Below are 72,089 nucleotides of genomic sequence, written 5' to 3'. Positions count from 1 at the left end.
GAGGTAGGGACCCACTGCTCTGTTCTCCATATGCCCTCAAATTTCAGGACAACCACGTTAAACTTCCTCCCAAAGAATTCTCTCGCATACATCACCATGAGGGCAGTACCAGAAAGGGACGGTGATGTTCAATTCAGTGAACATCCAGCCAGCGGTCCTGCTTCCAGGCTACTCAACCTCTGATGATTTTTCTGCTATCCCTCCCACTTAGGTGGAGGGAAGAGAACAGCTTTTTGTTTTCTGTGAACACAGGCCTCCTTCCTTTCCCCAGATTAGACTCCCTCCATGAGGCCCTTATATTATCTGGAGTGAGAAGTGCCCATGATAGTTCCAGGGTAACCAGTGTATCTGGAGGGTCTCGGCAGGAAGAAGTCTATTACAAATGGGGTCAGCTATTAGATAGCTCTAGGGATTTAGAACATGTACAGTGAACATTTCCCTTCCATTTCAGATTTGGTGAAATTACCAGGACAACAGGAAAAGTCTCTCTAAACTTCATTAACACAGAGAGACAATCCTTTGCAAATTACTAAACCAATGCATTTCCATTGTCCCTAACTTGCATCCTTCTTCCTGGGTTTGTCACCCAAAGGAAGAAAGCTCACACTTAGGAATTCTTTAACAGGACTGCAGGCTTTGCTAAGGAATCAGATTCATGGAATTCTTCTCTCTGTCATTCAGGGCCAGTTTCCCAGGTGAACGATCCGTGTAGTAGCACAGAGTCCCATGCTTGTCGCTCAGTGTTCTGTGGCTGCCATCTTGAAATTCCTAAGAGGTTCTGGAGAAGGGGAGCTGCATTTTTATCTTGCACTGGGCTGTGTGAATTATAAAGCCATCCTGCTCCCATTAGCATATTCCCTAATTGCAGGCCTCAGGGCCTCCAGGTGAAGAGAAGATAAGAAGCAGTGGAAGAAAAAAGAAAAGAAAAATCAGCAGTTTCTGGTAAGGAGGAAAGCAATAGGTGGGGGATGTAGGGAAGCAAAGTGTGAGCAGTGTGTCTCAATTTCCCCCTTGATTCCCCTTCTCTGAGAGGAGGGAAGGAAGGTTAAGCAGCCTAGAGAAGCCTGATGGAAAAAGGGGTTCAACTCCCAGAGCTGATGAGAAATCTGACAAGAGACCCAGTCTGCCCCTCACCAAAGTGGGCTGACCCAGCAGTCTAAACATGGTGGTAAATGTGGCAAGGCAGAGGGAAGCTTGATGCTTAACTCTCCTGGTCAGTTTGGCTCCTGTGCCCTGTGGGATTGGAACTTTGGCCTCCAGGGGCCAATTGGAAGGCCCTCAGTCCTGCAACCACCCTGTCTGCCCCTGGGTTTCCTTGTGTTGTCAGAGTTCCCAGCAGTGTCTGATGTGGCAGAGACCTACACACGACTTCTATCTGAGGCTGAGCAGCCAGGCTCTGACCAAGGGGCCCCCACCTCTGACAGTCCAGGGAGTTAAAAAAAAAAAAAAAAAAGCTAGTTTGGGTTATGGACATTGGGGAGGGTATGTGCTATGGAGAATGCTGTGAATTGTGTAAGACAGATGATTCACAGACTTGTACCCCTGAAGCAAATAATACATTATATGTTAATAAAATTTAAAAAAAAATCTAAGTGATCAACCTCATTCAAATATCCTTTCTTTTAGTGAATATAAACCCTTCTGTTTCTCCAATTCTCTTTGAACCAACTTTCCCATCTTTCTATTGCCATCATTAATAAGTTCTTGAAATGTGTTCATTTTATGTTTAAGTCTGATTTCTAACTTCAGAATATAGATTTTGATAATGCTTTCTGCCATGCCAAAATACCCAACTTCAAGAAATATCCTGCCCCTATTTTCTGTCACTAATTTTGTAAGGGCCTATTTAGCCAGAACAATTCCATCTCAGTTAAACAGTGATTTTGTTGTTTATGCAGTAAAACTTAAACTGATCCTGACACCACCCCCCCACCCCGAGGAACTTACTTAGAAGCAAGTCTGGAAAACCAGTAAAATATGGTCGACCAGTCCCTGATAACAGAGCCCAAATACAAGGGCAGGTCAGGTCAGATGGAGATAACAGAGCCCGAATGCAAGGATGAGTGAGGCCAGGTGGAGACATCCAATCACTATCTCCCTAAAGAATGTGGGCCCTGCCTTTTGGGTGCCTTTTGGGCACCAATTCTGACCAAGGTGATAGGTTAGTTCAAATAGCTACTATAGGGTGAATTGTGATTCAACTGGCCACCCGTGTGTGATCTAACATGATAATGCAACCTTCTCTATGTGTTACAATCTCACTGGCCACCTGTGTGTAGCCAGGCTCAACCACATGGCCTTTGCTCTATTAAAGTTAGTCTGTGAGGCTGGGAGTCGCTCGCTCTCTCTGTAAGAGGCGGCCCCAACCGGTCAGTTTGATTCTCCATGCTTGGCGCGAAATAAAGGTTTGCTTGACCTTTGCTTTGTATCAGTCTCCCTCCTTTGATCACGGACCCTAACAATTTGTGGGAAACAAATATGCAGATAAAAGACTCTGTTCTCCTTAACAAAACCTAAGGCATACTAGAGAATATTTTTTAACTTTTAAAACAATCAAAGATAGAAAAAGTATCAAATATACAGAGGCAGGATAGTCTTGTGATTAACAGGGTGAACTCTGGAGCCTGAATAGATGTTTTACTGGCTCTGTAACTCTGGGAATGTTTCTTTCTTTTTTTGTTTTTTAAGATTTGTTTATTTGAGAGAGAGAAAGAGAGAACACACAGGGGAGGGGCATAAGGAGAGGGAGAGAGAGTCTCAAGCAGACTCCATGCTGAGTTTGGAGCCTGACACAGGGCTTATGTGGGGCTCAATCTTATGACCCTGAGATCACAACCTGAGCCAAAACCAAGAGCTGGACACTTACCCCAGTGTGCCACCCCGATGTCCCTCTGGGCAATGTTTCTTTGCATAGTTTCATCTATAAATCTATGTTAATATCTACTGGTTTGTTAGGAGAATTAAGTGACTTGGCACATACAAAAGGCTTAGATTAGTGCCTGAAACATGGAAAGTGCTCTGTAAGTATAGCTACATTATTGTGTTATAGTATTAACAAGTATAGTTAGCAAGTATGTGAATATTACTAATGTTTATATTATAGGCTTAATAAATACAGATTTATAAGCCTTTAATAGTCAATGATACCAATTTCCAAACACACAGCTCATCTGCCATTCTATATGTGGTACCTCGTATTTACCAAAAGGAATACCCCAGTAGGCACAATGTTATTTCTTAACTCATTTACTACTATAGGATGCAACCTCAACAGACTTTTGTCAAGATCTACTTCTTAGTTACTGTACCATTGAACCTGGTCTGGACTTAGTGACTTATTTGACCAATAGAATATGGCAAAAGTGACATTCTGTGATTTCTGGAGTTAGGTCCTACCAAACCTACCAAACCTTGAAACACTTGCTTTTGAAATGTTCCCTTTTTGAACCCATCTACCATGTGCTGAGAAGCCCAAGCCCCACAGAGGGGCTACATGTAGATATTCTAGTGGATTGCATTGGTTGAGTTCCCAGTCAATTACCAACATCAACTGTCAGCATGTAACTGATCCATTTGGGATGTCTACTCTAACTGATATTTCAAGGGACTCAGGCTCCACCTAGCTCCTATTTGACTGAAACTGAAGAACCAATCCATAGAAAGAATCTCCCAGCTGATCACAGTCAACCCACAGAACCATAAGAGATAATAATAAATCCTTATTTTAAGCCTCCAGGCTTCGGGATGGTTTGCCAAGCGACCACAGAGAACTAAAACACACACACCCTCTTGATCTCCCTGCCATGTGGTTCTAAGAACAAGACATCTTGGTTTACTTCACCTGTGAGCTTATCCATCTGAAGCATTATGCTCCAAGCAAAAGCAAAACAAAATTCTACTTCAAACCATCTTCAAACCATCAGTGCTCTCAAACAAGTTCTTGGGAGGCTACACTTTCACATGTCATTTAGGGAAGTCATTTTCTGCATAAATATTTGACACGAATCGTAAGTCTTTCAGGTTACTTAAGCTCTTCCCTCTCTTCAGGAATTCTAAATTTCCTTTTTATCAAAGTGACCTGGCTGCTCCTGAGTGCCAACATTTTTAAACCCTACATGGGTAAAATCTGGAAAATATAACCTTGCAAATTTAACAATTTGACAATTGCAAATAGTTTTAAGCCACTTCAGGAAAAGTGTGAACTTTTGATTTTCCTTTGTGGCCTATGAACCCATGGTTTAGAGCAAGAAAAGCCAATGGGCCTTTAATTATGCAAAAGTACTGCAAGGACCTCTTTCTAAAAATGGTGAGGCTTGAGGCCGTCTTTCAAAGGAGCTTGGTGTTCTGCACAATAGTGTAAAGATTGGTCTCATGGGTGAGCAGAATTACAGCTTTGGAGATAATAATATCTTTGAAGTGGTGATTCTCAAAACCACTTGTAAAAGAAAAAAGTCGAGAAAATCAGCATAGCTTTAAATTATTTTTATTATAAAATTACTTAAATATGTATAAGCATAAAACAAATAGAGATCAAGTGCCTACTATATGCCAGATATTGTTCTGATATTGGTGACAGACTATTTCCCTGACCTCAGTGAGTTTATAATCTGATGGAACTATGATTATAAGTGGACTAGGACACTTATTAGAAAATAACATGGTATTATTCAAGACAGAAATACATAGTATTGTTCAAGACAGAAAAATCCAGATTTAGGAAAATGTACTAATGCTGCACTATTGTAATCTGATGTCTTTGGAAGGCTAACGGACAAGATTCATGTCTGGAAAAAGAGTAGATGTGCTCCATAAAACAGTCAATTTTCATGCTGCCAATTGTCCTGGAAAAAGGTTAAACCAGGCATCAGGAAATGGGAACTCAGAAAGCAGATCCTACATGTGAGGTGAAGAGAAGCTCTCTCCACGTTCCTTTCAGTCAGATCTGGACTGTGAGACAGTTGTATGCAAATTCCCATTCTGCATTGGGAACTACAGACAAGCATTTTAAGAACCTAGAAAAATGTTTGAAAATTGGGGGGAAAATTATTGACTCCAAAATAATAAAACTGTTAAATCATTACTAATAGATCTTTAGATGCCTACAAAATGTTACTTTGTGTCAACAGCACTAATTGTTAAAATTAGTATTCATTAAAATGTCATTACATTTGGAAATAATTAATTGGCCAGATGATGTCATTTCACAAAAATTCTCAAACGTGTACAACTGCCAAGAAATCATTGCCAGTCATAAATTAAATGAGTTGCCAAATAATTTCCAAAGGAAACTCATAAAATTTCTCTCATACAGTTAATATGAAATTAACATGAGATGGGGGCTTGTATCAATGTGTTTGATAAGAAGTGGATTATGATCTCTAAATGCTTGAGAACTTATAGGCAACAAGGTCTTAAATGCTGAAAGAGAGGCTGGTTGCCCAGAGCCCTCTGGACAATGAGGGGATAAGTGCTTTCCTGACTATACTGAAGCAGGCCAGTTAAGTAGGGAAGCGTATCAGTAAGGGATGGCCAGTGCTACAATAAACCCATAAACCCATACGGTACCTTCGTGTGATTTTAAAAAGAGATGACCCTTCCAAGTAGATATAGTTCTAGCCAGAGCAGAGAACTTGATGAGCTAGGAGTGGACTGAATTTCAGCACCCATGTATCTCCTGGGCTAGATGCCCTTATTCAGGAAACAATGTGCACAGGCACTCGGGGTAGCCATGATAATACTCTGTGTAAATGTCAGACTCTGTATAGAACTGTTGCCTACTCTGTGGCTCTCCTCCCCTCCCATAGTCTTGAAACCTTAGTCATGTGTTCATGGAAAGTTTTGGCCTCGTTACTGCTTTGCCATAGAAAACTGAGGAGAAAGACACACCCCACACTTGGAACAAAAAGAAAAGCAAGAGCCCCTTTCCTTAGGTCAGAGTGGTGCAACTAAAGATAGTTGTGCATAGTAGAGTGGGGATATGCTGAGAGTCACTGGCAGCCAAGGCAGGTTGAACCAGAGCCCAGGAGCATGGAAACCTCTCCTGAGCGTGAGACAGCATGCCATAAAGCCCTTACAAAAAACTAGTGGATAATCAAGTGGTTGGGTACTTAAAATTAAGTCCAAGTTTATTTTGTAGTTACAGGTGAGTATAAGCTAAGGTCTAGGCTTCTTTCCTTCACAGAGGCTCTAGACAAACAAAAAATTCAAGCAGAGTAAGAAAGGATTCTATAGAAAATAAAAATAAAAATTGCTTTCCCGGCTTTATCTCTACCACATTAATAATTAACTTACATGTAAGTAGCCCAACTATACCAATCAAAAGGCAAAGATCAGTGGTGGGTAATGAAACACATCTCATCTATATGCTGTTTATGAGAAATTCATTTCAAAGTCAGTAACATATAGGTCAGATGTAGTAAACAGATGAGAAAAAAGATATACCATGCAAATGTTAATTTTGAAGAACAGAAGTGACTATATTAATATCCAATGAAGTAGACTTCAGAGAAAAGAAAGTTGCTAGAAGCAAAGAAAGACACCACATACAAAGGATCCATCCACCAGGAAGACAAAATGATCCTAAATATGTGCTCATCAAACAACAGAGCCTTAAAGATACAAAAGAAAACTGGGCTCCTGAAAGACACAAAAGAAAGCTGGGGGAGCTGAAAGGAGAAACAGAAAAGTCTGCAGTTCTAGTTGGGGACATCTCCCTCTAACCAATTGACAGAACTACTAGACAGAAAATCAGCAAGGACATAGAAGATCTGAAAAACCCAATCAACTGACATGATCTAATTATCATATAAAGAACATGATAGTCAACAAGAGCAAAATACATTTTTTTACATTTTTAAATTTTATTTTATTTCTTCAGTGTTCCAAGATTCATTGTTTATACACCACACCCACTGCTCCATGCAATACGTGCCCTCCTTAATACCCACCACCAGGCTCACCCATCCCACCACACCCCCTTTCAAAACCCTATAGTCTCTCATACTTCATCTCCCTCCCCTAATTTTAAAAGTCATCCATGGAATGTTCATGAAGACAGTCCATATCCCTGGCCATAAGACAAGCCTAAAAAATTTAAGAGTTAAAATCTGACCATAATGTACATTCTCTGACTATAAGGGACTCAAACTAGAAATTGATAACAGAAAGAAAGCAAGACAATCTCTAAACATGTGAACATTAAACAACACACTTTTATGTAATGCATGGGTCAGAGAGGAAGTCTCAAAGAAAATTTCAAACTAAAATGATAGTACAACATATGGGTGTAGGATGTGGCTAAAGCATTACAGAGAGGATAATTTATTGTATCAAAATGTTTACATTAGAAATGCAGAAAGGTCTCAAATGGATCAGTAAACTAGAAAAAAAGAAAAGCAAAATAATTCCAAAGCAAACAGGATGGAAATAAAATAAATAAATAAATAAATAAATAAAATTGAAAATAGGTAAACAGTAGGGAAAATCAATGAAACAAAAGTAGGTTCTTTGACCAAATAAATAAATAAATAAATAAATAAACAAAATTGGTAAGCCTCTAGCAAGACTCACAAAAATAAAAATAGAAGGGACACAAGTCAACAATATTAGGTATACAACAGAGAATACCACTATAGATCCTGCCACCATTAAAAGGATAAAAAGGGAATACTACAATAAACTTAATACACATAGTTTCAACAACTTAGAAGAAATGGATCAGTTTCTTTAAATCTACAAACTACCAAAATTAGGATTTTCTGTTGGCTTTATTACACCAAAGTATTTTTTCAGCTTATCTCGTAAGAGCTATGAATGTATTTTAAAAATCATTTGTGTTTTCCCAACTTAGACTCCAAGTCCTACTCTTCAAAGGAAACTATTTCTAAGAGAATGTAGTGAACTTCCCAACTTGGACTCCAAGTCCTACTCTTCAAAGGAAACTATTTCTAAGAGAATTTAGTGAAAATTCAATTTTTGGCTCAAAAGGATTCAGTGATGTTCTCCAACCCTGTCTTGTAAACAGGTCCATAGTACAGTAAGCAGTACAGTAAGAAGCAATATACTGGGGAAGGGAATTCACAAAGTTAATTTTTTATTTTTGGTCAACAGTGTTCATAGATTCAGTAACCAAGCCCCGTCAGTCCTCCCTTCAAGTCTAAATTCTCAAAACAAAACAAAACAAAACTTCTTAAAGGAAACCCTCAAGATCAATGGCAAATCAGAATTTTTTCCCATTTTCTTGGGCTTGTAATTACCATAAATTCTACATAAAGCAATAGAGGAAAAAAGAAACAAATATCTCTGTGCAATGCCAGACTCTGTATAGCAACTATGGAGTACACTTCTAGAAGAGTTGACCTTCATTCTCATTTTTTTAGTTACTCTGAAGAATATGGAGTACACTTCTAGAAAAGTTAACCATGATTCTCCTTTTATTCAGTTACTCTAAAGAGTCCTATTTGTGAGGAATTTCCAGAAAATGTTGCTTTTGACTTCAGAGAGAAGAGCAGCTAAACTATTCCAAGAACACTGGCATCAGCCTTGACACTTAAGAGCAATCCTGATAAGAACAACCCACAAACTATCCTAATAAGCCATTTTGCTGCTCTGCATCACTACCTTGTTGACAGACTCCAGCACTTGTCCTAAGCTTCCATTAATAAGAATAGTCATGGACCCAACTCACCCATGGGGCCGGGGCCCATCTTTTTCCTAACATGATTTCTTTGAGTCAGCCATTGGATGTAATGGATATGTTTTCCTTGAAACTATCTTCATGCAAACCAGGTCCATTTATTCTCTAAAGAATACATGCCAGAATGCTAACCATATTTTCACAGAAATATAAGATTGGGTTCTGAATCTGTGCAGATGCAATCAGCCCAAACTTCATAAAATAAGTGAATAACTTCAGGGTCCCACATCCATCATGTCACCTATTTCTTTTAACATTTAACGAATGGAAATCTGCCTTTTTCATGTTGGATGGTGATTTTATAGATTCTAGTAAGAAACATCATTTCTGAACAAAGTCTACCCAGAACCACAAAGGCAGGCATTCAACCAGAAAAACGAAGTCAGTGCTGGAAGAGTCGTGTCATCACCTACTACAGGGCCCCTATGAAAAGTATGAAAAAGTGGACAAAGGATACTCAATATAACATGGCCTGGGTGCTTAGAGATTCCGTAATAGTGCTTCAAGTCATGTTTTGAAAGAAATGAAAATGAATTTTCTGCCCCTTTCTTTATAAAACCTGATGTAATATAAGTTTTAAATGGATTTTGACTACAGTTTCCCATAGCCTGAGGGTAAGTCTTTTTTGAAAAAGAGCAACCATATTTTCAATATTTTACTGATGCGTTACATTAATCATTTAAAAACACCATCTGCCTCCTTCGTGAAGGGCCGCAGTTCTCAATTTAGAAGAGAAAGTATAACCAACGAAACCACAGAAACAAAAATTAATCTCTAAAAACCCTAACCCAACAATAAGTTCCACAGACAGTGGAATGGGGTCCCAGGTGATCCATTGAGAAAATGAAATGAAAGCCAGCACTACAGAGTGCCCAGTCTATTAAAATGCCTCTCGTCAGTAGCAAGGAAGTACACTTCGGAGGGCAATTCAAAGGGAAGGGCACCAGGGTCACGAGGCTCTTCCTGTCTGACTAGTGGTGACAGCACCAACTGCTAAATGACAAGACATTGGTCTGTCTGATTACTGCACAGTGTGGTCATTGGCCAACTTGGACATTCAGGGGTTGTTTGGGGGCAGTGGAAGTAAAGGTGGAAGGTGCTGGGCCTGCCTTGTTTTGCTCTTAAACTGAAGAGGACAGAACTATCATGGAGGTAGGTCTTCTCATAACTGGTGATCAAACTTCCCAGCAAAAGCATAAAATCAAACATTCTGAGGGGTAGGGGAAAGGCCAAAGCAGGGCTCAAGCTCTTGGACCATCCTGGCCTCTGTCTTGCTTGTGAGCTCTCCACGCACCCCAAGATGTGAAATGAAGGAACGTCTGGCACCAGGTAGGGCACTTGCACATATGTCACTTGCAAGGACGGTCATGAAAAACCCATAGATGCTTTTATCCATGGCCAGCTAATGAATATGGGTCCAGGTACATTTTTTTTTTAATCCAATAAATGCCTGCAACTTTTAGGGCAGCCTAGTACCCTGTACGCTGCAGTATAGGATAGTAAAATCTGGTTGCTGCCTCTACCTTGGTGCACTGAAAACCATGGTGAAGACTGATACCCAAAACCCTTTCATTTGTCCTTCATGCTTAGTAATTTATTTGAGCAAGAGAGAGCAAGGATAAGAAAGAACAAGTCACGGGAAGAGGGGCTGAGGGGGAGGGAGAAGCAAACTCTATGCTGAGCAGGGAGCCCAACACAGGGCTGCATCACAGGAAGACACTTAACTAACTGAGCCACTCAGGGACCCCCAAACTAATTTCTAATGTGGAGGTTCAAATCCCATAAGTGGAGCTGAAAATACTCTCCCTACCTTAGGAGTCACTTCAGACCAAAGATGCTACAAAACCTTAGTGGAATCTCTCGAATGTAGCAGGGACATGTGTGAGGAAACTAGTAGAGCAGGATTTCCTGTCAACACAGGATGGAAGGTGAAACATAAGTTCTGTATAAATAAAATTTTCTACCCATCATTTTTTTCTTAAGTTACAGGGGATCACTTTATAAAATTGTCTTCTATTTTTTAATTCGTGTAATTACATTTTTCTAGATGTATCTGTGCTTCATAGGGTGTTCTCATAATTAGTTTCGGTTTGCATAGCATGTGTTATCTTTTGCTTTTTACTCCCTTTCCAATCCCTATCTATCCCTGTGTTTCCCTGCACAATTACACATAGAAACAGGAAAACCTATCTGTTTACTTGGGGTTCATGTAATACGCTGTATTACACATGCTCTCAGCCACTTTTTCACCACCAGCATGCCATATGCCAACAACAGTGAATTTTGCAAGAGGGGTGACAGTTTTTCATTGTTGCTCACCCAAATAATGGAAATATAATATTTAAGGTCTAACCCAGGGAATAGTTCCTGGAATAGAAAAAAAAAATACAGTGAAACCAGACTCTTCGCTGCTTCCCTCAAGAAAACTGTCTTCCTTGAAGACAATTATGCAGGTTAAATAATATCAACTAGGTTTTTATTGAGCACTTACTATGTCCTAGGCATATGCATTATTCACATATACAATTAATAGTTCACCAACCCTATGAGGAAGTTATTACTGGACTCATTTGATGGAAGAGGCAACAGGTATCAACCTGTTGAAACCTACAGTTAGTACAAAATCATATAAAACAAAGCCAGAGCTCAGACCCGGGTCTGTCTGCTGTCAAGGTTTGTACTCTTCCTCTCTGCTGCAGTTAAGGGACATCTTCTACCAGGAAAGCCAGCCTAGCATATTGGTTATAACTTTTCCACCATAGATGCTGATGACTCAACTCTAAAAAATACCCCATGTAAAGAGTGGTCTTCCTTTTTTTAATAGAAATTATGACCACAGTAGTTCTAGGGAACCAATCCCTCTAACATGACCTGAAACGTGAAACTACTCAACAATTTAATTAGTTGTGACAATTGCCACTTAATTTGGGATAACATGAAAGCAGATTTCATACAGTCACTGCTCTGCTGTGGCTCTCGAATGGACTTTCTCAGAAGCCAGTACTAACTTGGGCCCAGAGAAGGTGGTATGCATGAATCACAGAAGTCATGAGTTAAATTCATGCCACCAGTAAATACATCTCCCAGAATTCATCTTCTTAAGGTTTGAAGGTGGAAAATCATAAAAAGTACAACAGAGTTCAAAAGACAAAGCAAAAGGAAAACCAATAGACCTTGGTAACCTGTGAGAGGCCACCCACATGTCAAATGTAACACAGGTGTATATGGACCACATCTTCCTTATCCATTCATCCGTTGAAGGGCATCTTGGTTCTTTCCACAGTTTGGTGACCGTGGCCATTGCTGCTATAAACATTGGGGTACAGATGGCCCTTCTTTTCACTACATCTGTATTTGGGGGTTAAATACCCAAGAGTGCAATGGCAGGGTCATAGGGAAGTTCTATTTTTAATTTCTTGAGGAATCTCCACACTGTTCTCCAAAGAGGCTGCATCAACTTGCATTCCCACCAACAGTGTAAGAGGGTTCCCCTTTCTCCACATCCTCTCCAACACATGTTGTTTCCTGTCTTGCTAATTTTGGCCATTCTAACTGGTGTAAGGTGATATCTCAATGTAGTTTTAGTTTGAATCTCCCTGATGGCTAGTGATGATGAACATTTTTTCATGTGTCTGATAGCCATTTGTATGTCTTTACTGGAGAAGTGTCTGTCCATATCTTCTGCCCATTTTTTGATATGATTGTCTGTTTTGTGTGTGTTGAGTTTGAGGAGTTCATTATAGATCCTGGATATCAACCTATTGTCTGTACTGTCATTTGCAAATATCTTCTCCCATTCCGTGGGTTGCCTCTTTGTTTTCTTGACTGTTTCCTTTGCTGTGCAGAAGCTTTTGATGATGTGATCCATATACACTATGGAGTATTATGCCTCCATCAGAAAGGACGAGTACCCAACTTTTGTAGCAACATGGACAGGACTGGAAGAGATTATGCTGAGTGAAATAAGTCAAGCAGAGAGAGTCAATTATCATATGGTTTCACTTATTTGTGGAGCATAACAAAAAGCATGGAGGACATGGGGAGTTAGAGAGAAGGGGGTTGGGGTAAATTGGAAGGGGAGGTGAATCATGAGAGACTATGGACTCTGAAATCAAACAATCTGAGGGGTTTGAAGTGGTGGGGGGGGTGGGAGGTCAGGGTACCAGGTGGTGGGTATTATAGAGGGCACGGATTGCATGGAGCACTGGGTGTGGTGAAAAAATAATGATACTGTTCTGCTGAAAATAAATAAATTAAAAAAAAAAAGAGTAACACAGGTAACACATGTTCACCATAATTTCCCTCAGTTATCAAGGTCAGTTACACTGTACCCATCACCGGCAGAGTAACTATTAAAACATTTTTAAGAATGTAACCAAATGATTAATTTATGTGATCAATCACATTTACCCAAATGATTGCAAGTAGTTTAAATATTTTGATGATTAAAGTGGCACCTGGGTGGCACAGTCGATTAAGCCTCGGACTCTAGGTTTGGGCTCAGGTCATGATCTTGTCATCATGAGACAAAGCCCCATGTTGGGAAGTCTTTCTCCTTCTCCCTCTGCCCCTCCCCCCTCAAATAAATAAATAAACCTTTGAAAAAATTAGACTTCAGTTACCTGAAGAATTATGCTACATTAATAATCTCTCTGATGATGCTAAACAATTTAACCTAGATGATAGCCTAGGTAGCATACTTTCTCCTGACCGGGGGCACCATTTTCCTCCCCTTAACACTGGATGACCCAGCTACTTTTAAGACACAGCTCCCCTGCCTGCTTGCCCTGACAATGAAATGAGGCTGTAGTTGAAAAACTGCTATTTTGTAAAGCACCCAAGAAAACCAAGGCATATGATTTAACAGAAACAAAACCCCTGGTGTCTGGAAAGTAGGAAATGGAGCTCTCCAGAGAGAAAAGGCCTGACCTCATGTTGCTTTATAACTTCCCAAATCCTGTGACCATACCCAGGGACCTCTGATCAACAGAATACAAATCAATTAATAGTGAAAGGGATGTACCTGAGAAAAATCACATCTGCTCTGCCTTTTTCTATGCTTATTTCTTAATGACTACATCAGCACATCTGTGGGCACACTGATTCATTTTAACTCACTCTCTAGGCTTAGATTCATTTAGATCTCCAATTTCCTTCAGCATTCTGACCACCGGACCTGGCACAAAAATCTTCTTTGGGTAGGTTCTGAGACTGTTATGACTGTAGTGCCCTTCAAACAATATATAAATAGGGGTGCCTAGGTGGCTCAGTGGGTTAAAGCCTCTGCCTTTGGCTCAGGTCATAATCCCAGGGTCCTGGGATCAAGCCCTGCATTGGGCTCTCTGCTCAGTGGGGAGCCTGCTTCCCCCTCTGTCTCTGCCTGCCTCTCTGCCTACTTGTGATCTCTGTCTGTCAAATAACTAAATAAAATCTTTAAATATGTATATATAACTACTCAAGATTATGTGCTTCAGATGTACAGAGAAAATATACTTCTGGTTGTGGGGGGAGACCATTTAAGGACTCAACTATCATACTTATTGGCATCAAAGACTAATGAAAAGACTAGAAATCTTGAAGATGGCGGTGAAATTCAGAGGATTGGATTCTGAATTTCTGTTTCACCATTTCTAGAGGGATAACCTTGAACAAGTTACATTATTTCTGAAAACCAAACTCTCCTCACTTGTTAATTAGAGATAAAATGGGCTCCTTGCCTCCTAGGGTTGTTACGGGAATATAAATGAGATGATGTAGGCTTATCACAGATCTTGGCATTTTATAAGTGTTTAATAAATATTAGTTGCTAATATTTTCATAAAATTAATCATATCCTTTCCCAAGCAGTTTGTATGTATAGATACAACTTAGAATATTTGCCAAAAAAAAAAAGTTTGCCAAATCAATGGAAATATAAGAAAATCTTGACAAACAAACTTTGATTTTTTTTGTCTATGGCTTTCATGTGTGTTTTGTTTTTCTTAGATAATCTTTAAAAAAAAAAAAAAAACCCAAAGCCTTGATTCATTATGTACCCAGTGGTACATAAAGAAAGAAAAAAAGATTCAAGAGCTGGCCTCCATGTTTACTCCCAATAACCAAACTGACCACAGCAAAGGCATCAGAATTCCTGTCTAACTTTACACATTCAGGTCATTTAGCAAATGTGGCCATGTGGTGATTTAATATGATTTAAAAAAAAAAAAAAGACCCTAAACCAGCCATGATACAACATTATAGATTCCATCAGAAGTATCAGCTACAGGAAAGTCACTCAGAAATCCAATGGACTAGAAGCCTCTAGATGGAAAAGACCAAATCTCATCCCTTTGAAAAAGGAACATGAGGAAATATGAAGTTGATCTAAACAGAATTAATGAATGAAAGTGATACATAAATTATAGTATAAAAACATTTCTGCTGTGGACATATGAAATAACTATAAAATTGATAATAAACATCCTTAACCTTTAATTTCTACAGAGTAGGGATTCTCCAATGCTATACTGCAGGTCTTCATTTCTGGTAAAAGGACATCTTTTGTTATTTTCACCCCGTTCGCGAACATTCTCTTGCTCACCTCACCTGCAGAATAAACTGCTAATTCTGATCCGTGAGTTTTAATTTTTATGTAACTTTTTTCAGCCAAAGTTAGAAATGATTAGAAGTGTTATTAAGAGGAAGCTAATGCATTTCTAGCTAGGCAACTTGTTTCATACTGACATCAATGTAACATAAAAAAACCATATAAACAAAAGCACTAAGAATACAATAGTTAATGGAAGGAACTTCTCGGGGAGCATAAAACAAGCAACTGAAATTTAGTTCTTCCTCCAAAATATGTTTTTTTCTAAATTTTCATGTAAATAATGTCATTCTAAAGCACCATATGTGCAGAATGAAACAAGCAGACACAGCTGGCTCCCGGCCATAGCAGATGGAAGGAAACCAATAAAGCAGTTAAGCATCAAGCTGAAGGGCTCACATGCACACGCGTGCGCGCGCGCACACACACACACACGCACAGCGCGCGCGCGCACACACACACGCACAGACTCTTACCACCGGATGTTGATAAAGTACTCAGTTTCACTGGGAAGCCCAGATGATAGGTGGCACAAATGAAATTATGAACAACTGTATAAACACTGACAAGGTGGATGTCTTCTCGCTGCTCAGTTAAAATATGGAAGGACATTAATGGGCACTGGCACACACACAAATCATCTCAAACTTCCTAATTCCATGGCTACCTCTTGTGCAGACAGCTTTCAGAACTATACCCAAATTTCCACACCACATGCTTTGCTATAGCCTCGCAGAGACTGCCAGGATTCATGAAACCACTTTTAAAAGGCGTCCTGAGTGAGAGGTTGTCAGCCTGGCATATGGATCTGTGACTCTTTTGCCGAGCCCAGAAATCCCACACTTTGTCATGCCTGCTAGGGGAGGACAGACCTTCAACTCCCTGCTGGGCAACTTGCTGGTAGGACTCCTTCACGTTCCCTCTTCCCCAGGTAACATACCATCTGTTTTTAGTATCTAATGTAGGCAGGTCAGCTGAACTCCTCCCGGGAAATGGCACTGGGAATGGCATAGAATGAAATAGAACATATGTGTTAAGAGGAAAAAGGAGCTTTGGAATGTCCTGCTCCTCACCTTACACATTAAAATATATTGTCGCTGACTAGCCGGCTATGTGTTTTCATGCAACACACTTAACCTCTTTGGACCTCAGTTTTCTACTCCACAAAATGATAGAACTGCAACCCTCAGGCACCTTCCAATTTAAACACTCTATGACAAGTAGCTGTGTAGTATTCCAAGCCCATAAAACTTATGTAAAGCTATCTGGGAAGAAGAGTCAATGACAAAAAGGCATTTAAAATTCACAGAAAAGACCAATTCCCTTATAAAAATGGAATCCAACAGAGGAAAAAAATCTTATCCCTAAACATAACTTATTAAACAACAGCATGGTAAATAGAATTATTGATCATTCTCCTATAGTGTAGTATACACTATATCCTGATAGTATATGCCATATCCTGATAATGTATGGAATGTACTTCTCTACCCCTTGACCTTGGACTTGGCCATGTGACTCACTTTTTTCAACAGGATATTAGTGAAAGTAATACAGAGACTTAAAATGTGCCTGTACATTGGGGTTGCCCTCGTGAGCATCTGCCATTGCCATTGGGAAAACATACCAAGGGAGTCACTGCCATTCCGTCTGAACCCCAGAAGAGACTCATGGAACAGTCCTAAATCAGGCCTACAGCCTGGAGTCCAAGTGAACTTCACAGACCCACAGGCAAGGATAAAAGTACTTTTGTTGTAAACCGCTGAGATTTTGAGGCTATTACATAGCATGATTCCAAGAAAAGCTGACTGATCAGCCCTGCAAAGAAATAACATAGGGCATATGAAGGAAATGATTAGAGAACATGAGAAGTTAAACACCCATCTATATGGGTTCTGTATACATATCTATCAAGATTCTCTATCATAGAACCTACAATGATGTGTACTCAATGTGTTCACAAGTGTGTCAAGATGATAGTGATGTCAGTTGAAAACAGTACACAAATTACAACAGGCTCCTCTATACTCAATTTAAAGGAAACATAATGAAGAGTCATAAATGGTCACCTTGAATACAGAATTGGATCTTTCTTGGGAAAGTAGTAAAATTATGGAAAAATCTGAAAGTTCCTGAAACTTATTTGAATATTGGTTTTTATAAACTACCACATATAGTCTTTTTACATTGTATACAGTCTGGGGACTCTACAGATGTTTGCCACTGTAAGCCACACACCTTTTTTTTTTTAATAAACATATAATATATTTTTATCCCCAGGGGTACAGGTCTGTGAATTGCCAGGTTTACACACTTCACAGCACTCACCAAAGCACATACCCTCCCCAATGTCCATAACCCCACTCCCCCTTCTCCCAAACCCCCTCCCCCCAGCAAACCTCAGTTTGTTTTGTGAGATTAAGAGTCACTTATGGGGCGCCTGGGTGGCTCAGTGGGTTAAGCCATTGCCTTCGGCTCAGGTCATGATCTCAGGGTCCTGGGATCGAGTCCCGCATCGGGCTCTCTGCTCAGCAGGGAGCCTGCTTCCCTCTCTCTCTCTCTCTCTGCCTGCCTCTCTGCCTACTTGTGATCTCTCTCTGTCAATTAAATAAATAAAATCTTTAAAAAAGAAAAAGAGTCACTTATGGTTTGGCTCCCTCCCAATCCCAACTTGTTTCGTTTATTCTTCTCCTACCCCCTTAACCCCCCATGTTGCATCACCACTTCCTCATATCAGGGAGATCATATGATAGTTGTCTTTCTCCGCTTGACTTATTTCGCTAAGCATGATACCCTCTAGTTCCATCCACATCGCACACACCTTTTTATTTTTCCTCTTCAAACAGAATTTCATTTTTTTTAATATTTAGAAATTCAGATGTGATTGACATATAACAGCCTGGAAGTTTAAGGTGTACATGTTGGTTTGACACATTTATATATTACAATATGATTACCACCTAAGCATTAGCAAATGTTTCTATCATGTTACATAATTATCATTTCTTTTTTGTGGTGAGAACAATTAAGATCTAGTCTCTTAGCAACTTGGAAGTTTGTAATATCATATTATTGACTATAATCACTATGCTGTGCATTGAAGTCTCCAGACCTTACTCATCTTCCCTTTGCAAGTTCATATCCTTTGACCAATACTTCCCCCGTTTCCCCACCCTCACCATTTCCACCACCACCATTCTACTCTGTTTACAGAACTACGGCTTTTTTGGAGTCCACATATAAGTGATATTTTACAGTATTTGTCTTTCTCTGACATACCTCACTTAGCATAATGCCTTCAAGGTCCATCTATGTTGGTACAGATGGTAGGATTCCTCCTTTCTTATGGCTAAATTACATTCATTCTATATAAATACACCACATCTTCTTTACCCACTCATCCACTGACAGACACTTAGGTTGTTTCCACACTTAGCTATTGTAAATAATACTGTGATGAATATGATTGTGCAGATATCTCTTCAAGATACTAATTTTTTTTTTTTGACAGACAGAGATCATAAGTAGGCGGTGGGGTGGTGGGATGTAGGTAGGCTCCCTGCTGAGCAGAGAGCCCGATGCGGGACTCAATCCCAGGACTCCGGGATCATGACCCGAGCCAAAGGCAGAGGCTTTAACCCACTGAGCCACCCAGGTACCCCAAGATACTAATTTTCTGTGTCTAGACTGGGACTGCTGGATCATATGATAGCTTCACTTTTAATTTTTAAGAAGCCACCATACTGCTTTCTATAATGGTTGTTTTCCATCTTCCATTCCTATTCCCACTTTACATTTCCACCAACAATGCACAGGAGTTCCCATTTTTCCATATCCTTACCAACATTAATTATTTCTTGACTTTTTCATAATGCCCACTCTAACAGATGTGAGATGGTATCTCGTTGTGGTTTTGATTTGTGTCTTCCTGATGAGTAGCTATATTGGGAATCTTTTCATGAACACGTTGGCCATTTGTTCTTCTTTGGGAAAATGTCTATGCAGGTCCTTTTCCTATTTTTTTTAAAGATTTTATTTATTTATTTGACAGAGAGAGATTACAAGTAGGCAGAGAGGCAGGCAGAGAGAGAGAGAGGAGGAAGCAGGCTCCCTGCAGAGCAGAGAGCCCGATGCGGGACTCGATCCCAGGACCCTGAGATCATGACCTGAGCCGAAGGCAATGGCTTAACCCACTGAGCCACCCAGGCGCCCATCCTTTTCCTATTTTTAAGTTGGATATATTTGTAGTGAAAAAACTGAGTCTTTTTCCTCTAAGATCAAGAAACAAGACAAGGATGTTCACTATCACCACTTTAACACAACATAATACTGGAAGTCCTAGCCACAGCAATCAGACAAGAAAAAGACATAAAAGACATCCAAATTGGTATGAAAGAAATAAAACTTTCACAATTTGTAGATGACATGATACTATATGTAAAAAACCCTAAAGACTCCACCAAAATAATACTAGAACTGACAGATGAATCCAGCAAGGCCATAAGATACAAAATCAATGTACAGAAATCTGTTTCATTTTTATACACTATTAATGAAGTAGCAAGAAAAACTAAGAAAACAATCCCATTACAATTATATCAAAATAATAATATGTATATTATGTATATAATATAGGAATAATCTATATATATATAATATAGGAATAATCTATATATAGGAATATATATAATATATAGGAATAAATCTAATCAAATTTAACCAATAAATCTAATCAAGCGGGTGAAAGACCTACTCTGAAAACTATATAACATTATTGAAAGAAATCGACAATGACAGAAACAAATGAAAAGAAACTCTATGCCCATAAATTGGAAGAACAAATATTGCTAAAATGTCCATACTACCCAAAGCAATCTATGAGATTTAATGCAATCTCTTTCAAAATAACAACAACACTTTTCACAGAACTAGAATAAACAATCCTAAAATGTGTATGGAACCACAAATGACCTCAAACAACCAAAGCAATCTTGAAAAGGAAGAACAAAATTGGAGGTATCAGAATCCTGGATATTATTAAGGAGGACACATGCGGTGATGAGCACTGGGTGTTATATACAACTAATGAATCATTGAACAGTACATCAAAACTAATGATGTGGGGCACCTGGGTGGCTCAGTGGGTTAAGCCACTGCCTTCGGCTCAGGTCATGATCTCAGGGTCCTGGGATTGAGTGCCGCATCGGACTCTGTTCAGTGGGGAGCCTGCTTCCCCTTCTCTCTCTGCCTGCCTCTCTGCCTACTTGTGATCGCGCTCTCTCTGTAAAATAAATAAAATCTTAAAAAAAAAAACTAATGATGTACTATATGCTGGCTATTTGAACATAATAAAAAATAAATAAATAAGAAAGAAAGAAAGAAAATATACTATAAACCTATAGTAATCAAAACAGTATGGTACTGGCACAAAAATAGGTACACAGATGAATGGAAGAGAATAGAAAGTCCAGAAATAAACCCACAATTATATGGTCAATTAATCTTCAATAAAGGAGGAAAGACTATGAAATGGGGAAAAGATAGCCTCTTCAACAAATGGTGTTGGGAAAACCAGACAGCTACATGCAAAAGAATAAAACTGGACCACTTTCTCGTGCCATACACAAGAATAAACACAAAATGGATTAAAGACTTAAATGTGAGACCTGGAACCATAAAAATCCTAAAAGAGAGCATATGCAGTAATTTCTCTGACATTGGCTTATAACAACATTTTTCTAGATATGTCTCCTGAGGCAAGGGGAAAAAAAGCAAAAAGCAGCTATTGGGACTGCATCAAAATAAAGAGCTTCTGCACAGCAGAAGCAACAATCAATAACAATAAAGACAACCTACTGAATGGGAGAAGATATTTGCAAATGACATATCTGATAAAAGGTTAGTATCCAAGATACATAAAGAACTTACACCACTCACCATCAAAATAATAGTAATAATCATCATCATCTAATTAAAGTGGACAGAAGACATGAACAGACGTTTCTCCAAAGAAAACATACAGATGACCAACAGACACATGAAAAGATGCTTAATATCACTAATCCTCAGGGAAATGATAATCAAAACCACAATCGGATATTACCTCATACCTCACATAGCTAAAATCAAAAACACAAGAAACAAGTGTTGGTGAGGATATGGAGAAAAAGGAACACTTGTGCACTGGCAGTAGAAATGCAAACTTTTGCAGCTACTGTGAAAAAAGCTATGGAGGGTCCTCAAAAAATTTTAGTATGATTACCATATAAACCAATAATTCCACTACTGGGAATTTATCCAAAGAACATGAAAACACTAATCCAAAAGGATATATGCACCCCTACGTTTGTGGCAGCATTATTTACAATAGCCAAATTATGAAAGCTACCCAAGAGTGCATAAACAGAAGGATAAAGAAGATGTGTAGTGTACACACACACACACACACACACAGAGGAATATTACTCAGCCATTAAAAATAATGAAATCTTGACATTTTCAACAACATGGATGGATCTAGAGGACATAATGCTAAGTGAAATAATTCAGTCAGTGACAGAAAAATGCCATATGATTTCCTTAATATGTGAAATTTAAGAAACAAAACAAATAAACAAAGAAAAAAGAGACAAACCAAAAAACAGACTTTCAACTATGGAGAACAAACTGATGGATACCAGAAGAAAGGTGAGTGTGGGAATGGGTGAAATAGGTGAAGGGGATTAAGAGTAGAGAGGAGAACATAGGCAGAAACCTCTTCAACATCGGCCACAGCAACTTCTTGAAAGCCATGTCTCTGAAGGCAAAGGAAAGGAAACAAAAGTGAAAATAAACTTTTGGGACTCCATCAAGATCAAAAGCTTCTACACAGCAAATAAACAGTCAACAAAACAAAGAGGCAACCCACAGAATGGAAGAAGATATTCACAAATTACACTACAGACAAAGGGCTGATATCTAAGATCTATAAAGAACTCCTCAAACTCAACACTCAAAAAACCAGATAATTGCATTAAAAAATAGGCAGAAGATATGAATAGATACTTCTCTAAAGAAGATATAATAATGGCTAACAGACACGTGAAAAAATGTTCATCATCATTAGCCAGCATGGAGATTCAAATCAAAACCACATTGAGATACCACCTTAGAATGGTCAAAATTAACAAGACCATAAACAACAAGTGGTGGAGAGGATGCGGAGAAAGGGGAACCCTCTTACACTGTTGGTGGGAATGCAAGTTGGTGCAGCCACTTTGGAAAACAGTGTGGAGATTAAAAATAGAGTTACCCTAAAACCCTGCAACTGTACTACTGGGTATTTGCCCCAAAGATACAGATGTAGTGAAAAGAAGGGCCATTTGTACTCCAATGTTCATAGCAGCAATGGCCACAGTCACCAAACTGTGAAAGAGCCAAGATGCCCTTCAACAGACGGATGAATAAAGTAGATGTGGTCCATAAATACAATGGAATATTACTCAGCCATCAGAAAGTATGAATACCCAACTTTTGTACCAACATGGACGGGATTGGAGGAGATTATGCTGAGTGGAATAAGTCAAGCAGAGAGTCAATTATCACATGGTTTCACTCACCTATGGAGCATAAGGAATAACATGGAGGATATTAGAAGGAAAGGAAAAGTGAATTAGAAGGGGGAGACTAAGCATGAGAGACTGTGGACTCTGAGAAACAAACTGAGTTTTGGTGGGAAGGGAGATAGGGGGATAGGTCAGCCTGGTGGTGGGTATTAATGAGGGTACATATTGCATGGAGCACTGGGTGTGATGCATAAACAATGAATCTTGGAACACTGAAAGAAGAAAAGAAAAGGGAAAAAAGCACACTTATCACGATTAGCCCTGAGTAATGTATACAACTGTTGAATCACTATATCATACACCTGAAAGTAATATAACATTTTATGTTAATTATACTGGAATTAAAATTTTTTAAAATAATAAAAAAATTTAAAAACAAATCAAATTATTTTCTTTTGTCTACTGAGTTGTATGAGTTCTTATATACTAACCTTTTATCAGATAGATGGTTTGCAAATATTTTCTCTCATTCTATAGTTTGCCTTTTCAATTTATTCGTTGTTTCCTTTGCTGGGCAGAAGTTTCTTAAATAGAGTCCCACTTGTTTATTTTAGTTTTTGTTGCCTGAAGCACACACTTTCTTAAAAGACAATGTTTGAATTTTTCCTAGGATCTAGAAGCTACTGAATTTGGACAAATCGACTTTATAGAGAAATGCGTACATATCTGTCTCATAATTAAATAATATAATTACCATGCTGCATCTGATTTTTATGGTGCTCTGTCTATTGAAGCCAGAAATCCTGCTCAAGCAACTTTATGGTTTCTATGGTAAATGCACCAAAGTCTTTGTTTTGTTGAACAGCTTCAGCAGAGGGGACCAGAGAATAAACTAGTTGGAGGGGATAAACTCCCAAAACTCAATTTCAGAGCACCAGTCACAGTAATAAGAATGAAGTAACTGTTATTTTATACCTCTTGGTAATAGATTATGCCGCTACTGAAAACAAGGTTTGTGAAAAAATTGTGATAATCTATAAATTAATTGTGACATAATTTTAAAATGAAAAAAGCAGCATACATAATAGTATCAATAGTAGGATCACAACCATGTAAAAAAAAATGTGCACCAATTTCCACAATAGCCAAACTATGGAAAGAACCTAGATGTCCATCAACAGATGAATGGATAAAGAATATGAGGTATAGGGCGCCTGGGTGGGCAACTGCCTTTGGCTCAGGTCACGGTCCCGGAGTCCGGGGATCGAGTCCTGCATCAGGCTCCCAGCTCCATGGAAAATCTGCTTCTCCCTCTGACCTTCTCGCCTCTCATTCTCTCTCTCACTGTCTCTTTCTCAAATAAATAAATAAAATCTTTTGAAAAAAAGAATATGAGGTATAGATATACTATGCGGCCATCAAAAGAAATGAAATCTTGCCATTTGCGATGACATGGATGGAACTAAAGGGTATTATGCTTAGTGAAATAAGTCAATCAGAGAAAGACAATTATCATATGATCTCCATGATATGAGGAAGTTGAGAGGCAATGTGGGAGGTTTGGGGGGTAGGAAAAGAATAAATTAAACAAGATGGGATTAGGAGGGAGACAAACCATAAGAGACTCTTAATCTCACAAAACAAACTGAGAGTTCCTGGGGGGAGAGGGGTAGGGAGAGGGTGGTGGGGTTATGGACACTGGGGAAGGTATGTGATATGGTGAGTGCTGTGAGGTGTGTAAACCTGGCAATTCACAGACCTGTACCCCTGGGGCTAATAATATGTTATAAATTAATAAAAAAAAAAAAGTGCACCAGAAAACCAGATTTGGAATGTTCTCAAAATTGTTAACACATTGTCTTTGAGTGATAGAGCATTTGAGGGTTTATATTTTTCTATTTTTCTGCATTATCTGTATTTTCCAAATTGAATATGCATTATTCAAAATATCTTTTGAAATTACTCTTCCTAAATTACAACTTTATTCTTTCAAAATGTAGCTTTTCCTCTTTGGTATACTCTGTTCATTCTCCTTCCACATCCTTATCAAAAAGGGGGAAATGTAAATTAACCTTGAAATAAGAGTTTATGTATTTATATCTGATCCTCAAAAGTTTTGTTGATTATGAAGAACACCAATGTTTGGTCCCACAGCTAAAATTTCAGGGGCTTTTTTTTTAAGCAAAATATTAACCAGAACAATGAAATAATATACTCTCTACAGAAGAGTTGGCAGTGACTTATAGTATGGTCATTAAAAATTAAGATGTCATCTCATTACTGCAAGACTAGGGAAACTTTGACATTACATAGGACATGAAAATATCGTGTCCCCAAAACACAGCAATCATGTCTTCAAATTTGTCATTATGTCAACAGAATGGAATGGCTTGACTCAAAAGTTATATTTAAATAAGTTATAGATATTTTAATCTCAAAAAGAATAAAGAATCAGCATATTCTTCATTCCAGAGAGCTTCAAAGACTATTTAATAGAATATCATGATCTCTATTTCCTCAAAGACAAGTGGAAACTAGAAATGTGAACTAATTTTCGTAAGGCCACACAGAGTAAAATATGACAGTGTGATACTTCCTGATTTATGAATCTTTCCTGAGTGTGTCATTAGAATCTTGAAAATATATGTTACCACTGGGCTATATGTGAGAAGAGTTTTTTTAAGCAAAATTCCCATGTTGCAAAAGTAATTTTGTATAAAGCAATATTTAGTGTTTTCATTTCTAAAGCAAAAATTAAAAAAAAAAAACTACTTCCCACTTGGCTTTGTGGGAAATTGCTACTAATAACTATTGTTAAACAGTTTGCAAAAATATGACATGCTATTTCATTGCCTGATAATAAGCTCTGCAGAAGCAGAACAAAGCATAAATAACCAGCTCTGTGCTATTGTTTTTCAGCTTCAGAAAATTACACATGCTTTTACTAGTTGATAATTTTGTGCACTTAAAATCTAGAAACACTCATTAAAAATTAATAGTCTTGTGTCATAAATAATATAAGCACATCTTTAAAAGATATGGAAGGCAGAGTATTGGCACTTTGTAACATTAACAAGGAAAGACTACTATGTCACCCTTCAAAGATTTACCTGAGTTTTTAGGAAGGCTCAGGAACAATTGCAGGAGTTTGCTTACTGTGCAAATTCTCTTTGTAAGGGCCAAGAAACAGCAAAAATTACCTCCTGTCCCAACACATGCACATGCACTAGTTATGTCAAAGCTAGTAAGATCATCTGTTAATTGATTTTTTTAAAAGCACGAACTCCAGGGGTGCCTGGGTGGCTCAGTGGGTTAAGCCTCTGCCTTCGGCTTGGGTCATGATCTCAGAGTCCTGGGATAGAGCCCAGTGTCAGGCTCTCTGCTCAGTGGGGAACCTGCTTCCCTCTCTTTCTCTGCCTGCCTCTCTGCCTACTTGTGATCTCTCTCTCTCTCTCTATGTCAAATAAATAAATAAAATCTAAAAAAAAATTTTTTTTAAAAAGCAGGAACTCCACCATGTATGTATGTATGTGTGTGCATATATATATATATATATATATATATATATATATTTTTTTTTTTTTTTTTTTTTTTCTTCATAAAGGGAAAATACTTCCACTTGCTCCCAGTTGGCTGTGGTGGAGAAACAGAAGCCTCAACTGGATTAATGGAAGAATGACCAACTAGTGGAAGAGACTCCAGTGAATGATGTCATGTGTGGTTATTAACTGATACTAGAAAGAGCAGTAGGGACATTTTTAAGTCATAAGATTACAAAGGAGACCAAACAATAGAGCACCCTAACTGTGGGGGGAGGGTGCCTTATTAGGAACAATTCACCTCCATGAAAAAGAATTTTATCTAAGCATGACCTCTGCCCTTCAGGAAGAGTGACAATTGGGATTGGTAAATTGGGGGCAAATGCCCAGATCTGATGTACTTTTCTTCCTCCACAGAATAAGAGTTCTCTCTGCTCTTCTGTGCCAGAGCCTGTCCTGGGCAGGGTTCCTCCTCTGTGGGACTTCTGCCCAGCCAGGTGGCACCTGGGGTGGTAGGGCAGTTCTACCTCACCCCAGGTCTTCAGCCGTTAGTGACCCACATGTCCAGCACAGCCAAAGCCATCACCTTCCTTCTGGCTTCTGGCAGTGAACAGGAGACAGTTGGTCCCTGTCTTTCTGCTATTTTATATCTGAACTTTTTCAAAAACTCAGCCTGTTTGGCTATCAGTTTTAGGGGGGTTTTGCTCTGATGGTGCCATAGCAGATCATGACACAGGAAAGGGCTCTCACTCACTGCCAAATGATTTGTAAATACTCCAAGCCAGAGCCACTGCCTGATATATAAGGAAGCCACCAACCATCACATTGTAAGGACCTATTTTATATTTTTATTTTAGCCAGAGGCTTCCATTGAGGTTAAACAATAACTTTGTTGCTTAACCCTTAAACTGTCCCTGCTCCCCTTCCCCCATGGGACTTAAAAACAAGTCCCAGAAACCAGCTCCAGGTGTGGAGGCCAAGAAAAACAAGGCTGTACCCACCTTGAGTCTAGCCTTGACGTAAGTAGAGCTGGCAAAGCAAAAGCCAGCACCTTGCACTGTGAGAGTGGGTTAGCATCAGAAAGGCCATCCTGAAGGCCGGGAAGCCACTTTACTGAGCGTCCCTAACCAACCCACAGGGCGCCTGTAACTTGAGATAAGAGAAAGCAGCTAAAACCTAAGAAACAACTTAATCATATACCACCAGGGCGGTTACGCGATGGCTGCCACAGCGACCAGATGTTAAAGAAAACAAATAGTTAACTTGCAGAGATCACAAACCTGCAAGATAGGAGTCTCCCTTGGTTTGCAAATGTCCTGGTGATTTACAACAAAAAGGCCATCTCTTCAGTGGCCCAATTTCCAGAGACAAAGGGCTCAGTTCCTCGAGGCCTAAGGTCGCCCTCCCCACCATAAAACTGAAGGAGGCCTAGGCAGAAGGAAATGTAAATAAAGTTAAATGTCTTCTAAACCTAAATCTCACTTAACCGCCAGGATGGCCCCAGGGTGACGCTGGGGTGGCGAAAGGTTAAACAAAGTTAAATTGTCAAGTGGGGCGCAAGATAATGTATGCAGCTATGAAAAAGGGCCTTGAAAATGCTGTATAAACCCTTGGCTTTGAGTGCTTGGGGTCCTTGTTGAAACCTGCTGCGCCGGGCAGATACTTGGACCCCAGCTAGCTGGAAATAAACCTCGCTGTGTGACTTGAATTATGGAGAGTGTTCTCTGTCTAATTTGAGGGGTGGTTGACTCCGTACCCTAACAACATGAGACAGTGAGTCCGCACTTGAACAATCTGTTTACCAACATCACAGTTCTGGCCACAGCACATTATGGACTTGGGCTATTATTTATTAATGTTGATTTTTAAAGAGCAACATTTTTCTACTGTAAATGATTATGCCAAAGGGAAACTACATTACCACTGTGAAAGGAAAATGAGTAGCACTTGTCAAAGATTAACACCAAAAATGTACATAGCACTTACCATATGCCTGGCACCATTAGAAATGCTTTACAAATATTAACTCTTGACGTCTCACAACAATCCTATGAGGCAGGTTCTATCAGTACTCTCACTGCTGTCATTGATAGATGAAAAAACCAAGGGATGGAGAGATTAGGACACCTGCTCAAAACCAAGCAGCTAATGAGGGGCAGACTGGGATGTGCCCCAAGTGTCCTGTATCATGTGTCTGGTCTCTAAAGTCAGCTCTGACAGTCCCCAAATATAGAAAGTAACCATAAAAACAAAGTCAGTGCAAAGAAAATCAATGTTCTCACTGTATAAAAATAAAAATGAAATGCAAAGCATAGTAACAATTGCTTAACAAAAATTCCCACCTGAAAATCTTATTTTTCTTGCACAAGAGATAACTGTTAATAATCAGTTGATAATAAAAGTTTAAATTTAAAAATAAAAATGAAATACAAAGAACAATAGCCAGTTGATTTATAAAAATCCACTCTGGAAAATTCTGTTTTTCTCATGCAAGAAATAACTGTTGATGATAAGTCAATAACAGAAACTTCATTTTGAGTAGGTTCGTTTTAAGATTAATTAGAGTAAGATGCCCTGAAGGGAAAAAAGTGTTTTAATTCATTTTCCCTCCTCTTCTGCTATGTCTTGAGCAAGAATCTATAGAGGCTAAACAGACCTGAATCACTTTGAGTTTATCTAATGGCATTTTTCCCCACCACATTCTTCAACGTACTTATCAGTAGTGATTCTTACCCTTCACTCATCTCTTTCCCCACAGGAACCTGCCTTCAAGTGATTTGTGTGGTCCGTTCTTGGCTCTACTACTTCTGTTTCACCCAGGCAATAATACTGTATCTGTGAAGTTAGGGATTTGATGGGCTATTCTTTTCATAAGTTATGCATGAAGAGAGACAGCAGTGATTCTCCTCGACCCACTCCTTTGCTTCCTGGTCTCACAATGACTACACATTTCCCAGCCTCCCTTGCAGTTAAGTGGGGTCACATGACTGGCTCTAGCCAATAAAGTGGGAGCAGAAGTGATTCATGACACCTTCAGGGACCCTGAATGCCCTCTCCTTGTGGACTATGACTGGAGAAAGTGGACTGGATGACCTAGAGGAACCTAAAAGCCCAAAATAAGAGTCTGAGTCCTTGAACGACTGTGGAACACAGGACTGACTCCCATCAAAGCCCACACTGGACTATGATATAAGGTAAGACATTGCCTTTTACTGTCTTAACTTACTTTGACTTTGAGATCATTATGATAGCAGTTACTTTATTCTGATGAATATGATGCATTAAAACAAATATTAACTCCTACTATTTGAAAATTGTTTCTCCATGTATCCCTAAAGTGACCACCCTTTGGTAAACACCAGAGTAAGAGGCACAGCCCCTGCTGTGGTCGATCCATGGAAAATGTGCTTCCAGACACTGATGAAAATAATCAAAGGCTGCATCATATCATGTTCTAGCTAAGTGTGCTCTAAACTTACTGGGTTTTCTCTTTCTGCTAATCCTTCATTGTAACAGGCATATTGAATGAGTAAAACTCATGGGGTTTAATCACCAAAATTTGTTTTTTTTCTGACAAGCTCTTTAAACCGAGTTAGATCCTTCTCTTCACCTTGATTTTTATGGTCATACTTTGGTTTAAAAAAAGTAAAAAGAAAAGAAAGAAAAACCGACTATCATATTAAATCACAACTGAGGTCTCAATTCAGTATTTTGAAATGACTAATTGAATATAATAAGCAAAAGATCAATTGGCAAAGTTACTACCCTTTCCTTCCACTGGCCCTTCCCAACCCTGGGCCAGCAACCAGCTACTCCCCACCTTAGAGGAGGAAAGTCTGGTTAACATCTTCTGTGTTAAATTTGAAATTTCTCCCCCATATCCCACTGCTATTTCTGACCTGCATCCTATCCAGGGTTGAAGCTGCAAGGGGGAAAAAGTAAAAGAGCAGGAGAATTTCTACTTGACAAGTCCTTTGGTCAGATAGTGCTGTTTTTTCTGGTGTTGGTTTAGAACTGATATATATATATATATTATTGTGGGTATTTTTATGGATTCTCTGAAGACTCTTTTCTGGATCTCTCTGACTGAATCCCATTGACTCACTGATGCCTCTCATGTGGCTGCCCATTCCCAAACATCCTCAGCTTCTGCCCCTGACCCCTCACCTCCATATTTAAGTTACTTTGCCAGTTTCCTTACTTGCTTATTGTCCATTCTGCTCTACACCCCCACCCTCATGCCACTAACCTGTAAGCTCCATGACCAATGTACACCTCACAGCCTTTTACTGTTGTGGTCTCCTTACCCTGGGACAATCTTCTCAGAATTGTTCCAGGCCATTGGTTCAACGGCTGGTCCCTAGCATTCATCTTCAGTCACAGGGCAGGGAGTTAGACACTGGCTCTCTTTACCCAGCCAGAGCACTCACCATCCCCATCTCTCTGGCTCATTTGATTTCCTAGTTAGGCTGAGGAAAATGAGACATACCAGCTGGCCTGGTGTGTCTACCCACAAGGGTCGGATGTGAAGGTGTCTGGATAGCCAGGTGAGAGTACCCTCTTCAGATTTCTGGTGAGGGGCTAAGCACATCCCTACTTCTCTTGCTTAGTTTAGGCAGAATCACAGTAAGCTTGCTCCTGAGAAACCCTCTCACAACACTGTTTTAATTTTGAATATCAATTCACTTATCTTTGACATAGGTGACAGGCTTTCTGAATCATCTAAGTGGTTTTCAGACTTCCTTTTCTAAATTCTGCATACAGTTTAATATTTCTTTTTGGAGTGGGAACTTCTATTGTTCTTGGTGCCTCTGCCAAAATTTCACAATCCTATTCTCCTAGTTTAATTGAGGTCTTCCTTTGAGCACGCATTCCAGTTAATGCGTATCTCCAAGCTCCAAGGTGTCCTACATAACACATCTACACTTTGGTGCAGCTTACCTAGTATTCCCTACACATAGCAGTCTCTTGATTTGGTAGGTCAACAGCTATTCCATTTCCATTTCTTTAAGCATCCAATTTCATTTTCTTCCCACCATCTCCATTGGGGACTTTGTCAGTCTAAGTTTCTATTTTTACATATTCATAAGGTAGTATTCCAGTTGAAAGTGAAAGCTAAAGACCAATTCTTGAAGTGGTTCCTTTGCTTTTACTGAGATTGTATGTCAAAGATCAAAAAAACCCATCAAAATGTTCTAAGGATGCTTTTCTTCACACTCAACACAGAGGAGGAAGTTTCATTGTCCACCTCTAAGTTATCTTGCCAAGTTCTCTGTTTACTTGCTTATTGTCTGTTTTCTCCTCACTGCACCCCACCCTACTAACACATCCATCCCATGATAGCAGAATTTCCCCACCAGGAAGATTCCTGCTAACTCCCCAGTGCCAATGACTATGACAGAGAAGATGCCCTAAATGAGTGCTTCCCAAACTTCAGAGCCCCAAAAATCACCTGTGCATGATACTATATCAAATGTTCTTTGATGAAATAATAGTTAACTTTAACCAGTCAGCCTTGGGTGGGGCAAGAAGGCTGCTTTTCTAACAAACACCCAAGTAATAATAATGGTCTACAGACAACCACACGTTGAGTAGCAAGGTGGAAAAATATTTGTTGAATGAATTTTATTTTTCACATGACTATTTGTTATTTACAGTATTTTAGGTAGACTGATGGGAGATCATGGGGCGAAGAGCCCTTCAGAATTGTCCCCTGCCACCACCACTGACTGCCCCCAATTTTAGCCTCTGCTCTCATTTCTCTTGGCATCAACATCTGATGTCTTTCACTCACATTCACATGAGCCCATCCTTCCCACAACAGTGTCTCGGAGTGCTGACAGCTCTAAGAGTGTTCTTTGTCAGAGTCTGTTCATGGTCTAGGAAGGATTTCAGAGAACACCACGCAAAGGGGGCCAGACCTTAGCTTGGGGTGGATGGCTCTAAATTGCACAAGTCTCAGCAAGGCTCAAAGGAAAAGACTTAGCCCATAGGGCAGTGAAATCTACCCTTCAGACTACACACCTGGAACGTGTGGACCTATCTTGCTTTCTGACTCCTTTAAAGCAGATGGACGCTTTGCATAAATTTGCATAGTATAGAGCAGTTCTAGTACTGTCAGGTGATAAACTAACTTATTAAGAGGAACTTCTGTCCCAAAACCATTGGGGAGGCGATAAACCATTCAGACCTATTTCCGCAGAAGCCTCCCTAGGGGAAAGCTGAGGGCAGGGTGGGGAGCCGAGGCCCTGGCTGAGCTGGAGGGAGGACCCAGTGGAGAATCTGGAATTACCGTGGAAGCAGCAGCCTCTCCTACTTCTCTCTTGAGTCGAGTAATTCTCGCTGCTTCCCACCAGACATGGGCACTGCAGTCTGGAAAGGGGAGGGAGAGTGGGGTAGCCGGAGCAGAGATTTTAAGGTGGGTTCACTTTCAGATTCTCTACTTATTATGAGCTAGGTGACTTGGCGCCAGTTACATAATCTCTGAACCTGAATTGTTTCATCTTTAGAGTAAGGAGGAGGTCATTATGAGAATTAAATAGAGTATATGCCGGAAGGCTCAATGTGATGCCAGCATTTAACAGGTACTAAACAAATCCCACTTGCCCTTTAAGGACCACCACAGCCAGAGGAGGCAGACCCTTCAGGCTTGTAAAGCATCTTAACCTTTTTTTTTTTTTTGAAGATACTATTTAGTTTCTAATGCCTTTATTTTTTTTTAATTTTATTTATTTATTTGAGAGAGGTGCAGGCAAAGCAGAAGCAAACTCCCCACTGAGCAGGGAGCCCGATGTAGGGCTCAATCCCAGGACCCTGAGATCATGACCTGAGACGAAGGCAGCTGCTTAACCTGCTGAGCCACCCATGTGCCCCTAAAGTGCTTTCACTTTTAAAGCATCTTCACAGCTCTTTACTCATTTTGCTTTTCTAGGAAAAAAAAAAGAGAGAGAGAGAGAGAGAAAAGGAAGATGTGAAGAAGAGAACTCTACAAAGAAGGAACTATGGAAGAAGCACAGGACATTGCAAAACAGAAATGAAAGCCTAAAGCTCCATGAGACATAGAGAACATGCCAACTGACAGTCAGAGGCTCTCACAAGGCAGATGAAGGTCAACTGACAGCAAGTTAAGTCTGCAGTAAATGCTCCAATTAAAATAATAGTAAGCCAAGCATCTGAATTTGTTGTGAATTTGACCTAGAAATTAATTTTGAGAAGAAAGAAGTCCTGCTATTCCAGTTGCCTGCAAGTAGAGGCATAGTGGCACTTGGCCTCTCTAATCCCTGATGTGTATTCCCTGGTGGGACCCTAAGAGATGGGACTGAACATGCTACCCTATTAAAACCTCCTAAATATAGCCTTTGTGGTATAATGTTTGCTAGACCCTCTCACATGACAGGATCTGAAGCAAGTACAAATTGGCAGTACAGGGGGTATAGCTCAGTGGTAGAGCATTTGACTGCAAATTTGCAGTACAGATAGAATTGGGGCCCACCTGGAGCCCTAACTGTGTCCTTCCCCCTCCTTCTCCCTTTTGGGGTCTACCTACTCAGAGCCATGGGGCATCTTCCAAGATAGGTGAGTTACATAGAAATGGGTGAGGAAGAGAGCATCACTGCCCCACCAGCTGGGCCCATCAGCATTGCCCCTTGGCTTTTGACTAAGTCCTTGGGAAGGGACAGCTTGGAGAAACAGCCACCAACTATACTCATACTGGCCAGTGGCACCCAGTGGTCAAGTGTGCTAACCCAATGGAGCTGGGCTTGAATCCAGGTTCTGCCATTGTCCAAGTGTTATGAGGTAAGGCAAGTTCAGTAACCCAGGTTCATCATCTATAAAATGGACACAGAAATGTAAGCATCTCTTAAGAGTCCCTCTCAGGCTTTGACGAGACCCATATAAAAACAATGCCTACAACTTTTCTCATGCCATTACAGAAAGTAACACATGTATGCTGTAATCCTGTGACATAATGAAACTGCTTCATCCCAGAGGGAACAGCATCAGAGGTCCTCAGACTACAGGCCCTTGCAGACCGTCTCCTGAGGACTGAAGGGACAGCAATAACAACGGTGATAGCACCCTGTGTCTCGCTTCCTATGAACTATGTGCTGTGCTAAGTGCTGTCCACGGAGAAACTCATTTGGTTCTCACAAAAATCTTATGAAATGAAAATATTACTAGAATCCTGACTTCACAGATGAGGCATGGAGAAGCTAAGTAATTTGCCTGAGATTACAGGGCCTTTGAGTGATAGGAGCAGGTCCAACCCAGGCTGTTATGTCCGCAGTCTTGCCTTCTGCCATTAGGCAACACGACTTCTCACAACCATGGCCCAACTCCAATCCAGACACGGCAGCACTGAAGTACGGCCCTTCTCGCCATACTTGGCATCAGGCGTCTGACAAACATTGGTATTTACAGAGCAGCTCAGTTGAGGATCCAGATGTCCAACTTTTCTCTCAGTGGTTTCACAGAGCAGGGCAGTCCAGGGTGAGGGCCATGGTGCGGCCAGTTGAGGTAGGGATCACAGAGAGACAGTCAGAGCTGGCCCAGCAGCCAGCCACACCAGTAGGAGGTGAAAAAAAAGACAGAACCAGTGAATTCCCCATGGTGGTGAATGCTCTGGGGTTGTAGTGCTCTCCGGTCAGTCATTGTGGAACACTCCGATGGGGGCTGGAGGTCCAGCATTAGTGTGTGGGGTAATTCGAGCCCTTCTGGTTTTTAACCGTCACAGTTACCCCCCAGGCAGCCTGCCCAAGGAAGCCACAGGGCACAGCTGGAAGCAGCTACTGAGCTTCAAATGTTCCTCTTGCTGATTATAAGTTACAAGTTCCTGAAAAGCAGAGAATATGCTTCTTGTATTTTGATAGTCCCCACCGGTGGCCAGAGGCCTTTTTTCACATAGTAGGCCAACAATAAACGTGTAATGAAGTTACCCAAGTGGACTTAATAAAGATTTACTTCCTAGGGCTAGCCCTCAAAACAGTTACTTTCAACTCCATCACTTTCTTTGCAGAGGCAATGGCATAAGTCAACTACTCTGCTCTACGTAGAAATAAGAACAAGAAAGCTCCTCGTGGCAAAACTGAAGAGCCAGACCAAACTCTGAGCACGTTTATCACACACTGATTCTGTACAAAATTCTCTTTAGACACTAAGGCAGAGTCCTTCCTCTGTAGAGAACAGTGTATCTACCTGTCTGTCTGTCTGCTCTTTGCAAACTCAACCTTGTTGTTTTCCCTAAGTAAAAAAAATTCATGGCTAACAGCCATAACCATTATTAGTTTCATAATCATTTATGATCATAATCATTTTTTAATAATCATTATTATTACTGTGATTTTTGCTAACACTTTACCAATTCTGAATTAAATCTAATTTTATTTGTTGCTATGACTCAGGGAAGAAAAGCGGCTGCAGTGGGTGCCATAGCTCTTAAGTCAGTTGTTTTCAAATGTATAAAGGTGGCTTCAGGTCAGCTTAGAAGAGCGGTTGTCATGTCCCAATGTCTGGACTCCTGGTGCAAGGCTAGACTATGGCCAGAACGTGATGGAGTGAACATAAATTAAATGAGACTGCACTTTCTTTCACAGAACCCCCAGAGATCTGTGTCATGGAAATTGAAAATCCCTCTTCTACAAAATAAATGCAATTTAGCAGTGCTTTGCCAGATGCCAACTTCTCAGTGATAGTTTAGAACAAGGGTCAACAAACTAGAGCTTGTGAGCCAAATCTAGCCCACCTCCTGTTTGCATAAGTAAAATTTCATTGAACACAGCCACACTCCTTCATTTCTGTAGCGTCTATCACTGCTTTTGCCACACTGTAAGCGCAGAATTGACTGCTCTCAAAAGAGGCTGAATGACCGGCCTGCAAAGCCAAAAATATTTGCTATCGGTCCTCTATAGAAAAAGTCTGCCAAGCCCTAATTCAGAATAGTACCTACGGGCACAGACACCAATATCTCATGACAATTTGGAATGACACCAAAATTCATTTCAATGATCACAGCCCAACCTCCTAAGACATCAAAATGTAATTAGGGTACTAAGGTTTTTTTTAAGCATTTGTATAGTTTACTTCTTGAATCATCAACATGATGCTTCTCAGAGAGGCATAAAACTTTGCCATAATGTGGTAACGGGAGTGGAAGATACAGGTCCTGTCCTTTATATTGACAGTGGGCATCTCACTCATGTGCACAAAATAAAATACGTGGTTCTTATTGCATTTCCTTCCATATGTGAGTGTTTTACTTGTCTCTTTCGTGACCTGGGACAAACTTGAAAACATTAAGATTTGCCCATAAGACATAGAATTGAAAACTCCATCCCTCAATTCTTAAGATATGACCCTTCTTACTTCTACTTTTGAGGCCTGCCTAGCAGTGGCCATGTTAACCTGGCCACCCCCAAAAGGTGGAGAAGCTCCCAAAGGGGAGCTGTCTGGTATGGCAGCATTTGCCTAAGCGATGTGTGAAGAAGTAGAAGCCCCCAGACTCCACTCAGTACACATTTTCTTCCCTCACCTCGAATTCCCCCTAAGGATGACTACATCTCCCAGGATGTTTGACTAGCAGAGAACAGCGGTATTCTCATCCTTTCCCACAATAATTTATTTTTCTTACACTCCTCTTCATGAGCACAAATAATGAAAGAGGAAAATTTAAGAAGTTAAAAAAAAAAAAAAAGAGCAGGGTGAGATGCTAACATGTGGTAAAGGCCCAAGTAGTAGGAAAAGAAGAAAGAGACATGCAGGACAACCCCAAAGGTAAAATTTATCCATCAAGACAACGATAACAAGCCAGGATGTCAAAAGAGGTAAAAATCTGACAGTGCAGGGAATGCAGGACTTTTCAGTTTTACCCACTGACCTTGTTCTTTCAAGGCTCATCTTATATGTATTCTCAGAAAGGATGTGCCTGAGGTTGCGTTTCGCGTCCTTGCACTCCAGGGAAAATCCCAGTGACGGTGGTGGATCTCTCCCTCAAGAGTTGTTCAGCCCCATGCATGTAGAATCATATTTTCACAAACTTCAGAGTGCACTGTAATATCCTTGTTTCACCTCTCATTAAATGGAACCAAATGGCTACACTGCAGAAGAGGCTATGGTCTACTGAAAGTTACTGATTTGATTACAAAACCAAATCAAGACACTCAAGCCACCAGCTCAGGATCCACCCCAACCAGCCATGCAGAAAATCAGTCTTCCTGTACTCTGCATTTCCACTCACCAGAAATCTAGCTCAGGGCCCACCTGATCTGGGATCCACCATTCCAACACCTGAACAAAACATCTGTTTACCAGCTCAAAAGCAGAAAACATGTAATAGCTTCTTACGTTTAGTCGATGTTCATTTCTTGCACTGGTTTTATTGATAATAAAAAATACAGTAGGGCCTGCCTTATAGACATTGAGCCCTACATATTCATAGACTCGAAGGCAAATCTGGAACAAGGATAAAAAGTAAGATGCCTAGCGCACAAATTTAAGGAGGCATTCACAAGTACAGAGTCAGCAATCTCTGAGCAATGGGGGATGGGAGTTTATGGATGAATGCTTCACCTTTCCATCCCTCAAGTATATGATTTGAGTTGCGTTCTTTAGGCTATGCAGAAGGATATTATGATTGTGTTCAGTTGCCCAAGCAGTAACCACTTGATAATAAACATTTACATTTGCCTTTCCCTCCTCCTCTGTTTCATTCTTTTGAAACTCTCACCCCAGCTCCATGGAGTCACCTCCCAACTACCACTGCCTAAATGCAAGCCTATATCAGAGGCTCCACCTTCTGAGAAAACCCAACCTAGGAGAACTGGTGTAGGATTTGCCATAGGAAGCAGTTGCTCAGGATGGGATTCTGGAACTTGTGACTCGCCAGGGATCAGGATCACTACCATCAATAATACTTCGTTACAGCAAATGGAAATGAGGTTTTGGTGAAAAGTGAACAATTGGTTTCTGCACTTGAACTGGATAGAGGGAATGGGAATTACAAGGATCAGGAATTAGCTAGCTTTATTTAGCTGCAACCACAGGATATATTGTGTTGAAAATTAGGTTCAGGATTTATTACTGAAGATGTAGAGCTACAAGAGGTCTTTGATGTGTCTTCTATGTCTACAATATATCAGCAGTCTTGATAGGATAAGAGTGGGCCCCTGAGATCTGGATGTAGAAAGACCTGAGAATCTTCTAGTCCCTAGAATCTTTTGAATTCCACCACATTAGATTAAGCAGCACCATCTCTCTTTCTAGAGAACGGCCTCTTCTCACTTGGAGATCTGTGAAGATCTCATCAGAGGAAGATGCTTCATGCAATAAGGCTTGTCCACTTCAAAAGCTACTCCACTTCCTGTTTCTGCTTCCATATGAGGATGAACCACAGCCCAGGGAAGGAACACAGTCCCGGTTCTGGTAGGAAGAAGGACACATGATCATAGAATTTTAGGACCTGAGAGTGTGTGCTTTTAGGAACCTGAGAAATGGAGAATACATATGACAATAGATCTTTAAGGCTTTGGACTAGAAGACAAAATATAGGTGAGATAGGGAAGAATTTCTCCCATGATTTGGGAGCTTGATCTTCTGGCAAGATCACCTGAGACTGATGCAGAAATATGCCTAGAGTGGTGCCTTGAAGACTGAGCATGATAATGGTCCACAGTAAATGAGGTAGGGCTCACAGACTTGTCCTAAAACAGTACTGAGGTGGGAGTCAGAAGACTTTAAGAGGTGGGGATATTGAAATGAATTTAAGGTTAGAGAGCTCAGCCTTTGAATTTATATTCCAGAAAGGCCCACAGGCAAAATGCACAGGGGGAGATTCCCTGAGAAACTAGAAAGTGACTGTCCTCTGCAAGTTGAAGCTGACAGTAGGAGATACTAACATAGAACCGGGCTCTGACTTCAACATCAATATATTGTGGTGTTGATGGTATTTGGAGCTGGTAAAGGCCAAATAGTGGCACTTAATCATCAGATACAAGGTAGAAATGATTACCTTCACGGCATCAAGTCTGGAGTGGCCATCAGGGGGCCTCATCCCCAATAACTAGTATACATGAGTGTGGAACCCATAGGTGGAAGTAGGATTTGTCCCTGTCACCACTGCTCTCAGTGCGGCCCCCTTGCTGAATGTGTTCTTCTTCTTCCCTCTACAACTTTAGCATTTGCTGAAGAATCAGATTTGCCAGGAGGTTCACAGAGAAGTGGAAACTTTTACCAGGGGATACAGTGTGAACCCGAAGCTATAACTCCAGTTCATCATATGGGCTTCTCAATCCAGTAGCCTAGTAGCCAAAGAAAGGATCACTTTGTCACAGTGAAGTTACTGACCCTGATTACAGTGAATAAAGACAGGATTGTTGTAAATAATAAGGGCAGACAAGAGAGTATCTGGAAACTAGATATGAACAGTGGCATCCTATGTACCCTGCAATCATATTAACTGGAAATCTCAGCAACCGTGATCCAACAGGTGTTAAAAATAAAAATATAAATAGACAAAGGCTCAGGCCTCAAAGGGATAAAGATCTGGATCATTGATTGACCAGGCAAGCAACTTAGACCTGCTTAAATACTTTCTAAGCGTGAATGAACTCCAGAGTGGTTATAGAAGAGTATGATGATGAATATTAATTATAGCTTCAAGAACACTTGTGAAATGAAGACTGTAGTTTGTTCCCAAAACCCAGCTGTTTTATACCTTTCCTAAGATTGCAGCAATTTTGTTGATAACCTGATACCACTTTTACCAGAAATAAATGGCAAGCATTGCATTTAATGGTAAAACTTAAGAAATATTTCCTTTAAATTCAGTGTCAAGACAAGGATTCAGACTAAGACTGCTAGTTAATATACTGCAGACATCCTGGTCAATACATTAAGTCAAGGAAAAAAACTGAGAGGCAGAAGAACAGGAAAGAAAGATAAAATTGCCCTTTATTGTATATGATATGATTGTCAATATAGAAAATCTGTGAAATTAGAATTTTCATATATAATATAGAAAATAGATAGAACTGATAAAAAGATTAATCAACATATGAAATATAAGATCTACATTCTAAAATTAATAACATTCCTTTATACCCATAATATTGGATTAGAAGATAAAATTTAAAGTTTTCATTCACAGTGAAGAATATAAAGATTTGTGATGTGGAGAAAAATAAAAAATATTATAAGAAAATTTAAAATATGTGAATAAATAAAAAATAACATTTGAGGATTTGGGGATGAGGAGACTCTCCCAATCAATTCATACATCAAATGTAATTCCAATGGAAATGTCAGCAAAGTTATTCATGAAATTTGATAAGCTGATTCCATAATTTACATAGAAAAGCAGAAAGCTAACTACAAGCATAGACAATTTTGAATGAGATAGGAGAATCAATCTTACCAAATAACAGTACTTCTTAGAAACAAAAAGAAATTAAGACTGTGTGGTATTGGCAAGGGGACTGGCAAACTGTCAAACAGAACAGAGGCCTCAGAAATAGAACCAGGCATATGTGAAAACCTGACAGCTAGGATACGTGAAACTACAAATAATTGGTAGAATAATGGATGAACACTTCAGTAATATTGGGACAACTGGTTATCCACACGGGAACAATAATAAATTGGAATGCCTATACAATAGCATAAAAAAATTAATTCTAGGTATATTAAAGATATAGATGATAAAATATAAAAATTTTAGAAGAAAATATAGAATTTTTATTATATTTTCCCTAAGAAAAGATTTCTAGAAAAAGATTACACACACAAATCATAACAGGAAAAAAGATTAGCACAGCGTTCAGCCTACAATGTAGACATCTTTCAGTATATGCTTATTATTACTAATTGATTATGTGCAACTTCACATCATCTGTGCCACTCTGTTCTAAGTAAATTAAGGAAATCAAGAGCAGGCCGAAGAGTTTTGAGGGCAGTGGTTAAGAGCAAAATGTGACACTGGGTAAGTAAGAGGAAGATGGTATACTTTATGTGGAATCTGGAATTCTTCATAGCACAGAAAGCAAGCCACAAGGAAACACAAATAATAAGCCAGTGCAGGGTATGTCCATCACCAATAACCAGAGGTGACAATAGCTACAGATAATTCAGTAATTAATATTTTATTCTGAACTTCAATTAATTGCTCTACTCAAAGTATCCATAACACAGCAGCCTAAATGACCCCGTATGTTTTCGCTTTTGAAAGTACTTGCCAAGTGAGTGTGAATAGAAAGGAGAGAAAACTTCCTTTTTGGTAGCATAAAACTTCCTGAGTTTTAGATTATGAAATGAGTAAGCCTCTGAGAATGGTATTTTTAGTGTCTGATCTCATGAAAAGGCACTGGTTTATACAAGGATCGTCAATCTCAGAAATTTAAATTGATTGAAGTGATAAAAAATACTTGGCAAAAATGTAAATCTAAAGTAGAGAAAGGACTGAGATTTCTAATCATACAACCAACACCTTAAAAATGTGTGTTAATAAAAAGAGAAAGCATGCTATCCCATAAATTTTATGAAACACCTCATTCTTTAATGTGATATAATTTTTTCAGCTTGATTTATTATATGAGTTATTTGTCCCATTCCATGTTTTGTATATTTCTTATTTCATGTTTTTAAGATTCAACTCACTCATGATTGCCATTGTTGCCTAATTTGTCATATACCCGGTTTGCTCCTTATAAAAACAAGTCAAAGACTAAAACAATGTCACTTCAGCCACAGTTTCAAAGTCACACATGCAACTTCTTTTCAGACTTTCAGATTTTTGTGCTAGCACACAAATTATACTAGAATCCAGACTCTAAAGTTGGCTCTTTTAGCAAATAATGGTTACAATTTAGTGTCAAAATTCACTTCACAGCTCAGTCTACCACTAGACAAAAGCAAATTTTAAATAACCAATAGGTTCCTAATGGTGAGATGAAAGTTGTGTTCGTGCACCGTATTAACTGTGCCAGCAGGTGATAAGGCATCACGAGAAGGGCAAAACTAAAGCAAGACATTAAGGGGCCTGGATAAACAACAGGGAGAAACAGCAGGGAAGTTCACTTATTAACTTGTCCATTCAAGTAAAGTTCATCTGTGGACAACCACCAGCATCTCAAATATTATCAATTCTTTGTCTTCCTCCATGGTTGGGGAAGCCTGGTTAAACCAAATGTTCTGGTCAGCTACAATATTAAAAACATAAATTTACAGAAATAGATTTTCCAGTGAGCCTAAAGCCCAGTTCTGTTCTCAATATTCAGGGAGGCCCAGGAGACTAAACTCCATTTCACCAGGTGCTGAAATTATCACTCAGCAATAGCTTGTCCTTAGCAAAAAAAAAAAAAAAAAAAAAAAAAGTTGTTGTTGCCGTGTGATAGAAGAATGATTTATTAGAACAAATTCCATGGCAAATCATATAAAATAACCATTTTCTGAAAGACATCCATAAGACCACCTGTGGACAAACATACTGAGCTTCATCCAAGAAACCAGACAAATAAGTTACTAATCCCAAATTGAAGATTGGAGTGGGGAGGTACCAAGCTTGTGAATAAAAAAACTGTACAGTGACTGCCAGTGGGGGATGTGATGGAGAAGGACATCTTGGATGAAAGAGAATGGTCACTGCTTATTAGGGGACAAGCTAGAGGCAGCTGTGGGGGGAATGCAAGGTAGATGCTGGACTAGGACAAATCGGGCTTGCAGGTTGAGCTGGGGGCGTCTTAAATACAACCACATAACACAGTGGTGTTAATCTTCTTCCTTGATGTCGCGGCCCACCAATACCTCACGACAGCCGCAAGTGAGCCCTGCAAGTGTCACTGGTCTAGTGGATGGGCTGGGGGAAGGGACAGGAGCTGAAGGAGAAGCCCTGGTGTGGTTACACACATGTTGTGGGTGGAACCAGAGCCGAGGACCACCAGCTCAGCACAATGACCACCTCTCCTTTCGTCAAGGAGTCCCAGGCCTTGCCAGCATTCATGGCCAAGTCCATCCAGAGGACTACATCCTCAACCCAGCCCCCCACACTGGGTCTTTACACATCGCCAAGAAGATGCACCCTACAGATGGGCCTGGCAAGCAGCCTGGTGATTTGGGGTCATAGCCGTGGTGAAGACCCAGGGACAGTATCCAGCCACCTATTAAGCAGACTGGCCAGACTCCATCAGAATCGTCTACAACAGTGACGATGTGGACCTGGTGAGGAGGCCAGCTTACAGAAACCCCAGAACAGTTGGGAGAGACTGGGACCAAGCCCTGGATGGGGGGGGGGGGTGACTACCCCCTATCCCACCCACTGCGAATACAAGGAGGTGTTCACACTTAGGCACCGACCAGGGTTTTGTACACCACTGAGAGGAAGGGTCTCCTTAAATTTTGTGCCCTAGTCCCTTCATTCTCCTTGCCCTAGTGCTAGCCCGAGCCAAGAAGGAAACAAAACCTAAGAGTAGACCAGTGACCTCAGGCCATGCTGATCCTTCTCTAACTGCCAAAGTCCTCATGGGAAACTTGGGGATCTGGAAGGCTTTCACCACTGTCTGGGAGCGTGCTGCATTGTCTGATTTGCATGGTTACCTGCCTCGCTGTAAATATCTGTGTCCTTTGCAGTTAAATAATTTTTACATTCTTTAACTGTGTCTCTTGGCACTTTTCCATCCATTACATCACTGTCCCGTGGTATCATCTATGCAACACTTAACACTAAAATAAGAGTCAAAATCAAAGTAGAGAAAATCAGGGTCAATATTATGAAGATCAGCGACCGTACTGCAGGTGTTAAGGAGCAGAGAATAGCAGACCTACAGGAAGAAAGCTAGGAAAACTAGGTTATTCTCTACATTCACTGAACATTTCAGTTTATTAGCTATATGGCAGTTTCTTAAGTTTTTTCCCTTTTCTTTTTTTGACTCTTACAAGCTAAAAAAAAACTACATATTATTGGCGCCAAATAAAAACTGGTATTTCAAATACCGACAAAGAAACATACTTGTTTCTGTGCAAAGGGTAGTAGGCTTTCTGCCTAAGGAGAGCTGGCTTGAATATCCCAGGGCCCTTCTAATGCTAATTATCTATTACAATGACCTACCCTAAAATTCTGTGGCTCAAAATAGTAAACATGTTACTATATCTTAGGTTAGAAATTCTGCCCCCACCCCAACCCAGGGCGCCTGGGTGGCTCAGTGGGTTAAAAGCCTCTGCCTTCGGCTCAGGTCATGATTCCAGGGTCCTGGGATCGAGCCCTGCATCGGACTTTCTGCTCAGCAGGGAGCCTACTTCCTTCTCTCTCTCTGCCTGCCTCTCTGCCTACTTGTGATCTCTGTCTGTCAAATAAATAAAGAAATCTTGAAATTCTGTCCCTCAAACATCAAATGGGGCCATTCGAAGATATGCAGTTGGGCTCTAAGAAATTTCATTCACATGCCTGGAAGGCTGGGTTCAACTGGACTCCTCTTGTCCTCCAAGCAGCCTCAGGATCTCTCCATATAATTTCTCCATATAATTTCATCCCAGCAGGGTAGCCGGGATGCTTTCATGGTGTCTCAGGGCTTGAAATGCTAGCTAGCATTCCAACAGACGAGAAGTAGAAGGTGACAGTCTCTTAAGACCAGGACTGGAAACTGGCCCAGCGTCTTTCTTATGCTTCTGCTATACTCTGGTTAATGTGGCCATAGAGGCCATGTAGTTTCAAGAAAAGGTTAACAGCCCCAACCTCTTGATGGGAGGAATGCCAGAGGGCTCTTGGACCTCTTCATTCCATCATGCCTATGTATCTGCCAACTAGGAAGTTGGAGCACACTCGAGCAATGCCAGAGATGTCCAGCCCCCACGGAGCACATTTTATGTTCTCTTTTTGGAATGAGCACACTCCTACCAACCCCTCAACTGCATGAAAGCAGAGAGGGAAGGCCAGACCAGTTGCCAGGAGAATCAGAGAGGGTACACACCTGGGATACCTAAGTGACATCAGGGAAACACCTAGAACTCAGCTAGGCCCTGAGCTGTGTGGGACAGAGCTAAGAACATCAAGTCTGCTCAGTGTGGTTTGTCCACCACTTCACTGAGACCCCTGACCAAGGCATCAACTCCGATGGTCACATTTCTGTTGTTATCTTCCTTGACTTCTGAGTAGGATTGGACACAGTTCAGCAGTCTCTTATTCTTTAAATAATATTGTCTCTTTGTTCCCATAACATACCCCGATCTTCCTCCTACTTCAAGGTCCATTTTTTCTCCATTGCTTTGTCTACCTTCTCCTTCTAAAATCTGTAAAGACTGGAGCATGTCAGGGCTTTGCTCAGAGCTTAGTCTCTTCCGTATCTACAAGTTCATCTCTAAAGTGTTCCCATGGATCAAAAAGTCCATATATGGTTATTCTCCAAGTTTGAATCTCCAGTCTAGATTTCACTTGTGAACTCCAGGTTCATGTTTCTGGCTGACTCATTGACACTTCCACTTGGATGTAAATAGGCATTTCCAGCTTATGACCAAAACAAGATTCTTTTTATCCCTTCAAATCCTATTTCTCCCCAGCCTTTCATATGTATCCATTTGCTCAGTCAAAGACTTAGGAGTCATCCTTGGGTTAACCCTCTTCCTTCAGTCCCCAGCCCCCATCACCCTCTCAACCTCCAAACCTCCGTCACCCACCACATCTAATCTATCACCAAGCTTTCTTAGCATTACCTCCAAAATGTATCTTAAACCCTGCCTTAGGACTGAGACCACTTCCTGCCTAGTCTGCAACAAAAACCTTCCAAGAGGTTATTCTCTTTCCACTTTTATCCCTTCACATCATCTCCATGCAGTGGCCAGAGAGACCTTAAAACAGAATTAGATTGTAACCCACCCCCCTTTCTAAAACCACTCATAGCCTCACTGCATTTAGAATGCTGTCCACACACCTTACCACAGCCCCAAGACCTGCATGATTGGGCTCCCACTACCTTTCTGGCATCATTTTGTTGTATTCTGCCCCTTGCTTGCTATGGTCTAAACTTCCTGGCCTCCTTTTCTTTTCCTCTGCCTGTACCATTCCTGTTGAGTTGTCTTGACCTCAAGTCCCAGCACCAACTTAAAAGAGAGTCAATATGTGACCACCTTCACCCGCTCAAATAACTTAGCAAAATCTGTAATTAGCTCATCTATTATTTGTTATGGTCTGTACTTCCTTCTCAAAAATCAATCCCAAGTATTTGGGGTTAGTATTATTCCATGGCATATTTCCACCATGCTCCAGGGGAGCAGGGGAACTTTAAGTAACATGAAGGCCCTCGAAGACCCTGCCATCTTGTTTGTTGCAATAGCCCCAGGGCCTGACAAAGTACTCAGTACCCAGGAGGTGTTGAACTAATATTTTTCAGTGAATGAATGAATGAGTAATGATTCTGGACCTATCATTTTAAAAGGCTTGGGAGCTTTGGGCAGCATGCAATCTGGCATTACATCAATTCTGCCTTCCCTGTGGATGTTTATACACAGAAACTGAAAACATTTTGTTAAAAGCATGATAGAGAACATCTTTTGCTATTTTATTTTTAAGAATGGGTTGTTTTAGATTCATTGTATAAAATTGTAATCCACAAATATAAAAAATAAGAAAATAAAAGTCACTCATAATCTCACCTTTCAGAGGGATAATGTCCTAAATGTTACCACCTTTATAATTTTGTTTCCTTACACTTTTTGAAATTTTTCTTTACCCCATAGACATTTTTCAGTATGAAATTTCATCTGATTTCATTTAATTTTTTAAATTTTTTTTACTTTTTGGTGATGGGAGGGCAGAGGGAGAGGAATAAGGAGAGAATTTTTTTTTTTTTTTTTAGGATTTTATTTATCTATTTGTCAGGGAGAGAGAGCATGCAGAAGCAGGAGAAGCAGCAGGCAGAGGGAAAAGCAGGCTCCCCACTGAGCAGGGAGCCCAACATGGGACTCAATCCCTGGGATCATGACCTGAGCCAAAGGCAGACTTAACTGACTGAGCCACCCAGGCATCCCACACAGAGAGAATCTTAAGCAAGCTCTGTGCTTTCACAGGGCTCAATCTCCCAACTTTAAGATCATGACCTGAGCCAAAATCAAGAGCCAAACAATTAACTGACTGAGTTACCAAATGCCCCTGGAATTTCAGCTGATTTTATCTTACATTTCCCAGGATCAGGGAAAATAAGAACAAAATTCTAACAACTGGTAATAATTTGAGGAAGCCTGGAGGACCATTTTGATGCTTTCAGATGATCCTTACTAACCTATTAGAATAAATTATCTCACTTAAAAGATTTGTAAACAGTAAATCAACAAAACATTACTCCTAAAATCCAGAATGCTGTTTGCATGTATACAAAAGTTTGGTAATGAGGTCAGAAGCCTGAATCATTAAAGATAAAAATTAGCATACTTTACTCCTTCATTCAATGTGTAATCAACAAATGTTTACTGAACATCTACAGTGTGGGCATTTAAGCAACATCTAAACATCTATAGTGTTTAGATTCAAGCAACAAAGCAGTGACAAAAATCCTTATTTCTCAAGAGCTTGGTCTAGCTGAAGGACAATAGAGAAATGGTAGATAGGTAACATATGTAATATATTTGATGATGGGAAATGCTTTGGAGAAAAACATGGCAGGGAAGGATGATAGAGGCGTTGCAATTTTAAGTTGTTATTAGAGTTATCAGAAAAGGCCTCACTGAGAAAGGGGAACCTTCTTGCATTGTTGGTGGGAATGCAGCCACTCTGGAAAACAGTATGGAGTTTCCTCAAAAAGCTAAAAATTGAACTACCCTATGACCCAGCCCTTGCACTACTAGGTGTTTAACCAAAGGAAATAAAAATACTGATTCAAAGGGGTACATGAACCCTGATGTTTATAGCAGCATTATCCGCAATAGCCAAACTACAGAAAGAGCCCAAATGTCCATCAACTGCTGACTGGATAAAGAAGATGAGTTATATACATACAATGGGATATTACTCAGCCATCAAAAAGAATGAAATCTTGCAATGATGTAGATGGAGTTAAAGTGCACTGTGCTAAGCAAAATAGGTCAGTCAGAGAAAGACAAATACTATGTGATTTCACTTATATGTGGAATTGAAGAAACAAAACATATGAGCATATGGGAAGGGGTAAAAGGAGAGAGGGAAACAAATTGGGGATGAAGGGCAGAAGGAGGAAGATCAGGTGTGGGAGCAATATTCCAGGATGGAGAAGGGTGATGTGGACCAGGGTGCAGCAATGCAGGTGGCAACACTAGAGGTATACTCTGAAGGCAGAGCTGATGATCCTCGAGGAGGACTTGCAGGTGAGATGATCCAGGTTATCCCAAAGTCTTGGGCCTGAGCAATCAGAAGGATGGAGTTGCCATTTACAAAGAAGTTTAAGACCACTGGATAAGAAGGTTTCCGAGGAATATTGGGACCACCTAAGCAAAAAATAAAAATTATATATATATATATATATATATATATATATATAATTAAAAATAAAGTATAGGAAATAATTGGCTATATTAAAAAGGGGACAAAACAAAAAAAATAAGTGGGGAGTTTAAGTGCTGGTACAATTAATAGGTTAAGTTGGGTCTGTTCTGATACTAAATGTGTTTCTTTTAAAGAGCCCAAAAAAAAGTCTCTACATAGCTGTCAGAGAGTTTTGACACTCCCCACGTACCCCTGTAGAATAACTTCTTAGAAAGGATCAATTCACCAAGCAATAAAATAAAATTCTACAAGCTCAACAGCATGTTCAGTAACAAGAAAGTAATTACTGATTTTTCTCTTGAAAGAGTTATTTTCTATGTTCATCAAATGTTTCTCCAGATGTCTATAAAAAATGAAAGGCAGGACACAGAAGTCTGCAGTGAGTGGTGTCCTCTTGTCCTCTGCCATTGGTTGAGGGGAAAGTTCAGAGTCCTTGTTAGAGCCCCCAAATGAGGCCCAACAGAAGCCCCTAGGTTGGCAATTTTTTTCAAAGATTTTATTATATAAATATTTTCTATTTATATTACATATATAATATAAATATATATTGATATTATATTTTATGTTTCTATAATTTATATTATATATTTACATATTATATAAAGATTTATTTGAGCAAGAGAGAGAGAGAACAAGTGGGGAAAGAGCAGAGGGAGAAGCAGGTTCCCCACTGAGCAGGGAGCCTGCTGTGGGCCTCGATCCCAGGACCCTGGGATCATAACCTGAGCTGAAGGCAGATGCTTAACCAACTGAGCCACCCAGGTGCCCAGGTAGTTTTTTGGTTAGCTACCTTGTCTGATGTAAAACTATAAGGCAGTCCCTGTGTCTACTCTTTACTTTTCTGAGAAAATAGCAAATAAACAACTTGCTTAACAGACACTTAAACCTACTAACCATCATTCTTAAATCCATGGATGATTTCTACAAAGCATGAACCTCAGCATAAGACATAAGAAGGCTTTTGACTGGGCGCCTGGGTGGCTCAGTGGGTTAAGCCTCTGCCTTCAGCTCAGGTCATGACCCCAAGGTCCTGGGATCGAGCCCCCAATCTGGCTCTCTGCTAAGCAGGGAGCCTGCTTCCTCTTCTCTCTGTCTCTGCCTGCCTCTCCGCCTACTTGTGATCTCTGTCAAATAAATAAATTAAATCTTTAAAAAGAAAAGAAGAAGAAGGCTTTAGACTAATAAGCTGCATCTGCATTTGTTTTGGTTGGGAAGGAGCTCTATAAGTCCCAAGCTCCTCTGATGATCTCTTCTCCCAAGTTGCTTCTCCTATAATTTCTGTAAAAAGGAAATACGGACGTAATTACTGAGCTAGGCAAAAGTCAATGCGGGCACTCACTACCAAGCAGGCCCTTTCCAAGCAGCCCCAGCTGAGATCACAGGGAGCCTGCTACATCAGAGGTTCTCAACCTGAGTGGTACATCTGAATCTTGTGAGAGCCTTTTGAAAAAGTACCCAGGCCCCAGACCCAGTGCCAGAGATTTTGATTTAATTGGTCTGGGGAGGGGTGGGGTTTTTTTTCAAGTTCTGGCCATGATTATAATGCACACTCAGGACTGAAACCACCACATTAGAAAAAGCTATGAGCACAGCTTGTTCTGTAAGGAATTTCAACACCAACAGAAAGAGGATATTCTAAATAATAATACTTGGTAATCCAACAGGGCCCAATTCTCATGTGATAGGAAAATACGGGTGCCTGGGCTGGACACTCCCTGGGGGTGGTTAGAAAATGCAGGGTGATGGGGATGCTTAAGTTTTAAAAAGATGACCTTTCCATGTCAGTCATAGATATCCTTTCCACATATGCCCCCCACCATCCTTTCAACACAATTTTTCTTTTAAAGCCCATACAAGCAGACTGTGCTCCCTGCCAAATTCTTAAATATGTACAAGGAATCCATTGTGTCACAGAATGTTGCCCAGAACCACCCCTCCTCTGGGCAGGCAGCTTCTTCCCCATGTCCTTAGCAAATCCAGAAAACTGGGGATAAGCTGGAAGGAATGATTCTTCCAGAAAACAGCAGAAGTTCTCAGGATAGCATAAAGAATGCCACAGGTGGGAATTCAGCAAGTCCATCTTAGGAAAAGGTGAACAAAGCTCCACAAGGGTATCTTGAAAATAATGTAAGATCACACAACAGCCACAGTAACAATTTCCCCACAGCCCAAACACACCCACAGGACACTTTTTAGCAGGATAACGTAGCTGGTTGCTTTTAAACAGCCATCCTGGTAATGCCTCATATAGGGAAACACACTCAAATGGGTTTGTTTTTTTTTTTAAGATTTTATTTATTTATTTGGGAGAGAGAGAGAGGGAGCACAGGCAGGGAGAGGAAGAAGCAGACTCCCCGCTGAGCAGGGAGCCGGACAAGGGGCTCGATGTCAGGACCCTGCGATGTCAGGACCCTGAGATCATAAGCCTGAGCCAAAGTCAGCCGAAGGCCAACTGAGCCAAATGAGCCGTCTTAAACGGGTTTAAACTGCTCCGGACATACTGATTCTGTGCACCTCGTATGCACAGAATCAGTATGTCAGCTGCAGTGGGTGACACAGGGGCCCAGCTCTCAAGGCAACCGCAGTGTTGCCCACACCCAGGCACTGACCTGCCACCGAATGAGCTGTGCAGAGAGAAGATAACAGAGGACTTTAGGAGAGGAGACCACCAGGGGCAGGAGTCATTGAGAAAGCACCAGGTAGAAATGAAAATTAGACCAGATCATGAAGTATAGTTAAGATTTCAGAAAGAGAAGAGGGGCACCTGGGTGGCTCAGTCAGTTAAGCGTCTGCCTTCAGCCGCTCGGGTCATGATCCCGGGGTGCTGGGATCGAGTGCCGCATCGGGCTCTCTGATTGGTGGGGAGCCTGCTTCTCCCTCTCTCTCTGCCTCCTCCTTGCTTGTATGTGCTCTCTCTCTCTCAAACAAATAAATAAAATCTTGAAGAAGAAGGAGAAGGAGATGGAGAAGGGCAAGAGAAGGGGAAGAGAATAAGGCAGGTAAAATCCTCAGCAAAGCGCTGCAGCAGGAGCAGAGAGCGCCAACGGGAGGCAGACCCACAGCACAGGTGACTCTCAACAGTGTGCTGCCCTCACCAGCCACTACGTTTTGTTCATGCAAAAAATATATTTTGTGCAACCACTACAGGCGGTTAAAGCAATGGGACTTCGCGGCAGATCACAAGCCAGGAGAGCTGAGTGAAGCAATGTAAAACAGCGCTTGCTGCCAGGAAGAGAGCTGACAAAGTCAGCGAGGAAGATGGTGTGACTCTAGAAGCCAAGGGAACATTTCTTCTAAGGTAGGAAAGCACAACCATGGCCCTGGGCTCAACCTGCAACACAGCACCAGAGTGGCCAAGAGAACAGGGATGCCATGCTCCCTGTCACTGCCTTTGTGGGTGACACGAGACCACTTGCTACTGTGATGGGGCTGGTGTTGCAGGGACTGCTTGCAAGTTTTCTGTGATTTTGAGTCTTTTCATCCCTTCAAGCATGCAGTAAATGACTGAAATATTTCAGAGAATACTGTGTATAAAAAAGAAGAACAAGTTGAGAATTTCCAGACTAAGCAAGTTGGACCACATCCTGTATTTACTGGGGAATCACTGATGGTTGTTCCCAGGAGAGTGACTTTATGGAAGGACATGGCGGGAAGAATCATCTTGCCATTCAATGCAAACTGGAGTGGAAGGAGGAGAGAGTACACAAACACGGGCAAAGTGATTTCAATTCCCCTAACATATTAATTTTGAAAACTAGGAAAAGAATATATACCTTTCTACTTCTCAAAGAAATTTCAGAAGTATTGTCTTCTACCTAGAAAAAAAAAAAAGTGATGGAAGGAAAAACAGTAAATCGTGCCCCCAAAGAAAGTGCTAACACGGTCATATGCCCCCTTTACACATTTTCCATTCGTTCCAAATTCATCACATTTCAGCCATGTGGTTTTGGTCAAATTGCTCAATCTCTGTAAACTTGGTTTTCTGATCTGTGGAATGGAGACAATATGACCATCATGCCACACCATGGGGTCTTGTGAGGACTGCATGAAAGAAGGTATGCAAACCACCTCTTCCTTATGTATATGGAAGCTCTTTGTTTGGACCTCCTTAGATCTGGGCAAGAAACGCCTTTCTTACAGGACTTCCAATATGCCCCAAATATGTGGGTTACAATGCAGTTCATGTTATTATGCCATAGAAATCCTAAAAGATATCTCTAGGAAAACCTGCCGTCCAGCATGAGAAAGATTGAAAGCTTGAGTTGAGTGACTCAAAACTCATTGAAGGAGTCAATGAATTGAAACCTTGTTATCAAAGGAGTGCTTGTTGGCTCTGCTCAGACCTCACTCACCACCTTCTTCAACGGGAAAATGGCGCCTTAATTTTTTTCCAAAAAAGCAACAGCACCCATGAGGAGAGGGACTATCAGAACACGGGTTCCCAAAGCAGACGGTGGCCGGTGGTGTCCCAGGACAGAGAATCACACACTCCTTCTAGGCCTCCTGTGTAACTCCAAAAATGAAAACCCAGGGCTCTTTGTGAGAGATTCACCCCACACTGAAGACAGGGCTCGTTTGTGCACAAACAACCTGGGAGGTAAGTGCAGTGGTGTTGGTGTAGACAGCATCAGCCACTTATTCCAGGTGCCAGGGACACAAAACACAGCCCTGCTCTCTCACCACTGCTGGGAAATAGCACATGCGTTGTGTCCGAATTTCTCTTCCTCCCTCCCAACTGTGATTCCCAACCCCCACGGGTTCCAGTTTCAGTTAAGACACCAAGTCACAAACCAGTCACTCAGGCTACAGCTGGGACATTCAATTTTTCCCATTCCTCTCCTTACTCCTTTTTTTTTTTTTAATCAAAAATTATATGTGTTTAAGTGTACAACATAATGATTTAATATATATATATAGACATAGTGAAACGATTACCTCAGGCAGGTATTTGACATACCATCTCCTCACATACTTACCTATTCTGTGTGTAATGAGAGCACCTGAATTGTACTCTTTCAGTAAATTTACAATACTCGATACAATATTATAACTGTAGTCACCATGCTGTACATTATAACTCTAGACATTGTTATCCAATATAGCTGCAACTTCAGACCCTTTGACCACATTCCCCCAACTTCCCTGCCACTGGACACCCACATTCTACTCTCTGCTTTTCTGTCTTTAACTTTTTCTTAGATTCCACATATTAGTGAGATTGTGAAGTTGTTTTCTTCCTGTGTTTGGCTTATTTCACTTAGCATAATGTCTCCAGGTACATCCATGTTGCTGCCAATGGCAGGATCTCTTTCTTTTTAAGGCTACATAATATTATATTGTTGTATCTACCACAATTTCTTAATCCATTCATCCATCAACAGACACTCAGGTTTTTTCATATCTTGGCTACCATGACTAATGCTGCAAGGAACATGAAAGAGCTACTATCTCTTCAAGGTACTGATTTCATTTCCCTTGGGTATTTACCCAGGAGAGGAATTGCTAGACCTGATGGTAGTTTTATTTTTAATTTTTTGAGGAACCTCCGAAGTGTATTCCATCATGGGTGTACCAATTTAGTTCCCACCAACAGTGTACAGGGATGTCTTTTCTTCACATCCTCGCCAACTTATTTTTTGATAATGACCATCCTAACAGATGTGTGGTTCTGGTTTGTATTTCCCTGATGATTAGTGATTTTGAATGCCTTTTCATATACCTGTTGGTCATTTATATGTCTTTTTTGGAAAAATAATCAGGTCCTTCTCAGTTTTTAATTAGATCTTTTTTTTTTAACTATTGATCTATATGAATTCCTTGTATATTTTGGATAGTATCCTCTCAGTAGGTGTATAATTTGCAAATATTTTCTTCCAGTCCATAGGTTTCAATTTCATACTGTTGATTGTTTCCTTTGCTGAGCAGAAGCTTCTTAATTTGATGTAGCCCCACTTGTTTATTTTTTGGTTTTGTGGCCTGAGCTTCTGATGTCATATCCAAAAAGTCATTGCCATAGCCAATGTAAAAGAACTTTTTCTTCTAGGAGTTTTAATGTTTCAAATCTCAATTTTAAGTCTTAAATCCATTTGAATTGATTTTTTTTTTAAGATTTCATTTATTTGACAGACAGAGATCACAAGTAGGCAGAGAGGCAGAGAGAGAGGAAGGGAAGCAGGCTCCCCACTGAGCAGAGAGCCCGATGTGGGACTCGATCCCAGGACTCCGAGATCATGACCTGAGCCGAAGGCAGCGGCTTAACCCACTGAGCCACCCAGGCGCCCCTTGAATTGATTTTTGGGTATAATGGAATTAAGGATCAATTTCATTCTTTTGCATGGGGTTATCCAGTTTCCTTGACATCATTTATTGAAGGGATAATCCTTTCCTCCATTGTGTATTTGGCATCCTTATTGAAAATAAATAACTGTATATGTTTTGGTTTATTTCTGGGCTCTCTATTCTGTTCCATTGGTCTATGTGCCCGCTTTTATGCTAATACCATATTATTTTGATTAATATAGCTACAAAGCTATGTGATTCAGAATCAGGAAGTGTGATGCCTCCAACTCTGTTCTACTTTTTCAAGATTGCCTTGGCTATTTGGAGTCTTTTGTGGTGCTATACAAATTTTAGAATTGCTTTTTCTATTTCTGTGAAAAATGCCATTGGAATTTTGATAGGTATTGCATTGAACCTGTATATCACTTGGGGTAGTTTGGACATTTTAACAATACCAATTCTTACCTACAAACACAAGATATCTTTCCATTTATTTGTGTTATCTTCATCTCTTTCATCAGTGTTTTATAGTTTTCAGCATATAGATCTTTCTCCTCCCTGATTAAGTTTTTTTTAAATATCTTATTCTTTTTGATGTTATCATAAATGGAATTATTCTCTTGACTTCCTTTTCAGAGAGATCATAGTTGGTATAAAGAAATGCAACTGATTTTTGAAGATTTTATTTATTTATTTGAGAAAGAGAACAGAGTGGGTTGGGGAAGCAGAGGAAGAGGGAGAAGCAGACTCCCTGCTGAGCAAAGATTCCCAACCTGGGGCTTGACTTGGGGTTTGATGGGGCGCTGGGGGGGTTAAATCTCAGGGTGCTGGGACCATGACCTGAGCTAAAGTCAGACCCTTAACTAACTGATCCACCCAGGTGCCCCAATTTTGTATGATTATTTTATATCCCTTACTGAATTTGTTTATTAGTTCCAACAATTTTTTTGTGGAGTCTTTAGAGTTTCTACATATGGAATCATGTCCAATGCAAACAGAAATAATTTTAGTTCTTCCTTTCCAATTTAGATTCCTTTTTTTTTTTCTTGTCTAATTGATTGTGTTAGTACTTCCATTACTTTGTTGAATAGAATTGGCAAGAGTGGGCATCTCTACCTTGCACCAGATCTTAGAGAAAGTGTTTTCAGTTTTTTCCCATTGATTATGATGTTATCTGTGGTGTTTTCATAAATGGCCTTTATTGTGATGAGAAAATTTATTGTTCTACCTATTTTTTTAAAAGATTTTATTTATTTATTTGACAGAAATCCCAAGTAGGCAGAGAGGCAGGCAGAGCGTGGTGGGGAAGCAGGCTCCCTGCTTAGCAGAGTGCCTGATGCAGGGCTCAATCCCAGGACCCTGAGATCATTACCTGAGCCGAAGGCAGAGGCTTAACCCACTGAGCCACCCACATCTATTGGGATGATCATGTGCTTGTCATATTTTATCCTCTTCATGTGGTATATCACATTGACTGATTTTATGTATATTAAATTAAACTTGTATTCCAGGGACAAATCCCACTTAATTGTGATATACAATCTTTTTAATGCATAGTTAGGTTGGGTTTGCTAGTCTTTTGTTGAGTTTTTCTGCATCTATGTTCATCAGAGATATTAGCCTATAGTTTTCTTGTGGTACCTTTGTCTGGCTTTGATATCAGGATGATATTGGCCCCCTAAAATGAATTTGAAGGTATTCCTTCTACTTTTATTTTTGGAAGAGTTTAAAAAGAATTGGTATCAGTTCTTTTTTTTACTATTTGGTAGAATTCAGCTATGAAGCCATTTGGTTCTAGGCTTTTCTTTGTTGGTAGGGAAAGGTTTATTACTACTTCAATCTCTATTTGTTACTGGTCTGTTCAGTTTTTCTATTTCTTCTTGATTCAGTCTTGGTAGATTGTATGTTTCTAAGAATTTATCCATTTCTGCTGGGTTATCCAATTTGTTCACATGTAACTGTTCATAATAGTCCCTTAGGATCCTTTTTATTTCTGAGGCATCTGTTGTAATGGTTTCTCTTTCTTTTCTGATTTTAGTTGAGTCTTCCCTCTCTCTCTTTTTTTCTTAGTGTAGTTAAGAGTTTATCAATTTTATTTATTTTTCAAAACCTAATTCTGATTAGATACTTCTAGATATATGGGACAGCTAACAATAACCTAATTTTATATCCAGAAGTGTTGCAACATACAAAACACAATTATCTCCTCAATATGCACCTTCCAAAATGGCCCCAGTGATCCCAGCCTCCTGGTAGTCACACCCTTCTGTCATCCCCTCCCCTCTGAGTATGGACTCGACCTAGTAACTTGCTCCTAATAAACAAAATACAGAAAATTTATGGATTTACTTTCAATATGGGTTATAAAAGACTGTGACTTTCAACTTTCTTTCTTTTGCCTTTTCTCTTGCTTGGTCTGATGAAGCAAGCAGCCATGTTGCAAAGACACTCTACAAAGACGCCCATGTGGCAAGGGACCAAAGGAAGCCTCTGGCCAACAATTCATGAAGACCCAAAGTCTCAGTCCAATAGCCTGCTAGGAAATGATCCTGTCAACAACCATGTGGAAGACCTAGGAAGGAAATCTCTGCCAGGTAAGCCTTGAGGTGATTGTAAACTTGTGAAAGACCCACAGCAAAAAAAAAAAAAAAAAATCCAGCTAAGTCTCACCTGTATTTCTGAGCCAAAGAAACTGTGAGATAATAAATGTTTTCTTACGCTCCTAAGTTTCAGGATAATTTATTACATAGCCATATATAAATAATATGGCCACCTGGGCTGAGCACATTTTTTCTTAAAATTGATGTTATAATAAATAACATTCTCCCCATTTCTAATTTCTCTTTGAAAACTAAAGCTAAAAAGAGTATTCATTCATATGACAAAGATGCTGAAAGAGTCCTATGTGCAAGGCATTCAACAAGGTATTGAGGAAGATAAAAAGCTGAAAAAGACTAGATGCTTGCTCTCAATGCATTTTTAGTGTGAGTAGAGAAGGGATATTAGCCCTGATATATAGCCACTGAATAAAGAGATTTAAAAAGGAGAAGTGAGGGGTACCTGGGTGGCTCAGTTGGTTAAGCATCTGCCTTTGGCTCAGGTCATGATCCCAGAACCTGTAATCAAGCTCCACATCCGGCTCCCTGCTCAGAGGGGAGTCTGCTCCTCCCTCTGCCCCTCACTCTGCTCTGATGCTCTCTCTCTCTCTCACACACACATGCTCTCTCTCAAATAAATAAAATCTTTTTTTAAAAATTTACTTTTAAAAAAGGAGAAGTGAGAGGATGCTGAAGGTTATTGCAGTCTTTTGGGGTCATGAAAAAAAAACACATAAGTAGGCAGCAAATGAATGGGGCAAGTCAAAGAAAGATGTTGATAAAGCCTTCTGGGAATGAAGAGGAGGAAGGATGACCCATGTAGGATCATAAGGGAAGCCTTCTTGATAGAAATGCAATTGACACAAACCTTGCTTGTCAGGGACAATTTTAACATAAAAGTTTTGGGGAAGGGTATGATCAGGGGAAAAGCCATTCAAGCAAAGCAAGGAAGCCAGAACATATAGAGAGAAAATAAGTACTAAAATTCAAACCAAATTTATCCCCGACTCAACTTTTCTTTAACTGGATCCCCAAACTTCCAACAATCACTCTAACACCACTTGAATGAGAGCAAGTGTGAGAAAGCGGACAGACTCATTTCTAGGGCTCCTCCCAGGGCTGTGGAAGGGGCCCATGCAAGCGAAGGGGCCTGAAGCTCCAGCTTCATGGGGTGTCTGTCTCTGGTAACAGTCAATATGAGAGAGTCTCTCATATTTTTTCCTCTGGGTCCAGGTTTGGGAGCAGGTTGAACAGGGCAAGCTATAGGCCTTGTCATCTATAATCAATTTCTCTGTGTGTAGAGAGATTACTGAGGTTTCTCCTACTCAGATAATTTTATGAGTCTAATAATAAAGCAGGTTTGTGGAACAGGTATTATGCTTGCTACTGCTCAGAACTGCTGAAAGGGTAAAATCAGAGGATTTATTAGAAAACACTTGGCAAACTCTAATACACCTCACACAATGTAAATTATGAAAATTAGGAATTCTAGTAGAGGAAGATGATTATTGGAGATGTTCGGTGCTTGTGAAAGGTCACACTGTGCTTGTCAGAGCTGGGGTTCCAACCTAGGATCCCTACGACTAGAGACACCCATTTCATAGTTAGCCAGAACACAGGGTCCGGGTTCAAAGTTCAGTTTGATCACTCACTAACTATAGATTGGACAAGTTCTTTAATTTCTGTGAGCCTGTTTCCTCATCCATAAGATAGGAGTTATAAAATGCCCTTCACAGCATCGTTTGAGAGGATTCAAAGATATAATGTGTGTAAACGCTCAGCACAGCTTAGTATATAGCAAGCACTCAATAAATGGAAATTATGGTGATGATTGTTACCATTTCGTACCATTTTCACTGAACCAGTCAGCACTCCATTCTAGAAGCTCACTGGTCATGATTTCTGGTTCCAAGCAGTATCAAAAATAGAATCTGTCTTCAACATCTTACCACTCCCTTTTCCAAGTGCTTCTTCTCCAGATCTCCCTTCCTGGGCTGGAACCTCATGTTCAAGTAAGGCGTGGGGTACTATCCCAAGCATCCTGTCCTTTTCTATCTCACCTTCAACTGTGTCTCATTCCTCCTGGACCCTAAACTCTGCTTTCCAAAGTATCAGCTAATTACTTGACAGACTAACCCACTAAGGGACTGACAGCTAAAACTGTCCAGCACATTACCCTCCCCACCCCACCTGAAATATCCTCATCCTACCAGGACACTTTTAGGCACACAAGCTGTACATAAACCATACGCATGGCCCTGCCTCTTATAAACCCACCTCTGTAGTTCCAGGTTTGAAAGCCTAAAGGACACAGACCACTAAAAGATTGGATCAGGTTTTGCCTATGTTGGAGGAAAAATGAGCAGTGAAATCAATTTCCCATAGCCTAGTCTCAAAGAATATTTTAAAAACTCATGCTTGCAAGAAAAAAAAAAGATTGAGAAAAAAAAAGATTTCTAAAAGAGATGCAGAAATAAAACCAACACATTAGGTAGATGTGAGGACAGACCAAATTTCCCTCTTTAAAAATAAGCAGGAAAAAGCAATATATAACCAGGTCCATCTGGCAAGAAGAGAAAGAAGGTTAGGAAAGGCAGCCACCCAAGATGTACCCTTCTAGGATGTGAATACAACATCAGCAGGCTTAAAGCCCTGCCCCTGCTCCTGGGATGGGACTCCATCTCTCAGTTCCTGAGTTTTGTTACCAAAGAAGGGTACCCAGTAGCACCGTGATCATGCCACTCTTTAAAAATATCCATCATTTTTCTGAAGGTATCAGGTTAAAAAACATACTTTCTCGCTTATAGTAATGTAGAAAAATAATATAGAAAGCTAATATTTAATTTAAAGGAATGTATATTTGTAGAATATAGAAAATAACAAGAAGAAATATCAAAGTCATCTCTAATCTCTCTGCCAAAGGATAATTACTGAAGATTTTTCACTGTGCAGTTTTTCTTTCTGACTTCTTCTCTCTAGATAGATATACATAGATATAGACATGTATAAGTATATATACACACACATATAAACAGAACGAAATGGTTGAGTTCATCTTGTGTATAAAATTCTGTAATGTGATTTTTTTATCACATTATATAACATTCTTTATAAACTTAATGACTGCATGGTATTTTATATAAAGGGACCTTAATTTGTGAAATCATTTCTACACTGTTCAACACTTAGTTATTTGTATTTTCATGAATTAATATAAATACCAATATCGGAGGGTTATTTGCACACGTATCATTCCAGTTCCAATTATTTCCTTTGGATGGATTGCTAGCAGTAGAATTACTGGGTCAACAAGTTCAATATTTTGAAGGCTCTTACAAGAAACTGCCAAATTTCTTTCCATCAAGTATATAGCAATTTATCATCCCACCGGAAAATACAAAATGCGCACCTGGTCACCACCTCCCCCCATGCAATGACTATTAGTTTAAAATGAGCAAATAGAGGAAGATGTACTTTTGAGCCAATTAAATTTGTGGCCTCTCTGCCAACTCTCTTCAGTAGCCATTTCCCCTAAGTAAATCCAGAAATGATTATCATAATAGTACCAAGTGCAATGAACAGAGTTCTGATGTTGCAAGGAGATTCTTAAGGGATCTCCGTAAGGAACCGTTCAGACAGTGGGTCAGTCAGAATCCCAGCAGGAACCAGACTGTGCTCTAGAATGGGAAGTTGGCCAGCATTTAATATGTAATTGTATAAAGAGAAAGGGACAGAGTCCAGACTGACGGAAGGGCAGGAGGACAGACTGAAGGAGCTGCCACCACCTTAGGGCTACAGGGGAGGAGGAGGGAATAGGACCAATTGCTAGAGAGAGTAGGGAAGGCCCAAAGCTGGATGCAGGCCCACAGGTGGGAGCCAAGAGAAGAACCCCCTGACTTTGCTCTCCAGACTTCCTCCCAGTGTCTTCCGTTGCATGAGCACAGCTCACTTCTACAGGGCAAGACAAGGGCCCCGGGTTACTATGGACTCAATGTGCCCCTTCCCCATGTTGAAGCCCTAACTTCAGTAAGATGGTATTAGGAGGTACTTCGGTTTACAAGAGGTCATGAGGATGGAGTCCCTATGCTGATATTAGTGTCTTTATAAGAGATGGAAGAGACCAGAGTCCACACTGTTTCTCCCCACCATGAGAGGAGACAGCAAGAAGGCAGCCATCTGCAAGCCAGGAAGAACCCTCGCCAGAAACAAAATCAGCTGGCACCCTGATCTCGGACTTCCCACCCTCCAGAATCGTGAGAAGGCAATATCTGTGGTGTTTTGTGCTAGCAAACCAAGCAGGCAAATATGCTGGTAGGTATAGTCATAGAGCTCAGCCTGCCAGGTCGCAGAGGAGGACCAAAGGACAGACCGTGGTGGGGGGCCGGGGGAGGGGAGGTAAGGGGGTAAACCGAAACCATCCAGTGCAGACAGCTGGTAGGAGACACGCAGTCTTTGCTTCACAAACCATCATTGTAAATAATTCATCTAGCATTACTGTTTTGTGTGGAATTCTCAACCAGCAAATGGGTATATCACAATGTAATCATTTCCTTTTATTTCAGTAATTTACAGAGTAAAAATCTGGAAGCTTTTTTCTTCTCAAGAGACCAGAATGTATTTGTGGGTCCAAAAGCATATTTGCAAAATAGAAGAAATTTTACCTTTATCTTTATATCAGTGAGGCAAAGGAATGCATTCTAATAAGCAACTGAGTGGGGGAAAAAAACCCCTATTGTGATTAAATTTATATTTCTAGAGAAATGCAGGAAATAGTCATGAATGTTTCATTAAAACTCTTCCTCATCATAGATGTATATCCGTGTCCTAACAAGTACATGTTTTTAGCACTACAACTCTCCAAGCCAGCAAACAACTCTGTAAAATTGTCTTTAATCCCTCACAAATGACTCTGGAGTCCCACTGAGGCTTTATCGCACATTATTTAGTAAATCCATGAACCTACAAGCCAGGAGACTTGGAAAACCATAGCAACCAGGGATGAGACTAGAAAGGTGGCAAGTGTTTGAAAGACAGCACTGGGAAGGCCATGCAGCCTTCCTGAGCTAGGAAGCCACTCCCTCCCAGCCCATCCTGTTTGACTTGGCCTTGCCTTCTTCACTCCTCCCTCCCCTGCCGACCTGGCACAGAACTTGTAGCTGGAATGGGCTTAGGAGTTTAACCGGTCTTGTCTTCTGCTTGCAAACTGTTATCATTTTGTACATGAGGAAAAGGAGACCCAGAGATTTCGAGTGGCTTGTTGAAGGTCACAAAACTAATACATGTGAAAGAGAAAACACTAGACCTCAAGTCCTGATTCTAGCCCAAAGCTTTTACCAACTCTAATTTCTCTATGGTCTGGTTCTTTACATGGAATAAGTGAAAAGAGAACTCAAATTCCACCTACATCTCTGAGAGCAATAAACAAATTGTTACAGCCATTGAAAGGAGCACATTGAAACTAAAATTGATCTATAAAATTGCACTCACTAATAAAGAAATTTCACATTTCATAGCATGTTTATGCTTCAGAAAATATCATGAACTATATCAGATGCTGGTTTCCATCAGCAACTCCAAGACACACCTAGTGTATTTTGATTATAAGTCCTCATCATTGTTGGAGTCATTCATTTAGTTGACTATAAGTATTTTGAGAATGAGAGAGCAGTTATCCATTGACAATGTTAATGATGCAGGAAAAAGCCACAGATGCATAAAGAAGTATAACCGGGAACGTTCCCTACTTAGAGGTCCTAGAAGAAAGAGCAGCTATGGAAAGCTTAGAGCCACCTGGTCACCAGCAGCACGAACAGCACCCAATTTCAGGGCCACCCGACTGGAGACAGACAGAATTCTCATCCTCTCTCGTGGTCTTTCATGACTTTACCTCAAGTCTACCCCAAGCTCTGCACGTTCTGGGGTATTAAGTGGTGTTTGTCAAGGACCATCCCTGCGAAGCAAAGTCCGATTCTCTCATTCTTTTATGCACATCAGCCCAAATTTTCCCAGGCCTACTGCCTCCGGAGGATCTGACTCAGGGTTCTGACTCAGGCACCTGTGTGTGGTGAAAGCTCCCCAGGTGATTCCAATGAATCCAAACCAAGGTGCCTGAGCCGTGTCCCCTGAGCAATGGACTCGGGAGCTTTGGGCTTTAAGATCTGGGAGATCTATACTGTGAAAAAGCTCCTCTAAATTGATTTTCATACACACCCAATAATGAGAAATGGCCTCTTCAACTGAGAGGCACAAATCCAGCCTTACCATCGGGAGATATAATGGAGCAACGACCTGTGTTAAATGAACAGTCAAATACAGACAGGCTCCAGCCATGCCCACAGCTACCCTCTTGCTGGCTTTCCAACTTGGAGAAATGCTAAACTTGCTCCTCAGGGTGGCTGTTGAGTGTATTTAAGTATACCGTGGAGACTGTAGGCAGAACTCTGATGCATCTCTTATTATTTTTTCATGTATTCACAAATCACCTTTATACTAGTTTCACATCGAATAATAAAAACGTACATTAAACAAGAGCACAAACCAAGCAACAGCCTCCGCTTGAAAAAGTGTCTAATTTTATTCTTAGAATCTTTGTGTTATTTTCATACGTGAAGCCTGAACCCATTTACAAAAGCATGTGCTGAATTAAGTGAAACGTAGAAGAAGGAACACACATCGTTAGAAGTTTATGCATTAAAATAACATCAGGAGCAGACTCCAAAATTCATCCAAGACAAGAGCCACCAGGCGTCATAGGAAACGTTTCACCAGAGCGCAAGTCACTGAGCATGGTATCTTCCAACTTCAGAACACAGAAGGACAACCCCAAAAGGACTGGGTTGGTAAAAATTAAGAATAAGTGAATCCCGAAAAGTACAAATCCTGTTTCAAACCAAATTCCTTCAAGAATTTTGCATTTCACTGAGTAACTGCAGCCCATTGGTGTACTCACGTTTTTCTTTTTCTTTTTCCTCAAAGATTTCATTTATTTATTTGACAGACAGAGATCACAAGTAGGCAGAAAGGCAGGCAGAGAGAAATGAAGGGAAGCAGGCTCCCCGCTGAGCAGAGAGCCTGATGCGGGGCTCAATCCCAGGACCCTGGGATCATGACCCGAGCCGAAAGCAGAGGCTCAACCCACTGAGCCACCCAGGTGCCTCGGTGTGCTCACGTTTTCTCTCATTTTTTTCCCTCTACAGACTTCATGCCCTCTGTTTTGCGTCAGCCCTAACACTGAGCCACAAAAATGTCAGAAATTATAGAGTGCAAATAGTGTCAAATCCTGTGCTCACAAGGAGGCCTCAAGTGGTAATCATGGATTTCTCAGTTTTAAATAGACAGAAAAATATGCTTCTTGCCTACAAAGCAAAATGATGACAATTGCAAAAACATCATCTCCATAGAGCTGATCCCTGGTCTCTGCTCTCCGTGATGGGGGATGGGGTGGGGGAGTGGGGTGGAGAGACAAAGCACAGGTGTTGGAGCAGACAGTGGCATAAGGAGGCCTTCATGCTATTAATGGAAAGTCCAAGTACAATGGAAGAGCAACATCTTATTTACTCCAACTAAAATGAGACCAAATCCTTCTTGTCCTGTCAGCGCAGTGAGCTACCTCTCAGAGCACCAAAAAAGAATAGCTGAAGCATTCACAGACCAATACAAAAGCTGCCCTTTGCTGCAGAAACTTGAAAACAAAGCCAGTGTGACCCACCCCATCTCCCTCAGATGTCACCCTCAGATCCTTGTTCCTCATTAAAGATCACGTTATTTAAAGGGTCACAAAGCCCAGGTGAGTCTCATCGGCTGTCTCCAGTCAGCCCCTGCAGTTCACAAGGTGTGGAGAAGCCACATGAGCTGCAGCTACCTCTCAGCTACCTACAGCCAGATAAAGAAATGGATGGGGAATATAATTAAATTCATTGATAATGGAAATGTTTACATAAACCAATAATTTCTTCCAAGCCTTTCTCAACACCCCTAAAAAAGAGCAAATGACTGATTTGCATTTCACACCCTCGCCCTTCTTACAGAATGATACTCAAAATATGACTGACAGGAAAGCGAGAGGGGAGCACGAAGATTCTCTAATATTTCTGCCATGTAATTATCTCTGGAGTACCCAAGAGCTGCTTGGAGAGAAACGGTCCCAGCCCAGTTTCTGTTGCTCTTGACATCATAGAGTCAAGAAAGACCCCCCCAGATTCAACATGCCTAACACCTCATTTCCCAACGACCATCCAAGAACAAGCCTGTCACCCTTACAGCCTCCCTAGCCACAGCCGCCGCCATTGAGTCCTTCCACCATTGAGTCCTTCCACCATTGAAACCTTGGAGTTAGCTCTGGCTCCATCTTATCCTGGTATCAGGTCGCGGCTCTCCCCAAGTGATTTCAACTCCCCCTATAGGGCCTCTCAGAACTGTCCTTTCTTTTTTCTTCCATTGTTTGGGCTGAGAGTTAAATAGTGAGAGGAATTTTCCAAGCAAACCTGTTCAGAAGGCATTCTGAGCAACAGAACAGTCTGCACCAAGACAGAAGTGTGTGAGAAACTGCTGGTGATCTGACATGGCTGCGTCCTGAGTGGCAAAAACGAGGTGAGAAAGGGCTCTGACAGGAAGGACCTCCATCCCCAAAGGAGAGGCCTGAAATTTTCCCAGGAGGCCAGTAGTTTGTAGACTTCAGTAATGTGACTAATGCCTTATCTACATACCACCTATATTATTTGCTTTTTTTATAAATTGATTTTTCTATATTAATCCAATTTTTAACATGAAATTTTTCTTTTCACTTTTACAATTTTATTATGGAAATTTTCAAATGTACACAAAAGTGGAGACAATAGTAAAATAAATCTACTTGTACCTAGCACAACAAATATCGACCAATGTCTAATTTTGTTTCTTCTCTATGTCCTCCACCACCCCACCTCCACCAGCCACACACAGCTGAATAACCTTGTCTCTGATAAATGGATCATAGGTACTATAGCATTTAATATATATATGACTTTGTAAAGCATAACTGTAATACCATCATCACACCCAAGGAAAGTTAAATATCCTCAATATCACCTAATGTCTAGGACACTGACATCGCTGCCATATATAAAAAACTGAAATAATTTGCCATCAATTTTTAGAAGAAAATAATATTCAAATGATGGCATCATATTTTGCATTTGGAACCTTAGCTTCAGGCCTGTTCTGCTTATTAAAAATGGAGATTAGAAAGTGTTAGATACACCAGTTTTATACTTCCTCATTGTCAAAAGTAGACGGACTGAAAGGGAATTTGAAAGGAATACATTTCTTACTATGTAACTTAAGATTATTATGTCATGCCTACATACCACCTCTATCATCTTGCATTTCACCAGGAATCTATGCCTCACACTTTGGGAGACATTGTTATGGAGAATAAGGAGCCATCTAAGAATTCTGGGCTTGACGGGCCTTGTGATTTGGGAAAACTAACAATAGCAAGAACAGGAGGTTACAGGGGAGGAAGGGACACCCTCTTACTATTTCCTACAACTCACTGAGTCACCCCAATACTTCTTGAGAGCTTGAGAGTAGAGGGGTCTCTTAGTGCTCTAGTAGGGGAACACACACACTCACTTACATGCCCTCGACCAAGAAATAAGCCTCTTATATTGGAGAAGATTTTCTCTGACTGATCTCACAGCTTCCAGGGAAGGGGATGTACACGAATGTTCAGGAAGGGAGAGGAAAGAAACACTATCTAGCCAACTAGATCAGTCAACCAGATCAAACCTGGCAGTCAATGAGGTGACTGATGTCACAGATGGCCCTCACATCCCAGCCCATCATTTCCTGAACCTTCACACCACCCAAGTTAACCCCTGTCTCTTCAAAGCTAATCTTCCCCAGAAGGGGCTTTAGTGCCAGGCCCCAGATACTCTTTCTTCATGAGCATGCTCTCCTGTGACTAAATCACCAAGCCTTCAAGAAATGCCAAAATGTGACATTTTCCAGAATATTTCTCATCCCCCACCCCCACACACATACACTCAAATATCTTCCATGGCTCCCCTTTCACACAGAGAAAAGTTCACATCTTTGCTGTACTATTCAAGGATCTCCCAGATCTGGCTCTAACTAATCTTTCCAACTTTATTCTTCCAGAGTCCTCTGCTTTAGGTTCCCTGATTTAGTCTCTGTCACCCAAACACGCCCAGGCACAAAAATCATTTATGTCAACCTGACATAGTTTCATACTACCCACATCCTGATCCTTTCTCACTCATTATTTTGTCCCACCTTTCCAAGGTAAAAGCCAGAAAAGTCACATCTCCAGACTCCCTAATATTGGGGTATGGGAATGCAACTTAGCATCTCGATTTTGCTCTCTAGTGCAGAGATTGTGTGAATTCTCAGATTCCTTTCATAAATTCTCTTTTGACTGAAATTAGCTGGAGTTGGTTCTGCTGTAAACACCCCAAGACCTTTACTGACGCACTGTCCCTGTTCCTTAACTTAGCCCACTTCCTGTGCTGAAAAATCTCCTCAGTCTTCTACACACAACCAAGCCTAACCCCTCTTTCACATTCCATCCTGTCCAAGGTGTCTGCCTTAAGTTTCCTCAAACATTCTTCCCAAATCCAGGCAGCTCATTGTTTGTATCACTCACTGAAAAGTTAACACATGCTTTTCTATTTTATAGCTCTAGTTTTTTGCCATATCCTATTTCTACAACTTGAATATGAGTCCCTGTGTTATTACAGATTCAATAGTTAGCAAGTTCTTTCTATGGGTAAAGTGTTTGCTTACTGCCAATGATAACAAAGGACTAAACCAAAATCTTAAGTCCTTGGCAACTCACAGGCCATTGGGAGAAATAGGTTAAGAAACAAAAGGATGCAAAACAATGTTCCAAATAGAGGTTCTGTGAGGTTGGGTGGAGGAAGAACTCACTCTCTCTGGGTAGGTTCTAGGAAAGTAGAGAAGATGAAAGTGAGGGTCCATGAGCAAGTGGGAATTCACCAGACAGGCAAACAAAGAAGAGGGGAATGTCTTTTTCTTCTTAGACTCCTGCGATCCCCAAAACTTACCTTGTTCCCTAAACATTCTACGTGCTCAAATTCTCTTCTAGTCTGAGGCCAGCAGTGCATATATCCAAGCATTTCAACAAAAAGTCTTAATCAAAAACCAGTAAAAGAAAATTAAGGAATCCAAGAAAACTGAGTCGACTTTTTTTTTCCAAATCCACACATCTTCATCGAGCACTTGCTATATGAAATATAATTTAATGCTGCCCCTGCCTTCAAGGTCTACCGCTTGTTTAAATGCAGTCTAGCTGAGAAGCTATATATATAAAAGCAAGGAGACTTATACAACAGTAAAAGACATGACAGTTCAGTCTAGTAATAGAAAAAAAAGGCCTAAGTAGCACAAGATCAAGTGCCAAAATTAATGCAACCATGACAATTTGTTTTAAAGAGTGATCACTTCACACTACGTGAGTCAGGGGAAACTTTATAGAGATAAAGATATATAGAGAGAAGTGTTAAATGAGAGGTAGAAACACACAGGATAAGTTCAGGGATTAGTAAATAAATCAATTTGGATGAAATCGAGAACTTGACTGGGAGAAAAGCATGAATAAAAAAAACTAGAAAAAGAAAACTAAAAAAATTTGATTAACTACTGCAGGAGGCTCCCAGGTGAAATCTGAAACTGGCCCCCATACACGCAGGGCAAGGAGAGACTGAAGAAAGAGGCAGGCCACTCCAGACTGGGAGGAGGTAGATCTGATAACAAAGAGAACTTACTTCCAAGGCTTGTCATGGGTGGCGCAAGATGAGTAGATGTCTACACCTGCCAGCCAGAATCTTAGTAGTTTATAGAGAGGTTTTAACTGGGTTCAGTCACTTATACTGTACAGATGGTCTCAACACATAACTACCTCAAGGCTATGCCCCTGAAAATGGTTCCGGCTATGAGAATGGTGGGCAAAACTTACATTCCAGAATGAGGAGCCTCCAAGAGCCTAGATTTAGCTCAAGGGTCAGCCAGCAATCACATCTTCTCAATGACCTCCTCCAGCAAGGGGTCACTTTGAGGATTTAGAAAACACACAGACATGCTCAGGCACAAAGAACAGTAACTGCTTGTTGAGAACCTATTACCCATAAAATTATACAGCTGCCCATAAATTATCTAAATTAATACTCAGGTAAGAACACAGGGGGCTTAGTTCAAGTATTTTTTTCAAGGTCAGTCCAGAAATATCCAGATGCAAAAAACAGATGTGGCTCCTTACCTCTAGGGCTTACAGTCTAGTATCTTCAGAGCTCATAACTGGATGGGCTGAATGTATATCCCAACTCTCAAGACCAGAATCATCACTTTCCAGTACTTCTTTGTTCCTGTCCAGCACTCAACTACATTAAATACTAGAAAACCTCACTCCCTCTTCAACTCACAACTTTCAGTCGGTTTCTGTGTAGGATATATGGGAGGGATTCTTGACCCAGCCTGCACATCACAATCACATGTTGGGCTTTTTAAAAATGCACATGTGCTGGACCCAGTCCCAAAGACCTGAACTGGAGCCAGGTGTCTAACTTTCTGAAATATTCCACAGAAGATCCTTATCACAACCAGAGTTAAGAAATTGATAGATACTCAATAGTTCAAAACATGTCTCAAAACTTATTACCTAAGATCTAAAAAAAATCCCCATTGATGCAAATGGTAGGTTCCAGTCTTTTTGATGGCTGAATAATATTCCATTGTGTATATTATATATATACACATATATATCTAACTGTATATATATATACATATATACACTATAGACTATATATACAAATATACATATACATGTGTATGTTTATACACACACACACACACACACACCACATCTTCTTTATCCATTTATCCATTGGTGGACATCTGGGATCGTTCCATATTTTGGCTATTGTGGGCATGGCTGCCGTAAACATTAGGATGCATGTGCCCCTTTGAATCACTCTTTTTGTATCCTTCAGATAAATATGAGGTAAAAGGAACTAGAGGGTATTATCCTAAACAAAATTAGGTCAGTCAGAGAAAGACAAATACCATAGGACTTTACTCATATGTGGAATTTAAGAAACAAAACTGAGGAACATAGAGGAAGGGAAGGAAAAAATAAAATAAGATAAAAACAGAGAGGGAGGCAAACCATAAAAGACGCCTGGGTGGCTCAGTTGGTTAGGCGGCTGCCTTCGGCTCAGGTCATGATCCCGGCATCCTGGGATCGAGTCCCACATCGGGCTCCTTGCTCGGCAGGGAGCCTGCTTCTCCCTCTGCCTCTGCCTGCCTCTCTGCCTGTGCTTGCTCTCTCTCCCTCTCTCTCTGACAAATTAAAAAAAAAAAAAAGACTCTTGACTTTAAGGAACAAACTGAGGGTTGCTGGAGGGGAGATGGGTAGGGGTTCAGGGTAATTGGGTGATGGGCATTAAGGAAGGCACTTGGTATAATGAGCACTAGGTGTTATATACAACTGATGAATCACTAAATTCTACCCCTGAAACTTACAATACACTATCTGCTAACTAACCTGAATTTGAATTAAAAATAAATAAATGAAATCCACATGACCACTTAATTCCACTCTTAGAAACAGTCCAGATGAATGATCTAATAATGATGCTAATGATAGTATCACTTTTATCGAGTGCCTACTCTGCCCCTACGTGCTATGTTATTTTTTTCTTAACGTATATTATCTGATTTAATTCTCACAAAATCTAAAAAGGAAAAAACTTTTCATACTCTTATTTCCAAAAACATAGAGCTAGACAGAAGAGCTGGAATTCACACTTAAGAGTGCATTGATCCAAAATAAATGCTCTTTTAGCCACTTCACTACGCTGCTTTCCAAAACTAATGGTATTTATTTATCCACTATATATCTGATCAAGCACCATCTATATGCCAACTATCACGTCCTTGGTTGCATACAGCATAAATCAATACCCCCTCACTCCAAGGTAACAGTATATTTACTCAATCTCCAATGGATAAAATTGTCACCAGGACTACACCAAATAAGCTGAAAACAGAATGAACAAGTTTTGTTACTCAGTAACTTAACAAGATAAAGATTTCACTATCAGGAAAATTGGGTTTTCTTGGGGAAGAAAAAAAAAAGTATAAGCTAGAGTTAGTATAAATGAGGTTTTGAAGAAATGCACTTTGACTCTGATTCCCATGGGTTTAGGCTTTCAAAATCTGAGTCCTGTTCATCCTCATTTATTTCCCGGAACTAAGGGTTAACCCTCTGATCACCTCATCAGGAATCCCCAAAGAGAAACCCTATTCACATCAAGACCACCCAAGCATCACCTGATTATTAT

This window comes from Neovison vison, chromosome 13, assembly GCF_020171115.1.
Source record: "Neovison vison isolate M4711 chromosome 13, ASM_NN_V1, whole genome shotgun sequence".
In the NCBI taxonomy this organism is placed as follows: domain Eukaryota; kingdom Metazoa; phylum Chordata; class Mammalia; order Carnivora; family Mustelidae; genus Neogale; species Neogale vison.
Note: the sequence above shows the minus strand (reverse complement) of the source record.